Here is a 72089-nt window from a genome sequence, read left to right as displayed (position 1 = left end):
AACTATGGCTTCAAGGATGTAACCTAGATCTAAATGACAACAAAATACATGAAATAAAGTTTTGATTTGCAAAAACAAGGAAAGAACTAAAGTAAGAACAAGTTTGAACTTCAAATGTGAAGCAAAAGTTCAAGATGCAAAGTGTAAGTTGCAAACTGAAAGTCAATGACAAAATCTAGAAATTTGAATTTTTTGATGGAAAATTGTATCTAAATCATGTAAAATCAACTAATTACAAGACCTAAATTGAAAGAACACTAAAAGAACATTATGAGAATTCAATTTGAGAAGCAAAAACTAAGAAGAATTTGTAAGATTCAATAGAAACACATGAAATCGCAACTACATGAAAATCTGAAAACTGAATATAAATCTATTGTTCTAGAACTAAATGATACAAAATCAAGTGAACATGAGCAGGAAATTAAAAAATCAACTAAAGAACAGTATAAGAAATTAAAGATAAGATAAAAAAACTAAAGAGAAATTGTAAAAAATTACTAAAACAAATCAAAACAGAACATAAGTTGCATCAGGATTTTACTGGTTTAAGGAGAGAAAATGCTAGATCTAGAAACTTCTAAGGAGAATGAACCAGAACTGAGCTAAGGTAAGATTCATTAACTAGTTTATCACAAAATTCAACAAGAAAATCACATCAAATAAGAAGAAATCTAGCTCATTGAACTAGCAATTCAAACAGTACATAAATCTAGAAAATGCAGAGCATATTCAAAGAAATATATCCAAACAGTAGGTAAATTCATGAAAATAAATGCAATCAATCAAAAACTAACAAGTAAACATGTAAATCTTAGAGTGCGAAGTAAAAAAGAAACAAACCAAGTGCCAAGAAGGAGAATAGATCATTGCTATGCTATCACTCATGCAAAGAATTAATCTGTCAACTGAGTTTAGGCGTGACTTTGGAGAATTTTTTGTACTTCTGTGGATGGAATTTGAAGCTAATTTTTTGCAGAATTAAAGATTTATGAGTTAGGAATCTAAGAAAAAAATTGGCTAAAAAAAACTAGAATTAATCAACAACTGATCCAAAAACCACAAAGAGGTCAAAACTATTAATTTCAAAATAGATTTGAAGAACACATGAATTAAATTAAAATTGAATGCAAAAACGTGAGAAACTTGAAATTTCAATAAGAAAATCTGAAATTACATTGAAAAAACCACAAAGAGGTCAAAACTATTAATTTCAAAATAGATTTGAAGAACACATGAATTCAATTAAAATTGAATGCAAAAACGTGAGAAACTTGAAATTTCAATAAGAAAATCTGAAATTACATTGAAAATTGATGTAAGAAAAGTAAACTTTCATGGAAAATAAGAGAAAATTGGTTGCCAAACAGCCTTATTTTGAATAATAAGAAAATAAAAGTGCAGAGAAAAGTAGATGCAGAAATTTAAAACTAAAATATAAAAATCTATCTAATTCTCCCCTTTTAATTGGCCACTAAGCAAATGGGAAGTGCCTAAACCCCTAAAATATCTTGCAAAAATATCTAGATATGGACAATCTTATAGATCCTTCTTTCTTCCTTCCTACATGGCTTGTGCATACTTGTTTGCTCTTTAAGCTCCTCCTTGTTTTCAAGCCCCATTCTCATGAACCTTTGCATTCTAAGATGTCAAAGTAATGAACAATAAGAAGCCTTCATTTAGGCAACTCAGTAGCTCCTAATTGCCTTTTTTGAATTGCCAAAAATGGTGCCTAAGCATGTGATTACATGAACCTTGCTTCCAACGTGCAAGCTTGGATTTTCTTCGTTCTCTTTTGGCACTAAATGCACACACTTCCTCTTCAATTTTTTGCCACAACTTAAAGCCATAAAATGAACCAATTTGACATTATAACAGTTGGAAAAATTTTGGAAATTAATCAACTAAAAATTCACTTCCAACTCCATAATGCAAAATTGAGCTAAGGAAGATAATTCGAAATGAAAATTATGAGAATTGAAACTTAAAATAAGGTTCCATGAAGTTCATTTAAGCTTAACAAGTCATAGAAGAAAAGGATAAGAAGAATTCCCTCAAAAGGCAATGAAGCACAATTATACTAGTTGTAACCTTTGCTAGCTTTTACCACCATAAATCTTCCAAGTTGAGTCCAAATTATCCAAAATTTCTCATTTTCTATATTTTTACCAATACATGAGACAAATATGCATGTAGGGGTATTTTTGTCAAAATTCTTAAGGAACAAGCTAAAATACAAGAGAAATTGAACTAAAAATGAGTAACAAAATGCTAACATTTTAGTGCAATTAGTCCTTCGTAGGTGCACATGCAAAGGATAATTTTTTAATTGATATGGCAGAAGGTGGATTTTAATTTGACAAAGAAGTTGACTAGGATGCTAACATGGAAAGAGAAACCTATAATAGAAATTGAAATCCTAATCTCTTATGGAGGTTGCATGGCTGAATTTACTCTTACATGATAGAGTTCAAATTGAAATTGGTCTCCTAGTTCTATTTGGAATTAACGTGAAAGGAAGTGGTTGGAAGAGATAAGTACATTTAAACTTGAAGTCCTAGTTCTATATGAAGTTGGTTTTGAAGAAATCCAAGATTGCATGTGCATTAATCACGTAAGTGCATAGGGTTGTTTTTTAAATCCAAGTTGCAATTAAAGTCGTAAATTCCATGAGAAGGTGGCATCATAAGAGTTAGAAGAGTCCAATTCCCTCCTATAAACGAAGAAGAAGTGAGCCTTCTCAAGAATCCAATTAAACCGAACCACTAAGCTTTTCTATCTATAAATAGCCTAAAATTAGATTTAAGAAAAGCATGGTTGGGGTGACATATCAACCTATCTTTAGTCTTATTTAATTTTCTTGTTCTAGTTCTTTAAGTTTTGAAGCTTTTTTAAGTTTCTTTTACAACAGTTTTTAGCTTTCAGTTCTTGCAAATTTAATTTTCAGTTTACGTTTCATGCATTTAAATTTAGTTTTGTTTTAATTCTTGTCCAAGCTTTTGCAGTTTAAATTTTGTTTTCGCAATTCCTCAAAATTTTTGGTTTAGTTTCTTGCAAAAATTAAGATTTTGGTTCATGCAACTGGAGATTTCAAGTTCTTAGATTCTTGTTTAGATTTTCATTTTGTTTTAAGTTTAGCTAGTTTTAATTTTGGTTAATGCAATTTGTGATTTTTAAGTTTACAAGTTCTCGCTAGTTTTGGTTTCACTTGATTTTCCAACTTTAAAGTTTCCAGAATTTAGGTTCAAGATTAGGTTTTAGTTAATGCATGGTTACAATTTAATTTTCATATTTTCATTACTGCATGTAAGTTCAACCTTTTGTTTTCTGGGCTAGAATAGATTTTCTGCATTCAGTTTAAAGGTTGTCTTTACTTTTCTGCATTGATTTATTTTTCTGGTTTGCATATTTTTTTGGTTGATATTTTCATTTTAATTTCCAGATTTTATTTGCCATTTAAATTGGTTTATTGCTGTTTAAGTTTAATTTGTTGTTTGCACACTTAATTCACTGTGTTTAGTATTTTAATTTGGTTTACATGGTAGGTTAGTAATTGCATAACCTTTCAATTTTTTGGATATAATTAAAAGTGATCAATTTTGATACTTAATTCTCATTATTAAAATTTTCATGGGAACAACTTCTACTTATATGCAATTATGAGTAGTTTTAGATTTGAATTCTCTAACCTAATGACTCATTAGACGGAAAATGGAAACTCCAACTTTTTGTAACAATAATCAAATCCAAAAACTAAAGAAGTGAATGAAACAATAAACCAACCAATATAAAACAATATAAAAAATCCAAACTTCACTCACTTGAAAACAACTTTAGTACTGCAAAACCAATCAACAGAAGGAACTCATTAGCACCCAAAATGAAGTCGATAAAATTGATGAGTTTTATCGTCCACCTGCCCTAAAGGATGGATGAGTTTGGGAATTGGGTCGATTAATCTTTTAAAGAGGGAGGCGAAAGTGAGATTTGAGTTTGAGGGAGGAAGGCAGAACTGCAGAAAGGGAATTTGATGGGATGGTTAACAAGTGGCCAATTATGTGCATGCATCGTGATAGCCAGCTCAAGATTGTTGAAAAGCTGAAATCTCTTGACATTGCCCATGCCTCCAAAAAAACAACAAATAACCGCTATGAGCGCACCATCCAATTTCATAGTGTTGTCTAAGAATGGCATTGACAATTTGACAAGTTTGTAACTCATAAAGAAAAAGAAAAAGGCATATGATTTCGAGACACACAGGGAAAGAAGCAAAAGTGGAGAAGAAAGAGAAATAAATAAATAAATTTCTAATCTTGAGTAATATTTTATATATAGGAGGGAGGCGTACATGGGGAAGAAAAAGAATAAAGAAAAGATTGAAGGACTCTAACCTTGAATAATATTATATATATATATATATAAGAAAGATATTTTAATAAATAATTGGAGTCGGGTCGAATTTTCTATAAATTCGTATTTGACTCTATTCTACTCTTTTAAAAAAATAAAATTAACCGGATCTAATTTGATTTTAAATTTTTTAAAAAATAAATTATTTAAATTGTCGCCTTTACTTGAGAATTAAATCATAAATTTTGAAAAAATTAAAGACTGGAGATGTAATGTGGTAAATATATTTGATCGAATCCGATTTTTTTTTAACCCGTCTCCAACGTGATGTCTTTTTTTATAAAAAAATAAAATCGATTTAACTCATCCAAATGAAAATATCGTTCATTATAGAATAAATAGTAATTTGTAATAAAAATGTTAAATCAATTAATATGTGAAAAAAATAAGTTACTTAATAAATTGAGAATTTTATAATAAATTAAAATTACATTTTTAAATTTGTAATATTATTAAATATGAATACTTAATATGTAATATGTTTTACTTTGTTAATATTTAGTTTGTTAAAAAAAATTAACTATTAATTTAGCTCCAGGATTGATTATAAAATCAAATATGAATACTTTTATTATAATTTCTAAAAAATATTATGAATAAATTTTTAAGTAAATAAAAGTCATGAGATGTCATATATTAGTTTAAAAAATTTAAAATAAGAGTTATTATTATTATAATTAATACATATTATAATAAGTTGCTCAAAATTAAAAAAAAATTATGGCAGCATTAATCTTCATTATATTCATAATTGAAATAAACACAATGCAACAAAAAATATGATTATGCAATTTAAATCCTAGATTACAAAATTAATTGAATATAGAATATGGCATTAATTCAAGAGATTACGGTGGATATATGGTTAATATATTATTGCTTGGATGCTCTAAACGCATCGCTTTCAACTTTCCATTGTTTTGAACCAAGGTTGAATTGTTGAAAACAAAGTTTGGGTTTGATGATGCTTTCAATTATAAGGAAGAGCCTGATCTGAATGCAACTTTGAAAAGGTTAGTGTATATAATTTCAATGTTAAATAAGATTTATAATTTTACTCCCTACTGAGATAAATCTAAAAATTAGCTTAGTTGGTTTACATAATCATTTCATACAGAAACATTAAGATCTGAGATTTTTTTCTTTTAACTTAGCCAATAGAAAAATTTTATTATAAAAGGTACATCAATGATCTTAGTACATCTCTGCTGAAATACATCTTTGTTGAAACAGAGTCCTAACTGAAGATGGACACACACCAATTCTTACACCTCACATATCACACCCCTGCAAGGCCACAGTATATGAAATACAAAGCTAACATCTGTTAAACCAAGATTACCACCAAGTGTGAAAAAGACTAACAATCAACCCCTATTTTTGCAAGTGAATCAGCAAAAACATTAACCTCCCTGTAGTGTAAACAAATCCACAACTTTAATTTCATCTCTAAGATTGTCAATTTCTACAATATCTTCTAAATATTTCAAGGCCGAGATTCATTATAGCGTACCTAGGAAATAGCCTCCTTTATACCAAATTCAGCAACAAAAGCCTTCCTTTTGAACCAAGGAGATCTTACAAAAATATCAAACGTTGTTTTTATGGTACGTATTTCAGCCACTTTTGAATCCAGTTCGTCTAGTGGGCCATGGAAGAAATATCATCCCTCCACAACCCTTAGGTGCTAGTTTACTCATCATAGACCAAACGCAATTGAACTTTAATGCATCTCCACTCGGACAAGACCAAAGCACTCCCACTCTAGGATTCGAGATTAACAAGCATCTATTCAACGCCGTTGAAATTTAATACAGACTTTAATTGTTTTGACCCATATACTGTCCTTAATTTGATCAGAAATAAAATTTCTTCACAAGCCTAATCTTTCTCATTAAACACCGACTCATTCCTAGCTAGCTGTAATGCCCAAAAAGTTGTAGCGCACCCAGACAACTACTTTTTTCCGAACCATGAAAGGTAGCCATTTCACAGTGACACAACACAGCCTCCACCTTAATCGAAAACACCCATGTTAAATCCCCCCTCAAAGAACATTGCACTAGACATTCCAAGAGAAAGAACATGAGACTAAAATTTGTACACAGCCCTCTTCCTTCCATTTACACCAGATACATGCAAGCTATCTTTCCTCAAATATAACTCCTCTAGACCTCAGAAACCTTTTATGAGGGATACTATATTTGCAAGCAGAATCACAATCAAAATTGCTAAAAAGCCTAATTCTCTTAATTATTCTAAAATCACAAGTCTCCAATTTGGTTTCTAGCTAGAGAACCATCTCCAGATTCACCTCCCTAATCAGTCCTATCTCCTCTATTCAAGACCCTTACCTCCAAAATTACTTAAAAGAAAATTCTTATACACTAAATTACATGAGTGCTAGCTCTAATTCATAAAAAGTAAACAGAGAGACAATGAGGATTCGAAGATATTGGGCCCTTGTTTATCTGATACAACCTCTCGTTTCCTTCTCCGTCATCTTCAACCTTCTAATTATCTCTTCATCATTCCCCAAAGAAGAAATACCGAGCTCTTTCGTTGCTTCCCAAGTTGCCCCAACTCCCTTCAGCAAATCTTTTTCTTTTTCTCTTTCACATATTACCCTGAACCGATTTCAAAAATCCCCATCCAAGATTGAGCCATTTGCGATCGGTGATCCCCCAACCGTTCTTTAGCTTGTTCGATTTCCTTTCTTCCCTTTTTCACGAACTTTTTTCCTCTCTTATTTACTTTGCCTAGCAGTTGATCTTCTATATCCTCGTAGAACCTCCATTTTATCTCTAAAAAAAAGTAAAAAATAAAAAAATAAAAAAATGATATATATATATATATTTTATATGAATAATTAAAATTAATAATTTTTTTTAATAATCAGATTAAATAATGAAAAAATAATAATTTATTATATTATTTTTTTAATATAATTTTTAATAACATTGTTTTTACTATAATTTTATATATTTATGTTAATGTATTTTATGTTTTTAATTTTTTTAATTTTTCATAAAAATAGTTATTAAAGAAATTTATGAAATTTATAAAAATTAAAAAATTAAATTTATTGATAAATAATATTTTTTATTCTCAATCTAATTTTAAAATTTAAAATCATACACTTTTAATTTTAAAAAATTAATAAAAATATAATAATTATTTTATATTTTAAAAATTTTATTCTTTTCTTTTTTTTTTTAATTTGGGGTAACTATAAAATAAAAAAAAAATCAGAAGAACAAAAGAAAATTAAACATCTTTTTTTTTTATATTTATTTATATCATATACAAATAAAAAAAAAAATTCTCCATTTGTTTCCTTTCCTTTCTTTCCTTTGTCACCGAACATAGACTTACTTGCAACCACTTTTTCCCTTGTTCATGTTATTTTATTTCAACCACAAAAGAAATAGTATTATCTACCTCACTGTTAGGTCCTGTCACCCAATTTTTGTACATGCCCAAGAGCTCATCTTCCTTAATAATTGGGCCATTAACCTCCACCTGGGGCCCACTTTATGACACTCTTAAGCCTACTCCTTTTATAGTCATTACCCATCACCGTGCACCATACTCTTCATTTAAACTTTCTTTGTTGGGCATTGGGCGTACCCTTCAATCTCATTTAACCTCCTTTCATTCATTACGACCGCTTCTCTTTCTCAAAGACTTATTCTTTTTCCAACATCTTTTCCCATTATTTTAGTCGTACTTCCATTAATGTCCCCAACAACTTCTTTTTCTTCTTTGTCACCTTTATCATTACTAGCACTTGTCTGTTCAGCTTCAACGACTTCATCTTCCTCATCTAAGGCTTTTTTGCTACTGGTGTCTTCTAATAATTGATTCTGTATGCTCTCCCATAGATTTAAATGCTTAACTTTTGACTTAATGTCTGATACTTTAGTTGGTTACAAAATATCTCTAATATGTAATTGGATAATCTCTTCAATTTTTTCTATAAAGTTAGATATAATCCTAATATACCCGTTTATTTAAAGATCATGGATTTAAATAGTGATCGCGGTTACGTTTTTTATCGTGTCAGATTTATCGCGTTTTCGAATATAACAGAGATCATTACGATCACTGCGATCATCGCGATCGTGAATTTGCTTTTTTGCATAATTTATTATAAAATATAATAATTATAATTATAAAAACTTTTATTCAATGATTTTAAAAATAATTTATGACACTCTATGTTTTTTATTTTTTAAAAAAATTATTCACAATTTTATTTAGATTATAAAAAGCATTCATATTTGGTTTATCCATAATTTTTCTTGGCTAAGTTTATATTCAATATTAATTCTAGACAAATCAAATATTAACAAAATATAATATGTTAAATACCAAGCATCTATATTTAATAAAATTACAAACTTAAAAATATAATAATTTCAAATTCCATCAACTACAATTATTGATATATATTTCAAAATTTACCACATGATAGAATAACGAGGTTTAAATACCAAGCATTTATATTTAATAAATTTACAAACTTAAAAATATAATAATTTCAAATTCCATCAACTACAATTATTGATATATATTTCAAATTTTACCACATGATAGAATAACGAGGAGGATCAAATTCTCTATCTTCACTTTGAGAGCCATGTTGACTCCATATCCATCCCTGAGACATTTGTTCTTGATACATTTGAAGTGGAAGATATATTTGAGGATGATACATTTATGGTAGGGGATACATTTGTGGTAAATGATACATTTGAGGTGGAAGATACATTTAAAGAGGTATACATTTGAGGTGGATAAGCATGAGGAGGTTGAAAATTAAGTTGTTTCAGTGGATAGTAATGTCCTTGAGTACTAGTAGATGATTCACTATACTCAAAGTTACTAGAATTTGGTCTCTCACCTGAAGATGAAGAATCTCTAGAAATATCATAGTGGTGCTTTTTGGCTTTTCCTTTTGATTAAGCTGTACATGTACTTTGACCTTCACTAGATTCAACAAATGAATTTGCTCTGTATTCTGCCATATTAATGAAAAGTCCACTGCTAGCAGTAAGCCCAAATTCTCCTCCAAGTGGGCTATAAGGTCGATTTACATCCATATTATCACCAAAATTTGCACCATCACTATCATTTAGACTTAAACCACCACCATCATCACTCTGACTTAGTGTTGGACTTGAACTTGAATGAGACACATTCTTTTCTTGAGATTGGTGTGATTGTTTGACATTCATTTCATTATCAGAATTATCTGTGAGCAACCAATTAGAGTTTTGACCATTTAACAGAGGATTTTCTTTCTCTTGTAGCCATTCTATTAATAGATCATCATCTTAAAAAATATGGTCAAGGCTAATAGGATTAAAACTATTATTTATCTCATCAATGCTCATTCTTTTTCGATGTCTTATCCTCAGCGTCATGTTATAATAGGTATATGCAAGTTTCTAAAGTCTTCAAACTTCAATCTATTTCTTGCTTTGGTGTGAATATAACTAAATGTGCTCTAATTACATTCACAATTTGATGCATATGTTGTTTGACTAAGCACTTTGATTGCTAATTTTTGTAATTCAAGAACACAAATGCCATATATTATCCACCATTCAGTTGTATAAAATTATTTAAATTAAATTTAAATGTACTATACAATTAAATAATATAAATAAATTATAATTATTTAATTTACTATTTACCTAGATTCATTTGCTTTCAAGCTCTTTGTGCCTATGAAGTACCAAATGTTTCATGCTTGTCTCGAAATAATAATAACTACATCGATTGAAAATACAATAATAAATGAATAAATAAAAAATAATTTAATTTTTAATATATAAAATAGTATTAAATACTAACATGATTAATCATTCTGATTTGAGTATCTATCAAAAGTTCTAATCTTTCAATAACTATTTTTATACCTTCAATGTTTCTTTAAATACATTTGCAGAATGTTCCACTCTAAATTGAAATTATGGATTTAGATGGTAAACTAAACATACTTCATAACAATATTATATTAAAGTAATAAAAATAAATATATAAGCAATTTAAGTATAAAAAAATAAACATATTTTTTAAATACCATCTATATTCTTAGTTTACTTACTAGCTAAATGCAAGTCAAAATGCAAGTCAAAATGCATGAAACTCCATCTATTATCAATAATCTTTTCATATTTAGTAGAATAATGATAATTTTGCTGAACTGTTTGTTTAGCTCTATCCACAGCCTCGTAAATAAAGCCCATTGTTGGTTTTTCATCACCAACCACAAGGCGCAACACTTTTACCAAATGCTCATAAACTTTTATTATATCGCCTGTTTTTTTCGAAAAATCTTTTCCCAAAATGATTTTTTTGGCTTCATAAGCATGTCCTGATTTTTGTTGTCCCTATTTTGAATCTTTAAATTCCTATATATTCATCAATAAATTTTTAGAGTAATATATTTTAAATTAATATTTTAAATAATGATATCATAAAAAGATGCTAAATTTAAATAGTTGTACTAATTATTAAGTACTAACCTTTGAATTGAACATATCTCTCAAACCTTGCTTTTGCCTCATTATTTCTTCTAACTATATGAAATGAGTGACAAATTGGGTAAAAGTAGGACAAGTATTTGCTTCCCTTGTGTATATTTTTTCATCAAATTAACAGTCCAAATGTGATTGTATATAAAACAAGTCACTTTCTTTGCATCATCCAAAACCTTTGCCACATTTTTTTTCTTCCCAATATCTTCAAGGCACAAGTCCAAACAATGAGCTGAACATGCTATCCAATACAAATGTTTTCTCTTCTTCATTAATCTTTTTCCAGCGGCCTTAAGTGTTGCCTCGTTATCAGTAACTATTTGAACAATGTATTTTTCTCTAATTTCTTCTACAACTTCATCTAATAATCTATAGTAAAAGTTTGCATCTCTACTACAAACACTTGAGACATCTACAGATTTCCAAAACATGGTTCCTTTACTACAGTAAACAAGAAAATTAATGATATGCATTTGATTCAAACTATTGGTCCAACCATCACACATCAAAGTGACACCCAATTCATTCCAATGAGCTTTTAATCCATTAACCAATTCATGAACTTATTGATACTCAGACTCTTAATACACATTTGAGACTTCATAAGTTGTTGGAAGTTTTACATGTTGGCCAACTTCTTCTGCCACAAAAAATCAAATTATGCAACCATGGAGAATTTGCTAACTGAAAAGGAAGTCGATCATATATTAAAAATTTTGATATTGATTCACCCATCTTTCTTCTTAATGTTTTTAAAATTGAATCATTTATTTTTGGTTGCCTTGAACTCTTACTTCTAACCAATTCAGTATAGCTGCCCTTAATGAAAATTTAGACTCATTTGGAGTTGATTTCCTTATTCTTTCTTCAAAATATTCAGCAACTGTGCCATGAGAGCTTCGTCCCTCTTCATACATGTTACTCTAACCACTAGTTCTTTGTCTGAATTCTTGTTTTCTTTGCCACTCATGTTGTGATTGGATACTGCACGACTTGTCTAATAGTGATGTCTTCATCAATAAATCCTTCATAATCATCTTTTCCTCTTAATTATGATAAAAATTCATTTTTTCTCCTTTTGTTGTCAGCTTTTTTTGATTTGCTATCTTGAAGGAGTTTCATCATACTTTCTCTTACTATACCTATTAATAATATAGTTAAAAAAAAGGAAAAAATTAGTTACACATGCTTATGTAATTTTATAATTTTTATTAAGAAATTAACAATAATATTTTCAAAGGAATTATAAAAATATAACATACCAGTAACATTGGGGCATGGTGCAACATTGTCAGTTTTATGAGCAATGTGTTCTATGAAACGTGTTATTCCTCCTTTTATAACTTTACCACAAAGTTTACATGAAACATTTCTTCTTATATTTAGCACAGGTGTTCCAAAATGCCAACCTATATCATCACTTGGCGCGCCCTCTACTCCTTTAATAAGAAACCCTTCACGTGGTGGCATACTTGCTATTTTGTATAAAAACAAAATAAACTTATATTTAGAAATATTAATATTACTTATTACATCATTAAAAATTGATTTTACACTAAATTTTTTAATTTTTAGTTTTTAATCTTAAGAATATTATTAAATAACTTAATCTTTTTAATACACTAATAGATATAAATTTTTTTTATCACAAATAACTTTCAATAATTATATAATAAATACAATCTTCAATAATTACACAAAAATAACAAGAATTAATCTAATATCAAAAGAATTAACAATAATACAAATATCAAAACAACAAAAAAATTTATTAAATTTCATATAAAAATTATAAATTAATATATAACGTAATCAAAATATAATATTTAATTTTAATCAATTTTTGTCTAACTTATACAAAAAAATTTATCAAAAATTTTCATCTAAAATCTCTATATATATCATATTAAATTATTAATCCCTTAATTTTTTTTACTTATAAACCTTAAATCCCTCTAATTAGATTTTATCTAAAACAATTTCAAAAATTAAAAATTTTCAAATTTATATTTTAATAAAATTTTCAAACCTATATTTTTTATTTTTTAGTTTTTAATCTTAGTAAGAGTAATAGATCATAAAGTGGTAAATTTATTAAATAACTTAATCTTTTTGATACACTAATTGATATAAATTTTTTTATCACAAATAATTTTTAATAATTATATAATAAATACAATCTTCAATAATTACACAAAAATAACAAGAATTAATCTAATATCAAAAGAATTGACAACAATATAAATATCAAAACAACAAAAAAATATATTAAAATTTATATACAAAATTATAATTTAATATATAACACAATCAAAATATAATATTTAATTTTAATTATTTTTCATCTAACTTATACAAAGAAATTTATCAAAATTTTTCATCTAAAATCTCTATATATATTATATTAAATTATTAATCTCTTATTTTTTTAATTATAAATTTTCAAAACCTCTAATTAAATTTTATCTAAAAACATTTCACAAATTAATTACAAAATTAAATAAAAAATTCAACTCCCACCCCCCAACACCTTACCACACCCAATCCCTCCCCACCCAATCCCTTCCCACCCCTTACACCCCACCAGACCTAATCCCTCTCCACCCCATCCAATCCCTCCTCATGTGCTTACCTTAATGTCCCTCAATTTGTTTAATTGTGGCAGAATGACAGAACCATCTAGAACCAACATGTTCTCTTCTGTTCATCTTATTCGCACGTCCAACGCTTTGCTTTTCAGAAATTTCTTTTTCTTTCTTTTTTTTTTTCATCTCCCATTTTCTCTCGCATCTTTTCATCATTATCACTTACCTAGTACACCTCGTTCGTCTCTCTCAAGTCTCAAACTCTCACAATAGACATCATTTTACAAAAATTTTACAAAAAAAAAAGAAGGTAATTTAACTTTCTTTTCTTACCTTATTTGATCTTGAATGTTGATTGAAAACTTGATACTGATTTGAATTTGAGTGCCGAAATGTCGATTGAATGGTTGAAACTTGAAATAATTCATCTTTTTCTAGCTTGTTCTTACAGTAATTTTGATGTTATAGATCTGAGAGTTTGAGTTTTATTTTTTGTTTTTGCTTTTACTTTTACTTTTGCATGTTTATTGCTTTATTCTGCAGAGTTGAAAACTTGAAATTTTATTTTTTTCTCAAACTATTAGATCCGTGAGTAGAAAAATGGAATAGAGGTAATAACGGTCCGTTATTGCTGCTATTCTCTATTACATCATTATTTGCGGTCGTTACACTTCATTTTAACGTGAATGAATTTTTCAACCATGTTTTATCCAATAGAGGTGACGGGTGGTGGCGTTACCACTATTTTGTGATCACTATTCCGCTTTTAAACCGTTATTTGAATCCTTGCTAAAGACTGAAACTTTGATATATTGCCTTGCATGCATATAAACTCCCCCCAGCATGCTGCAATATTTTGGATTGTCTTCAAGCTCCATGCGTGAACGGGGACTCGTAAACACATAAACCAAACACTTCTACTAAGCGAACTTTTTTTCAAACAAATTTCAATTTTGTCAAAGCCATCTATTGAATCCATCCCAATTTTCTCTTTTGCTTTCTTCAAACTTCTCAAAGTTGTCAAAGATAACCAATAAAGATTGACCAGAAAGTTTGCTTACTCCAACACCATTCCTCCCATTATTCCAAATTAAGTTTAAAGTTTCTTTTACCTCTAACAAATCTCTGCGTCATCCCATAATGCTTCTTTTGAGCTAATTTAATTTGTCTTCATCCATAGTTTAATTTGTATTCATCCACCATACCTAAGCATTGTTTCTTACCTTTCATTTTTTCAGCTTGGCTCTTAACCTCTATTTCTTTAGATGACGAACCCTTCCTACTGGAAGAAGAAGATAATTTACTCTTTTTTCCTTCCATTAGAACTTGAAAATAACATCACTGACTATAAGTCGCATTTACTTCTTGATTTTTATACAAACTAGTCTAGTTACCCTTATAAGGTTCCCTTTCAACTTCCTTCATTCCAAAGATCTGAGATTTAAAGTTAAGCATTTGTAACTTCTTCTCTTATCTTCAGATCGTGTCTTTTTTTAAAAGAAAAAAAAAATTTCATCCTTATGTATTAATGTATGTCTTTAATATTTACTTTCTAAGTACTTTCTTGAAAGGATTGATATCTATTTCAAAAATATTGGAGGTAAAATGCTGGATGTTGTGGTTCTCAACACGACAAACCATGGTTGCATTGCAGTGTGTGGGATAATATCATAATCTTAATCAACATGAAAGGGTACACAACCTAAGGTTAATCATTTATAAGAGAGTTTAAATCGAAATATTTGTTTTCTTTGATTATTATCCACAATATCCAAAGTTCTTGGACTTTGTATTGCCTTTCAGGGGAAGATAAAATATGTGAAGGACATTGCTGAAGGCCTAAAGAGCGGCCCTATTGCTTTGGTAGAATTGTTCAGTGGTCGCAATATGGGAAAATAGGCTATTGATGTTGCTCCAAAGTGATTGATCATCTTTCTCTCTTCTGGTGCATGGATTTTCATGGTTTGTGTGAAGTAGGAAGAAACTAAATTGTGTTTTGAAAAGGATGACTTTTAGTTATGAAAGAAAATTAGTCTAGATTTTGCTAATAAATGCTTTAATTAGGGTACTCTAAGTTTGGTTAAATTATTATTTATAAAAGTATTCTTATATTAAATACATTAATTGATAGTTAATTTTTTTAATATTAATGCATTGAGATAATATATTATTTAACATAATAATCTTAAAAAAAGTCCTCATAACACTTGTTGTTAAAATCCAATTAATTTAATCTATGACGTGTAATCATTTTATGATTGTAATGTCAATATCTAAGGGAAAAAATTATCTTCTCTAAATTGGCACTATCTTACCTAAAGGTCTTAAATGCATTTTTAATTAAAATTATAGTTGAAATTTAATGATTTTAAATGAAATATAAAAATGAATAAAAAGTAATTAAAAAGTAAAAATGATTTGAATTAATTTTAGGTTTGACTTAATTTTAACAATCACACTTACTAAACTTCATAGATAAAATAGTATTACATTCTTACTAAAATTCATAAAGAAGTTTCTCAAAGAGTTTCATGTGAGAGATTTCTAATTGAGTAACCAGTCGTAAGCTCCCGATCATTAGTCAAAATTAGTAGTATGTAAATTATTCTTTCATGGACAACATTTGTTGGACCCATATATATGAAACCACCTTATCTGAAATCTACATCATATATAGGCAACCACATCCAACTATTAACAATTAGGTTTGGGCATCATAAAGTATTTGATCCTTGAATCGAGGTGTTTAAGTCAAGCATTTTTTCTATGTAATCGAGAGCTAATCTCAAATTTTCATCATTACCATGCTTTAATAGTTCATCAATTATCTTAACAGTGTTGGTAAATGGTTTGGATTGGAGATCACCAACTAGGGCAATTGGTGTAGCAAGAAAAATTACATTGCCAAAGTAGCTTAGTGGGAGAGGAAGATTTAACCTTGATCATCCATCAATTGGAATGTGTAGCTTGGTAGCTTGATCATTTGAGAAACCTTTTGCTTTGCTTATACAATGCCATAAATGTGCAGTTAAGATGTTGTAAGTACTATATTTCATAGAGTTAAAATTTCTAATATTTGGTTTAGCTTTTAAGATATTTAGTTGATCAACCGTAAGCTTAAAAATGGAGATAATTGATGGCTTGTGATCATCTGACTGAGATTTTAATGTTAAAATTAATGAGTTCTTGTAGTCTTGAGTTTAGGAGAAGTGGTTATAATATGGGGTCTAGCCTTATATGTTTTAATAATAAAAAAGCCCATAAAGGCATTTGTTTTAGGCAATCAAAAGCCTAACTTTAAAACAAAAGTTAGGGATGATTTTGTAGTGGCATAAAAACGTGAGCCACTAGGGACAAAAAAGTTGTTACCGAGGCATGAAAGAAAGTAAGAAGAAGGAGATAGTTGCTTGTTTAATTAAGAGGTTGAACAAACATCGATCCATAATTTGATTGAGCTAAAATTTTGTTAACATGTTCACATCTTAGTGTTTTATATTCTAAACAGTGAAAATTAGGTTTAAAGCTCTCTGAAAACAAAATTTAGACTATATTTGTTGAGTTACTTATTTGGTAAAATTTCTCCAATTATCTTTTTAGTTATTGTTTACCTTTAGTTTTAGTTAGAGGAGAACTTTGTATATCCATTATTTAATAGTGAAAAATTTTTTAGTAGTTTGTGGTTATTTTCCTCTACATTTGATGATTTTTTTATGTAAATCACGGTGTGTTTTATTTTTTTCTACGTTGTTAATTATTGATTGTTTTCTATTTATTATGGGTTTATTAAGATATATTGTTTTCACATTATAGTGTTTCTCGCTTTAGGCCCAACAAATGATATCAGAGTTACAGTTATTTTTGATACATTGGTACATAGCAACCCAAGATATAAGTAAATTTTATTTGATATCATGGAAGGTGATACATGTTCCATGATAAAATTGACAACATCAAATTATTCAATTTGGACACTAATGATTTGTATGATATGAAATATTTGTATGAGTTAATATTGGGTGATTCAGCTAAAGCAGTAGATATGAAAGATGAAAGCTAGGAGAAGCTAAGCAAAAAAATGTTGGCCATAATTAAAAAATGGGTCGATACCAATGTTTTCTATCATGTGACATAAGAGATAGATGGCCACACCGTTTAGAAAAAATTAGTAGCATTGTATGAGAGGAAGACATAAATAAATAAAGTTATGCTTGTTAAAAAGCTTTCAACTTTACAGTATAGGAATGGGTGATTGATTATAGAATACTTGAGTGATTTTCAAGATATATTCAATCAGATAACTACCATAGAGCTTAAAAATAGAGGATGAAATGAAGGTATTGTTTCTTTTGGGTTCATTGCCAGCTAAAATACTCTAGTTGTAACTTTTTTTAATTTAGCTTTTGATTATAAGGCCACATTACAGATGGTAAATGATAGTATGCTTAGTGAAAAAACAAGATAAAAAGATTCAAACTCTGGGAATCAAGCTCTTGTCATAGAGAACAAAGGCAAAAACATCAACAAAGATTAGAACTCTAAAGGCTATAGTATGTTTAGACATAAAACCAAGCCTAAAGATAAAGTGACTACTACCATTATGGTAAACCTGATCACATAAAGCAAAATTACAAAATCTTAAGACAAGAGCAAAAAAATGAAAAAGGCAAGAGTTTAAATGATTGTAGTATTGTAGTAGTGAATTCAGATAATGATTCAATTACTTTGATTTGTTCACACGAAAACTATAATCATGTTGTTGATCTAAGCATTGAATAGATAGTTGACATAAGAGTGGCATGTCATTTTATTCCCAAAACGGAGTTATTTACAACTTACAAAGTAGAAAACTTTGGTTGCACCAAGATGCAAAACAAGAGTGCATCACAGATTGCTAAAGTCAGTGATATTATTGTACAAACTAATATAAGCTGCACGTTGACTTTGAGGGATGTCAAACATATTCAAATATGAGAATGAAACTTACTTGCATTAGTGTCCTTTTTAAAGAAAGATATGAAAGTCAACAAAAGAATGGATAGTGGAAGCTTTTTAAAAGATCTATGATAGTTGCAACAGAAAAACTGTGCTACACAATGTACAAGACACAGATGCAATTGGACAACAATTAGATAAATGTCATTGAAGATGATGTTTTAGCAAATTTGTGGCACAAAAAGCTAGCACACATGAGCAAAAAAGGTTTACAGATTTTGACGAGATAGTTTTTTATTTCATTGACCAAAGGCAAGCATCATAGCGTTTCTTTTCTTAAATGTTCTTAATGGAAAGAAAACAATTAGAATTGATTCATTCTCTTGTATGTGGTTCCATTGAGGTTAAGTTATTGGATAGTAGCAAGTATTTTGTTACTTTTATTGATAATGCTTTATGTAAGACTTAGCTGTATATATTAAAAATCAGAATCCAGGTACTGCAGTATTTTAAAAAATTTCATACTATGGTAGAAATGATAACAGGGTTGCCTTTAAAGTATATTCAAACTAATAATGGTAAAGAATACATATCCAAATATTTTAAAGAATATTATTCGAAATATGAGATCAGGCATGAGATGACAGAACTTGAAACACCACAGCAAAATGGTGTAGCTAAAATGATGAACTGCATTATTATGGAAAAAGTCAAATATATGTTGAGGATGAAAAAATTACTAAAGCCATTTTAGGGTGAAAAAGTCAACAAGCCTATTACTTGATTAATAGATCACCATCAATTCTTTTGGGCTTTGACATTCCAGAAAGATTATGGATAGAAAAGTTGAAGGTTTTCGGATATGAAATATTCATACATATGTCGAAAAAGCTAAGGTCAAAGCGTAATAGTAAAGCCACATAGTGTGTGTTTGTTGGATATGACGATGACGAATTTAGCTACAAGTTATGAGATCTAGTGAAGAAAAAGATAGTAAGAAGTAGAGATGTGATTTTTTATGAAAAAAAAAACTATAGTAGACCTTGAAAAGAGTGAGAAGACTACACAAATTACTATTGAGTATAATGATTCAACACTGATAAGGTTTCCACCTAGAAGAGCCACAGATGGTGAAAATGAGTAAGAGACAGAACTTGGGGATATGAATGATTAGCTATAGCTAGTAATGAGCTAAATGCAATCCGTTTTGAGTAGAATGGGCAATCTTTTCCACCAGAGTGTGTTGAATAAGGTCAATAATCCTCTTCACTAAAAAGTGTTAAGCAGAGAGAACTACCTTAGGCATCTAGTAATGTAGAGTCTTAGATTAGGGGATCTACCAAAAAGTATTGGTCATCCACTAAGTACCCAAGTTTAAATTTTATTGTAGTTACCCAATGAAGGAAAGCCAATGAGCTTTCAAGATGTGCAAACTATTCAAGATAAAAAGCATTGGTTAAAAGAATGAAAGAATAAATGGAGTCATTGCAAAAAAATGACACATATAATCTTGTTAAACTTTCGAAAGGGAAAAGCTATTAAAGAATAAATGGGTGTTCAAATTAAAAAAGGACGGTGGTAAGTTAATGAGGTATAAAGCTTGATTGATGATGAAAGATTTTTTTTCAAAAATTAGATATCAATTTTGATGAGATCCTCTCTCCAGTTGTCAAAATGAGTTCCATTCGAGTGATATTAGGACTAGTAGCTAATTTGAATCTTGAGCTTGAGTAACTTGATGTCAAGATTATATTCCTACATGGTGACTTACAAAATGAGATTTATATGTATTAGCCTGAGAAATTTGAAGTGAGAAAGAAAGACATCTAATTTGCAAAATGAAAAAAGCTTGTATGGCTTAAAACAAGTTTTGCAATTGTGGTACAAAAAGTTTGATTCTTTTATGTTGAGTCATAGCTATAAAAGAATGGCAGTGGATCTTTATGTGTATGTCAAAAAATTCTCTAATGGTAACTTCATTATTCTCTTATTATGTGTTAATGATATGTTGATTGTGGGATAAGATGTTAGTATGATTCACAAGTTAAAAGAACAATTGTCTAAGTCATTTGACATGAAGAATTTAGGTCCAATAAAGTAGATTCTTGGTATGGATATTATCTGGGATTGAAGAATTGAGAAGCTGTGGTTGTCATAGGAAAAATATATTGAACATGTGCTTAATATATTCAACATATAGCATGCTAAATCAATTAGCATGCCATTTGCCAACAATTTTCATTTAAGTAAGAAATCTTATCTACTAACTAAGGAAGAGCAATTAGTTATGTCTAGTATTATTTATTCCTCTATAATCAATTATTTAATGTATCTTATGGTTTGTACATGCTTGACATTGCTCATGTAATTGGTGTAGTGAATAGATTTCTTTCTTATCCGAGAAAAGTTCATTAGGAATCAATTAAATGAATTTTCATATATATATAAGGTGCACCTAAAAAATGTGCTTGAGTTGTGCCACTACACAATTTGTTCTAGAAGGGTTTATTGATGTTAACATGGTAGGTGAGCATGATGGTAGGAAATCTACTTTAGAGTATATGTTCACTTTTGTAGGAAGAGCTATGTCTTAGTAGTCTATGTTGTAGAAATGTATTGTCTTATCAACTATAGAGGCTGAGTATATTGTAACAACAATAGTAGGTAAAGAAATGCTTTGGATGAAATATTTTCTTCTTGAATTAGGATTGAATCAGAAATAGCATGTGGTGTTTTGTGATAGTCAAAGTGCTTTAAATTTGAGTAAGAATACCGTGTACCATACTAGAACAATATACATTGATGTTAGATATCACTAGCTATATTCGATAATTAAAAATGCAACACATATATTGATTAAGAAACTTTTCAGAGAAAAGCTTGAGATCTACAGTAACTAAGTAAGAATGGATTCCTGGCCAAGGTAAGTTTCAAATGAAATTGTTATGGTGATAAATCTTTTCCTAATAGGATTGGAAAGGGAGATTTTTATGATATGGGTCTAACCCCATATGTTTGAATAATAAAAAAGCCCATAAAGTTTTTTGTTTTAGGCAACCAAGAGCCTAACTTAAAAAAAAAAAGTTAGGGATATTTTTATAGTGGTATGAAAGTATGAGTTGCCAAGGAAAAAAAGTTATTACTGAGGCATAAAAGGAAATAAAGATAAGGGGAGAGCTGCTTGTTTGATCAAGAAGTTGAACGGAGCTTAATTCATGGTTTGATTAAGCTAAAATTTTATCAACACGTTCATATCTTATTGTTTTACATTTTGAACAATGGAGATCAGGTTAAAAGCTCTTTCTAAACAAATCTAGAATGTATTTGTTGAGTTAACTAGCTGGTAGGATTTCTCCAATTGTCTCTTTAATTTTTGTTAAGCTTTAGTTTTAGCTAAAAGAGAATTCTATATATCCATTATTTGATAGTGGAGATTTTTCTAATAGTCATTATTTTTTTCCTTTACCTTGAAGGGTTTTTCACATAAATCTTGGCATGCTTTATTTTTCTTGCATTGTTGATTATTGGTTATTATCTATTTGCTATGGATTTATTGTAATATATTACTTTTGCATGATTATGTTTGTCACTTTAGACCCAACAAAAAGGTCATATTCAACAATGTGGAAATAAGAGTTGGTGGAACTTGAGCATGAAGAAGAGTTCGATTAATGAATAGGGCAATGCTAGGAGACAAGCTTCAAGTTGTGTCAGCCGCACTATTAATGACATGAAGAGTGGAAGTGCCATTTACCAATGTATACTGATACATCGAGACAAACTCCCCACATTTGAAAATAGTTACCTAATAAAATGCACATGTTATTAATGTTGAGTTATCTACCCTTTTGTTGGGTCTTAAAGATTTACGAACTTTATTTAAACAAAAAAAAACCCAAAAAATTCATGAAACTTTTTTTTTTCTCAGTCAAAGAAGAATTTTTATTAATGAAATCAGTCTTACGTAGACTAAGATCTAAGAAAAAAATTCACATGACAGACAACATCCAAAATATAACAAAAAAAAGACAAACACCCAAAGCATCAGCATAAAATTCCTTTCTAAGCTTGTCAGTTTCATTGACAATTACCCAATCTCTCTAAGGCCACTATACAACATTGCACACCCAAGCAATGGCAATCTTTGAATTTAATTCAATAGCTGAATTGTTTTTAAGCATTCCACCATGTCCTATCATAAATGGTTTACCCCTAAATGAACCATTAACAAAGAACTTCAATGTATTCCTACAACATAAACCTAACAATTCCTAATCAAGGCTTAGACACCAAAGAACTACCACCAAAGCTCTTCAAATCATTCCACCAACAATATTTATCCACACACAGTCGAACCCTAAATCTTTCACCCAAATCATAACTCTTGTTAGAATAAGGAATAAAATTTCTACCTCACCCATTTTAAAAAGTCTCTTTTACTATAAAGCACCCATTGCAACCAACTTCCCAAACAAGTCAATCCTTAGAATTAGCATGAAGATACATCGTTTAACTCATTTAATAATTTCTTCAAAAATTCACTTTCATAATCTCATAGTTGTCTCCTAAATATAATGTGTTAGGGGCATTTTAGTGTTTCAAAGGCAAAATGAACTTGGTCATTCTAGTTGACCTAACACGTTGAATGGACCTAAAATCTTGGGCTCCATGTTAGCTTGGTCACCTCAACCAATCACCTGCTAGCACATGCAAATGCTGACTTGTCATCCCCAGATTAGACCATCAACTACCAACTCAACTCGAGCCTACGATACCATCGCTAGCCCTCTACGCCAAACTCGAGCCACCTAAGTCTAAGGTCGCTCATTGAATAGGTATAAATATCCCCTTCCAAGTACTCCTAAACTTATCGGAACACTAGCTTCCTTATTTACATTTTGCCTTTCTTTCCTTCACACTTCTTGCCGGAGCTCTGACTTGAACATTGAAGAACAAATATTAGAACAACTTTTGACCTTTGTCATTAATCGATCTTCTTTTCATGTGCTTTCACATTCTTACCCCTCGTAAACAACTTGACACCAACAAGACACTGCATACATTCTTTGGTTAATTAAGATAATAGCACATTTCTTACGTATTCATTTTTTTACGAAAATGTAAATTGCATACTTCATTTCATAATTTGTAAAATTAAATAAACATCTAGATATTATATAGTCTGTAATAATTGAAGGAATAAGATGTCAGGTTGTCATTTTTAGTGTTTAATTCTTGCCGTCCTAAATAATATGCAAATACCTTGGCTACTTTTCAGACACGTTGGCTTTCAAATTGTGAGCCCATAATACACTTTCCCGAAACTTCTGTTAAAGTATCAGGTATGCGCAATCAAACTAAGCCACAGAACTAAAGTAGCTGATATTTCTGAAAAAAACGAATTTGTATAAAGGGAGCTCTCAGCTTAGTGTCTTTGCACAGAAAGAAACATTAAGCAACAACATATGGCGGACGGTAATGATAACGAAGTAATTGTAAGCAATAAGCAGGTGAGATGGAAGGACTTAATTACTGGGTTTCCAAAGGAATCAGACATGGCTATCACCATTAGAAATATAAAACTGAAGGTTCCAGCTGGTTCGAAAGCAATTCTTGTGAAGAATCTTTACTTATCATGCGATCCCTATATGCGGCATTTAATGAGAAGCCAAGGCTCTCTGTTACTCCATTCCTATACCCCTGGCTCTGTAAGCCTCTTCCATTCCTCCAGCAGTTGTTTCTACACTTGCAATGTATTATATATTTTCTAGGGTTTGTGACTTTTTCTAGAACATTTGCAGCCAATAACTGGGTTCGGAGTGGCTAAAGCTTTGGACTCAGATCATCCAGATTTCAAGGAAGGAGACTTGGTTTGGGGCACGACCGGATGGGAAGAGTACTCTCTTCTGACAGCACCCGAAGGACTCTTTAAAATTCAGCATTCTGATGTACCCCTTTCCTACTATACTGGAATTCTTGGTATGTACTAAAAAGGAAATTATTCTTTTATCAAATTTAAATTTATTCGGAACCAACAAGAGAAAAAATTAGTGCACGTAAAACAATTGAAGTGAAAAAAATTAAAATTTTAATTAAGCAAAATTTGAATATTAAAATTTATGCATTACTATAACATCTTGGAAAATAAATTTATCTAAATTTAACCGATGAGATCTTATCACAATGAAAAAAAAAAATGCTATGGAGCCTTTAGGTCTTGGGTACCTGGTGTTCATTCTATAAACTGATCTGAGTTGACATTTCTAAAGCTAGATATGAACCCAAGATCGGTTATTATTAGAATATTAAAAAATAATTTTTATTAATATTATAATATTTTAAAATATATTTTAGTAATTTTTAATTTTTAATCCAAAATTTCGGCTTGGAAAATTTTGCCTTAATTCTAATTATTTTTATTATTTTCTTCTTAACAAGGCATGCCTGGTTTGAGTGCTTATGCGGGGTTCTATGAGGTTTGTTCTCCAAAGAAAGGCGAATATGTTTTTGTATCAGCTGCATCTGGTGCTGTGGGACAGCTTGTTGGACAATTTGCAAAGCTGATGAGTTGCTATGTTGTTGGTAGTGCCGGAATAGAGAAAAGGTGAAACCTCTTATCATAAGCCCTTATATACCTAACACGAATGGACTACAAATTTTAGCTTCAATTGAACATGGAGATGTTATTTTGTCAACGTATTAGCATATTAGAGTTAATTTTCCATATATCACAATAATATTTTTATAAAATTAAATTCATTCTTAAAAATAACAATCATAATCAAATAAGTCTTAATAGATCAAATACAACCTTAGTGAAAGAAGGATTTGTAAGTTCTAACCTTAATGTTGCCATTAAAAGAATACTTCATTGCCTTCAACAGTACAATTCTCATGGATTCAAATAGTAATGGAATAACAGTCGTTATTTCGTGGTAACAGCATTATTCACCACCATTAGTGAGGAAAAAACATAAGAGAATTTGAATCTTGATAGCAATGGTAAATTGCGGTTGTGAAAAGTGGCACAACAATGAATAACAACTGCAATGATTATCCATTATTATCGTTTTTCATTCAAACATTCAATCCCAAAAAAATCATTTTGTTAAAATTTTAAACCAAGAACAACCTTATACTAACAAATTCTTTAATCCATAAAGTCAGCCCATAAAACACAATCAATTTAGTCCAATTTAGATTCAATTAAGAATTGAAGGTAAGTAAGTAATTTGAAGCTCAAATTATCTTTTCTTTTTAAATTATATAAATTTGTTATGATTTTTTTTGGTTGAATGGGACTAGAGTTTGTTGCTCTGTGTTGATGTGTTGTAGTGGTGCTAAGTAATAGGGGCAGCCTGAGTGCTTAGGGCTAGGTGTCAAGTGGGTTGAAGGCAAAGACTAGAGGGTGAACGTGACTCCATGAGAGAGGAAAGTGACGACAGGTCGAGAAAAATGAAGGAATTGGTGAGTCAATGAGAGATAGAGGTCCAAAGGATGTGGCCATAAAGGTGAGACTTAAGACTTCTAGTGATGACAGTAGGTCGGAGAGGATTTTTGCTTGGCCCACCTCAGACCCAACCTTCTTATCTTTTTACTCAAACTCTTAGTTGCCTTTGATCAAAGGTTTTAGTTATAAAAACCAACTTTGACCTATCAAGAAAAATGGTTCCCTGATTTCGACCCAAAGTTTTTGACCTAACTATTTATAAAACAAAAAATAATGTGCAAACTAAAATGGAAACTCCCTTTCCTTTTGTAACAATAATCAAATTTAAAAACTTAAAGAAGAGAATGAAACAATAAACCAACCAATATAAAACAATACAAAAATCCAAGCTTTACTCACTTGAAAATAACCTTACTATTACAAAACCAATTAATAGAAGGAACCCATTTGCACCCAAAAAGAAGTTGATAAAATTTATGAGTTTTATCATCCTTTTGTATAAAAGAATGGATGAGTCTGAACGTAAGTTGGATGAATTTGAGAATTGAGATTGAGAAAAAAAATTATTAATCTTTGAAACAAGAAGGAGATAGTGAGATTTGATTTTGAATGAGGGAGGTAGAATCGTAAAAAGGGGATTTGATGGGAATGTTAACATCTAGCCAAGTATGTTCATATGTCACGAGTTGGGAGCTTAAGCCTAGCAACCATATAGCCTTAGACAAAAACTATCATCCAATATGCCTAAGTTAGCCTTTCCTAGACACTATACCTAGCACTTGTGCTGTAAACTCTATTGGCTTTCTAGGAGTTTAGGAGAAAACTAAGAAAGAGAGAGTTAAGTTTAGAAGAAAGCTAGGAAAGAGAAAATTAAGGTAATTTTAGTATATTTACTAGATGTATGTATAATTACACAATGTCACTACAATGACTCTCTCTATGTCTATCACTAAGTCTCTATGTATGTTTAAATCTAGGATTATGTCTCTATGACTCTTATTTCCTATGTCTTATGTTATGACTTGTCTATGTTGTTCTAACTTAGTTGTTGTTGACGAATGAGGAGGAGGGCTCCCCTAATTATACTTGAGCTTCCCTTACACTTGTGGTTTTTATTGTTCTAAGTGTGCCGCCATTACAACCATTCTATGCCATTCCAAGACCCTAGACTCAAGCTAGGTCGGTTAGGTCCTTTTTAGAACTTATCTAGTTCTAAGCTCCCTATAAGCACCGGGCCTAAAAGAGTCCATGCACTCTTGCTAATTGCTTGCGCCTAACAGCTCTAAGAACCTTTTTCTTCTGGTCATTACTCTGCCTACAGCTAGGGCCTTTTAGAATCTTTCTTGTTTGGGCATTACAGTGCATGCACTTGCCCTTCTAGAACTTTTGTGTCCATGCTCATGACTTATATCCAGGCTATTCTAGAGCCTTCTACACTTAACTGCCCATAGTTTTAGGGTGTTATAAAACCTTCAAATAAAAAGTCCTCATACTTAGCACCAAATGCATATCTCAACGTACTCTCGCACCTTAACCTTGCCCTGGGTTGCACTCTTAGGTTTCGTATATGCCTTTAGGGCCTCGATATCAATCCTTCATGGTCTTTTTCCCACACCAACTTGAATAAGTTTCATCACATTGAGAACTTGTGCATGGTCCATGACATATGCATCATGATATCCAGCTTTAGATTGTTGAAAAGCTTAAATCTCTTGCCATTGCCCATGCCCCTAAAGAAAGGACAAATCACCACTATAAGTGCACACTCCAACTTCATGGTATTGTCTAAGAATGGCATTCACAATTTGATAAGTTTGTGACTAAAAAAAAAGGATTTGATTTTTGAGACAAAGAGAATGAGAGAGGTTGAAGTAGAGTAGAAAGAGAATAAAGAAAAGATTCTACCCTTGAATAATTTTTAATATATATAGGAGAGAGGCAAAAGTGAAGAAAAAGAATAAAGAAAAGTTCAAAATATTGTAACCTTGAATAATATTATATACATATATATGAAAAGTATTTTGGTAAATATATTGAGTTGGTTTATATTTTCTTTAAATCCACCTTCGATCTAACTCTGCTTCTTATAAAAAGTAAAATGACTTAACCCAACTTGATTTCAAATTTTCAAAAAAAACAAACAAATCATATAGGGGTCAAGTTAGATTGTAACTCAATGGTTATGAGTTAAATTGTCATCCCTACTTGAGAGTGAGATCATAAATTTTGGTAAAAGTGAAGACTATAGACATGATATGGTAAGGGTTAGGCTTTCTTTAAACTAGCCTCCAACTCGATTGTATTTCTTTTGGAAAATAAAATCTATTTGACCTTAAATTAAAAAAAAAAATCAACTAAATGAAATCATAAATTTTGAAAAAAGTGAAGACTAAAGTTGCAACATGGGTGATTGGGTGAGAATAGGGAATTTGGAAAATTAGTATGGGCCATAAACTGGCCAAGCTATTGTTGAGCAAAAAAAATTTTTTTATGGAATTGGGAAGAGGGTTGGGGGAAATTTTAGGGAATCGAGTGAAGGTGAACATTAAAGACGCAGGGTAAAGTGGGAACTTAAGGGCTTTTTTTTTTATTTTTTAGGGAATTTCTTTTATTTAAGGATTTTTTTTAAAACGAAATTTATTAATTAATGATTTTGTATTTAAATTTTTGCAATTTTTTTAGATTTGTATAGTTATTCATTTTTTCTAGTATTAGATGAGTTTTTATTAGTATTTTTTGTGTAATTAATTAACGATTGAAAATATCATTCATTCTAGAATAAATTAAAAGTAATTTATGATAAAAATGTTAAATCAATTTAGGTGAAAAAATAAGTTACTTAATAAATTGGGAGTTTTACAATCAATTATAATTATATTTTTAAGTTTGTAATATTAGTAAATATGAAAGGGAGGGACCTAAATTTAAAAAATGATATCCCTTTTTTAGCTATTGAATTCAATAAATCAAAGGGATGAGAGAGTCAAGTAAAAAAAATTAATTAATCTCATTTCTTAGATCTATTAAAATCAATGATTAGAAAATGTGTAAAATTTTTTTACGTAAGTTGTTCCCTTCCTAAATATGAATATTTGATATTTAATATGTTTTACTTTGTTAATATTTAATTTCTCAAAAATAAATATTAAATATGAATTTGACTCCAATAAAGATTAATTGTAAAATCAAATATAAATACTTTATTATAATTTCAAAAAATTCTTATGAATAATTTTTTAATTAAATAAAAGTCGTGAGATGTCATAAATTAATTTAAAAATTATAAAATAAGATTTCTTATAATTATAATTGTAATTATTATATTTTATTGTAAATTGTGCCATTTAAAAAAAAATTTATGATCCCAATGACTACAACGATAACAATGATCCATGTTATGTAAAACAGGACATGATAGAAAATACTATCATAATCGTAATTTAAATCTCTAATTAGAACATTAATTGAATGTAAAATAAGGTTAAATGTAAATATGGAATTAATTCAATAGGCTAATGTTGGATATATAGTTCATATATTGTTGCTTGGATGCTCTAAACACATCTTTTTTTAACTCTCCATTGTTTTGAACCAGGTTGAATTGTTGAAGAACAAGTTTGGGTTTGATGATGCTTTCAATTATAAACAAGAGCCTGATCTGACTGCAGCTTTGAAAAGGTCAGTATATATAATTTAAATGCTAAATAAGATCCATAATTTCACTCTCTGCTAAGTTGAATATAAATATTAGTTCCATTGATTTATATATTCATTCTTAAAAAGTGACAAGGTCGGAGATTTAAAGTCAGGCATCTGCAACTCCTTTTCTTATCTTCATATTGTGTCCTCTTTTTTTATTATTATTATTTTTTAAATTGTTCATCTTTATGTATTAATATATTGTATATATCTACTCTCCAGGTACTTTCCTGAAGGCATTGATATCTATTTCGAAAACGTTGGAGGCAAAATGCTGGATGCTGTGATTCTCAAGATGAGAATCCATGGTCGCATTACAGTCTGCGGGATGATCTCGCAGTATAATCTTGATCAACCTGAAAGGGTACACAACCTAATGTTGATCGTTTATAAGAGAGTTCGAATTGAAGGATTTTCTGTCTTTGATTACTATCCACAATATTCAAAGTTCTTCGACTTTGTATTGCCTTCCATCAAAGACGGGAAGATAAAGTATGCGGAGGACGTTGCTGAAGGCTTGGAAAGCGGCCTTACTGCTTTGGTAGGACTATTTAGTGGTCGCAACGTGGGAAAACAGGTTGTTGTTGTCGCTCCAGAGTGATTGATCAACCTTCTCCCTCCTGGTGCATGGATTTTCATGGTTTCTGTGAAATATGAAGGAACTAAATTGTGTTTTGAAAAGGATTACTTTTAGTTATGAACGAAAATTCGTCTAGAATTTGCTAATAAATGCTTTAATTAGGGTACTACAAGGTTGGTTAAATAATTAGTTATATGAATATTCTTATATTAAACACATTAGTTGATAGTTCATTTTCTGAAATTTAATGCATTGAGATAACATATTACTTGATATAATAATCTTAAAAAATATCTTTACAACACTCGTTATTAAAAATTAATTTTATCTATGACATGTGTAATGTTTTTATGATTAAATGTACTTTCAATTAAATTTATAGTTGAAATTTAATGATTTTAAATTAAATATAAAATAAATAAAAATTAATTAAAAAATAATTTGAATTAATTTTAAAAGTCACGCTTACTAAACTTCATAGATAATAAAATACACTTACTGAACTTCATAGATAAAATAGTATTACACTTGTACTAAAATTCATAAAGAAGTTTTTCAAAGAGATTCACGTGAGAGGTTTCTAATCGAGTAACCAGTGAAGCACCCGTTATTAGTCGGACTTGGTAGTATGTAAATTATTCCTTCATGGACAACATATACTGGACCCATATATATGGGACTGCCCCATTCGAAATCTGCATCATAAATAGGCAACCACATCCAACTATTAACAACTAGGTTTGGGCATCGGAAAGTATTTGATCCTCGAACCAAAGTGCTTAAATCAATCACTTTTTTTCCGTAATCAAAAGCTGATCTCAAATATTCATCATTAACCTAATTTAATAGCTCATCAATTCTCTTAACGGTGTCGGTAAATTGTTTGGATTAGAGATCACCAATTAGAGCAATTTGTGTAGCACGCAAGATAATATTGCCAAAGTAGCTTGGTGGCAGAGGAGGATTTAACCTAGATCCTCCATCAGTTGGAATGAATAGCTTGGTAGCTTGATCATTTGAGAGACCCCTTGCTTTGCTTATACAACACCACAAATGTGCAGTTAAGATGTTATAAGTACTATATTTCGTAAAGTTAGTGTTAATAGTTTGGAATATGGTGTATCATACATTAGATAAAAAGATTTAATTATTGATAAATAAAATTAATTTTTATATTTGTAGACATCCATTTATGTCCGTAAGGTCAATTGGACCGTATTTTATTATTCTTTATTATAGTATTATTATCATATTATTATTAGTATATTGCATAGTATTATATCATATTATTATATTATTATTGTTATTATTATCATTATTATTATTATTATTATTATTATTATTGTTGTTGTTGTTGTTGTTGTTGTTGTTATTGTTATTGTTATTATTATTTTTATTTTTTCTTTCTTGTCCGAAACTATGATGGAATTTTGGAAATGGAAGAATTAAATTCCCTAAATCAAAGGGATCCAACCTCCAGCAGTCAAAGGTTTAATTTGTGATCAGTTTCAGATTCAATCCAGACATATTACTGAAATCTAGTCTAAAGTCATGCTCAAGCAGAATTCAATCCCAGGCTTCAAGCTTGGATTGATTCTATCTGATCCCTAAAATCTTTACTACAAGATGCCTATAAATGGAATCAAGAATTACAAGATAAAAGGGGGAAGATTTTTTTGGAGACAATGGAAAAGGAAGAAAATTGTTGGTGGTAACAATTCGAGAAATTTTTGGTAGTAGGGTTTGACTTTGATTTTAAAGGGTTTTAGGAATTCTAGGTTAGCATTTAGATTTTTTGAGCTTATAGGGAGGTTTTGGGGAAATTTTGGAGCTTTATGGGAAAATTTGGGTTTTTTTGGAGATTTTTAGAAAATCTAGATTTTTTGAAGAACACAAGAATTTTCCAATGAGTTTTCTGGTGGACTTTGAATTTTCCAGTCAATTTTTGGCAAAATTTCTAGAAATCGATGAAAAACCTAATTTTCAGTTAAATTTCTAGGAAACATTTAGAGAGGAGGGAGAGAGAGAGAGAGAACAAGAAACGTCCGAGGTTCAAAACACTGAACTTGGCTTATATACCGATCCAAAATGATGTTGTTTTGGACAACCCAAGATCCACGCATTGACCTGATGACCCGTGCGCCGACCCGCACTCTGATTCGACCCGATCGCTAGGTTTCCTTTTCCATTTTATTTTTATTTTTTGATTTTATTTTTTAGCTTATTTTATTTTTTGATTTTTTGTTATGGTTTTATTTTTGAGAAATTTTGTAAAAATTATTTCTATCATTTCATTTCTCAAAATAAATAAGTTTTTTAAAAAAAGAAAAACAATTATATTAAAAAAACCTCTTCAAATAAGTAAAAAAAAATAAAAAAAATCTTTTCAAATAAGTTTTCAAAATAAAATTAAAAAAAAAAGATATTTTTAAGTTTTCAAAAAATGTTTATAAAAACAAAAAAAAATCCTTTGAATAAATAACAAAAAAATCTTTTTCAAATAAAAATCCTTACAAAATAAATTCATGAAATATACCAAACTATTGGAGAATTTTTATGGATTTAATTTTTTAAAATAGAATCCACCAAACTATTCAAAAATTTCATAAATCATTTTTTCAAAAAAAAAAATAAAAATATAATAATTTTTATCCTCTAAACTATTAGATGATTGATTTCTAAATTAAGTCTTACAAACTAATGGGAAACTTAATGAATTTTTTAAAATATGATTTTTTGTAAATATCTTTTTGTAATAAAATCTCACCAAACTATTGGAATGACTGCTTCAGAGTAAGTCCTACCAAACTATTAGGAGACCTTAGTAATTTTTTGAAATAAAATAAATTAATAAATCTGACGATAAAGTCTCTTCAAAATGGGACACTAGTCTCTATAAATACTCTTAAGGTGAGAAAATTATCTTAAATTACTATCAAACTATTGAGATAATTTTAAGACTAATTTTTAATATTAAATTATTTGGTAAGTCACAAATATGATCATGGCTTGGATAATTGGAAGTCAAACTAGTACCATCCTTTGGATGGGCATCATGAGTGTGCTATAACATTTCCCATGCGTAACCATACTCTCGAACCTAACATCTGGTTTCGTGGATCAGAATATATTTTAGGTGGCTAATCATACCTAAACAAAAAAGATTGGTGGCGACTCTTTCTAATCCATGTCTAGTGATAGGTCTACGGATCTATACGTTAAGAGAGTTTGGTGACTCTGCTAGGGACATCGAGAGTTAGGCCAGTAAATGATTTTATATTACCCAAGCCTGCTTAATAAATTTGAGATTATTTTCTTTTTTTCCTATTTCTTTCTTGTCATTGTTTATATTCTGTTAGTTATTCACCTATATATATCTGTCATTCATTTGCACATGCATAACATAAAGCTCTCCACCCGAGCTCTACCTTTATGAAGGAGCTAAGTAACTATGCCCTCGTGAGATTTCATGTCTCCGTATGGGCCTACGAAAGACTCCCATTCAGATTGAACCCTTTCCACTTGTAGCCTATGATGGGTGAAAATCAGAGTGTCTTACTAGTTTAATAGACTATGATGTAAGGAACAATTTGGGAACCTTTAGAAGTAACCAAAATTGCATATAGTTAACTTTAAAAGCCTAACCATAGATAGAGCTATGTCCTTCCACCCTTTATAGTTAACCCAAAATTTAGGGTCATGTTGTTATTTTACTTGTTTTATAATGTCTATTCTTTATCTTTTATTAAAGCAACTAACCAATTTTCTTGTCTTCTTTTTATTTCTTTTCTTTTCATGCATATTCATAAACGTACATGCAGATTGAATATTATGCTTACTAACCCTTTTTTTATTATGTATGTATGCATTCATGCATCATGGCATTCATTCTCATGCATAATCTGATGGGTCCATAAACATCATTCTAAATTTGCACCATAATTATGGAAATCAAGGTTTAAGGATAACTCAACACCAGTACTACACTCGGGCTAGAGCTAAGAAAATGGAGTAGGATAATGCAAATCATCTCAAAAAGATAAAAAAAAACCTAAGAGATACTTAGGGAAAATTAAATAAAATTATGGACGCTCTTGAAAAGATGAACAAAGAAAAAGAAGTGGAAGAAAATGGTTCGCATGAAGTTACTGAATCACCATATCCACCAAGTTTTAGTCCATATTAGACCCAAACTACTGCAAGTTTTCAACCACAGTAGACCACATTTTCGAGTTACAAAATGCCTTATGCACCTGATCAAGGGAATGTTCAGAGTTATACCAACCTTATCTTCGTTGAAAAGGTAAATGAGCCCATTCAAACCCCCAAATCAGATGAGACAAAAAAAGAAGTGAAGTTGCATATGGTTACAACCTCATAGGATTCAAAGACTAATTAGGCCATGAGCATGATTAAAGAAAGACTGCAAGTTGTGGAGGGCATTGATTTCTATGGCTCCATGGATGCTGCCAACCTTTGTTTGGTTTCGGATGTTGTAATTTGTCCAAAATTCAAAGTATCAAAATTTAAGAAATATAATGGTACTAAGTGCACCATTACACATATCATAATGTACTATCGTAAAAAGACAACACAAGCTAGCAATGAGAAGCTATTTATGTATGTGCTTAAGACAGCTTGACTGGGTCTACTACAAGATAATATCTCCAGTTAGATAAGACTCGCATTAAGTCATGGAAGGATCTAACTCGATCTTTCATTAACCAATATTGCCACATTATAGATATGGCTCTTGATCATCTCTCATTACAAGGGATGGAAAAGAAAGCATCCAAATCTTTCAATGAGTATGCCCAAAGGTGGTGAGATGTCACTGTTCAAGTACAACCCCTTTTAATCGAAAAAGAGATGACAGTGCTATTTGTAAGCACTTTCAAGCGGCCATACTATGAGAAGATGGTAGGAAATGCAACTAAGAATTTTGTCGACATGGTGATTTCAGGAGAAATCATTAAAAATGCAATCAAGAGTAGTAAATTGGAAAAAGAGGAATCATCTGCTACTAAAAAGATGCCTAAGACAAAGGAAAGTGAGACTCAAGCTATAAGTTTCAACAGGCAACAATCTAAAAACTATCCTTAGTCAATCTATCCTACATATCATTATTTCATAAGTCATGTTTCTGTTGTAGTGGACCAATCAACTCTATGAGTTTCTTATCCATCCACACCTAGGCCTTCTATTCATCCAATTACCCTAACAAGTGGTGCACGAGAACCACGAAACCTAAAAAGGCCTACATTTGACCCTATTCGTATAAGTTATACAGATTTATACAAAAAGATTTACAAGAACCATTTGATTACTTCCATTCTTGAAAAACAACTTGAACCTCCCTATCCTAAATAGTTTGACTCCACTACTCACTGTAACTACTATATTAGCCTGGTAGGCCATTTCACCAAAAATTGTATCCCTTTGAAACATAGGGTGCAGAGTTTGATCAAGGAAGGGCTAATAAATTTTGATACTGATGGAAACACAACATCCAATATTAGTAGTAACCCGTTGCCCATTCATTTAGGGGTATAATTTTAGCAAGGTTAATTGGAACTGCTCATCATCTTAAGATTTCTTGATAATGTGAACCTTTTATGTACTTGAATTTCTTTTTATTTTTCATCATTTTAATAAAAGTGACAAATTTGATGCATTTTCATGATATTCTTTTTGTGTGAATACCTATAATTTACTTTTACCATCTCATACCCTTTCCTCTACCCATTTTTTTTTCATAATGAATGTTTAGACAATCGTGACTATAATTCAGGATTTGACTTTGAAAACACCATTCATGATGTTTTGATTTGTTGGGACTGTTGAATAGAAAGACAAATAATGGGAAAATTTTCAAAAGTGATGCAATACATGATCTTTTCTCATTTACAAGTTTGCTATTAGTCAATAAAGATTATTCATTGAGAATATTTAGGTTCGAAATAAGAAATGACATCTTTTTCTATCCTTTAAAAAATTATTATCCCTTGCTACCCTATTTAAGCAGGTTAAAAATTTCTTTTAAGAAACCTTAACCAAGGATCACCCCCACATTGGGGGACAAAGTCAAGAAGTTTGTAATTTCAATGGCAAAGCCCTTTTGTGTTCAAATTTTCATGAAAAATGAAAAAAAAAAAAAAAGAGAAATTAATAGGGTAAAATGTCAATATGCTCCACCTAAAAAAAAAGTAAAGAAAGAAAAAAAAGAAAAAAAAATGATGGGACAAAATGTCAAAGTGCTCGACATGAAAAAATGATCCTTGGTTTGATTACCTTTCAAATACAATTTGGGCCTATTTTATCCCTTTCTTTGGCACCCTTTACCCTAGCCTATGATACATCCCTTAAAAGTCTATTTTGATTAAATGTAAATATTTAATTTGGAGAATCATGAATTGAATTGGGATAGGTTTGCCATTGGATTGTTTGAAACTTTGATCAAAGTGTCATTAATGAAAAGAGAAAAAAGAAATAAAAAGCAAAATGAGGAAAAGGTGTGAAAAAAAAAGCAAAAAAAAAGGGGCAAAAACAAGAAACAAAAAAGAAATTGCAAGAAAAAAAGAAGCAAGAAGAAAAAAAAAAAAGAAGAACAAAGAAGAAAGAGGAGAAGACTTAAACTAAAAACCTGAAAGGGCAGTTTAAGTGAATATGAAAACTTGAAAAAACAACTTCATGTGAAGGTTCTTGGAATGAGGATAATGATTAGCTCAAAGATTGAAGATATTAATAGAATGTATTTTTGAAAGATGATCTTGAGTTTGAGCTCAAAATTGTCTCAGCAATCATTATTTTGGATGTTAATGTCCTATTTGAATAAATCACAGCATTTTACCATTGTTTACCTTTGAGTTGCTCTTGACCTTACCTTTTGTTCTTTCAATAATAAAGATCCATTTCTCTTACCCTTCACCAAATAAACATTCCCTAAATGAACTAAGAAAATATATCATGCCTGTCATTGATTTGAATGATGGTAAATAAATGAATGACATTTTTCATAAGAGTTTTCCGTTTTTTTGAAAGAAATCTAGGATAAGATAAATAAAAATAAGCATGAGAAAATGATTTACAAGGGGGCAAACAAGATGACTCGATAATAAATTCAGTGATAGATTGGTTGACACAACTTGTGAGTTACAATCAGATGAGAGGAATGACATGGATCAGCTGACAAATTCTCTCTGAGACTATTAATACTAAGAAGCTAAGAATGACTGAAGGAGTCTTGAAAACCTTGTCACCATAATTAAAATTTCATGATATCAACACTAATACATTACATTTGCATCTCAGATAGGGCATGCACTTGCATTACTCTGTTATCACTCGTCCGATCTTGGCCTAATCCATATCATTTCTTATGACTTGTGGTTTTGTCTCGATCATTTATTTTTTACCTTGATTCAGTCCCGATCGCTTCATTTTTTGACTCATAGTTTCATCCTGGTTACTCAATCTTGGCTCAGTCCAAATCATTTTTTATGACTCGTGGTTTCATTTCGATCATTTATTTTCAACCTTGACTCGGTCCTGGTCATTTTCATTTTTTACTCATGGTTATGTCTCGGTCACTCAATCTTAGCTTAGTTTAGATCATTTTTATGACTCATGGTTTCATCTCAGTCATTTATTTTTTACCTTAACTTGGTCCTAGTTGTTTTATTTTTTGACTTATAATTTTATCCTAGTCACTTGATCTTGGCACAGTCTAGATCATTTTTTATGACTCATGGTTTTATCCCTGTCATTTATTTTTTACCTTGACTCGATCCTGAACGCTTCATTTTTTAACTCGTGATTTTGTCCTGATCACCTGATCTTGGCTCAGTCCATATCATTTCTTATGACTCGTGGTTTTATCCCGATCATTTATTTTTGACCTCGACTCGGTCTTGATTGCTTCATTTTTTGACTCATGGTTTTATCTTGACATCTAATCTTGGCTCAATCCAGATCATTTCTTATGACTCGTGGTTTCGTCTCGTCATTTATTTTTTACCTCGACTCGATCCTGGTCACTTCATTTTTGGACTCGTAGTTTCGTCTCGATCACCTGATCTTGGCTCAGTCTAGATTATTTCTTATGACTCGTGGTTTCATCCTGATCATTTATTTTTTACCTCAACTCAATTCTAGTTGCTTCATTTTTTGACTCATGGTTTCATCCTAGTCATCCGATCTTAGCTTAGTTCAGATCATCTTTCATGGCTTGTGGTTTTGTCTCAGTCATCTAATCTCAACTTAGGTTAGATCATTTTTTGACTTGCGACATCATCTCAGTCATTCATCTTTGATCTTGACTCAGTCTTGGTCACTTTTAGACTCATAATTTTCTCCCAGTCACTTATTTTGATCTCGACTTAGTCCAGATCATTTTATCTTTTTGACTCGTAGTTTTGTCCCGATTACCTGTTTTGATTTCGGCTTAGTCCAGATCATTTTATTTTTTGACTTATGACTCAGTCCCAGTCATTCCTGTTTATTGATTTTACTCTTATTTTGGACTAGAACAAAGTGGATGTCCAAGTTTTTGCATCATCCCTGTATAACAAAGATGTGCAAAAAAAGGTAGCTGTAGACATCCATTTATATCCAGAGGGTCAATTGGATTGTATTTTATTATTCTTTATTATAGTATTATTATCATATTATTATTAGGATATTGTATAGTATTATATCATATTATTATATTATTATTGTTATTATTATCATATTATTATTACTTTTACTACTATTACTATTACTATTACTATTATTATGATTATTATTATTATTATTATTATTATTATTGTTGTTGTTGTTGTTGTTGTTGTTATTGTTATTATTTTTTTTTCTTTCTTTTCCTAAACTGTGATGGAATTTTGGAAATGAAAGAATTGAATTCCTTGAATCAAAGCGATCCAACCTTGAACAGTCAAAGGTTTAATTTGTGATCAGTTTCAGATTCAATCTAAACAGATTACTGAAATCTAGCCTAAAGTTATGCTTGGGCAGAATTTAATCCCAGGCTTCAAGCCTGGATTGATTCTGTCCTATCCCTAAAATCTTTACAACAAGATGCCTATAAATGGAACCAAGAATTACAAGATAAATGGGAAGAAGATATTTTGGAGATGGTGGAAAATGAAGAAAATTGTTGGTGGTAACAGTTAAGGAAATTTTTGGCAATAGGGTTTGACTTCAATTTTAAGGGGTTTTGGGAATTTTAGGTTAACATTTAGATTTTTGGAGCTTATAAGGAAGTTTTAGGGAATTTTTTGAGCTTTTTGGGAAAATTTGGGATTTTTTGTGATTTTTGGAAATTTTGGATTTTTTTAAGAACACAAGAATTTTCTGAATGGTTTTTTGGTAGGAATTTGAATTTTTCAACCAACTTCCGATAAAATTTTTAGAAATCGACAAAAAGCCTAGTTTTCAGTTGAATTTCTATGAAGCATTTAGATAGAAGGGAGAGAGTTAGTGGGGTAGAGAGAGCAGGGAATGTCTAAGGTTCAAAACGCTGAACTTGGCTTATATATCGACCCAAAATGACATCGTTTTAGATAACCCAAGATCCGCGCATTAACTCGATGACCCGTGTCGACCTGTGCTCTTACCTGACCTAATCGTAAGGTTTTATTTTTCATTTTATTTTTATTTTTCATTTTATTTTTTTAGCTCATTTTATTTTTAGTTTTTTTATTATGGTTTTATTTTTGAGAAATTTTGTAAAAATTATTTTTGTTATTTTATTTTTGAAAATAAATAGGTGTTAAAAAAAACAATTATATTAAAAAAAACCTTTTCCAATAAGTCAAAAATAAAAAAATAAAAAAAAATCTTTTCAAATAAATTTTCAAAATAAAATAAAAATAACGATCTTTTAAAGTTTTCAAAAAATGTTTATAAAAACAAAAAGAAAATTCCTTTCAATAAATAACAAAAAAAAAACTTTTTCAAATAAAAATCCTTACAAAATAAATTCATGAAATTTATCAAACTATTGGAGAATTTTCGTTGATTTAATTTTTTAAAAATGGAATCCACCAAACTATTGAGAAATTTCATAAATTATTTTTTTCAAAAAAAATAAAAAATATAATAATTTTTATCCTCTAAACCATTGGAGTATTAATTCCTAAATTAAGTCTTAACAAACTATTAGGAGACTTAATGAATTTTCTAAAATAAGATTTTTTATAAATATCTTTTTGTAATAAAATCTCACCAAGCTATTGGGAGATTTGCTTCAAAGTAAGTCTTACCAAACTATTGGAAAACCTTACTAATATTTTAGAATAAAATAAATTAATAAATTCGAGATAGAGTCTCTTCAGAATGGGACACTAGTCTCTATGAATACTTTTAATGTGAGAAAATTATCTTAAATTTTTACCAAACTATTGGGACAATTTTAAGACTAATTTTCAATATTAAATTATTTGCTAAATCACAAATATGATCGGGGCTTGGATAATTGGAATTCAAACTGGTACCATCTTTTGGATGGACGTCATGAAGGTGCTATAACATTTCTTATGCATAACCTTACTCTCGAACCTAACATCTGGTTTTGTGGATCAGAATATGTTCCAAGTGGCCAATCACACTTAAACAAAAAAATTGATGGCGACTCTTTTTAATTCATGTCTAATGGTAGGTCCACAGATTTATACATTAAAACATTATTAATTTTTTTCATATTTAAAATAATTATATTTGAATAGAAACAATTATCATATAACAAATGGTTATAATTTTTTGAATATAAATAGATTATTATTCATAAAAGTCATGATTATACAAAAGGCCATAACCATTTAAATACAAGTTTATATACGGTCATTCATTATAAATAAATTGTTCAATATAACTATTTTTACTATGTCTAATTTAGAAAATTTTAAGGCTTTGTTATATCATAGTGGTATAATTGCCTTTAAGGAAGTATTCTTCACGCCTCAAAGCCGAAATTCTATTTTATTATTTTTATTTTCTTATTTTTTTTAACAATTTAAAGGCAATTTGAAATTCATATTTCACATGAGGCAAATATAAAGAAAAAAAATTGACAAATTTGGCAAAATTGGCTTTTGAAACAAGCATGGAAAGCTTCAATTCTCCAAATGGTTTCTTGGTGAAATAAATACTAAATACATGATAAGTTTCTTATTATTATCTTTCTAGTTTTTATGTTGGTCAAAATGTGCCATAAGTCCCTATATCCTTTAATTTTTAGGAATTTAGTCCTTCTAGCATTATTTATAGGAATTTAGTCCTTATAGTATTATTTCTTAAGAACCTTAGTTCAATCATTAACAATGCATAGGAACTTGGACTTTCTGGAGTCCCATCTTCAAAAATTTCATTTATACTTAAGATTACACAATGCAAACAATAAAGTAGAATATGCACATGAAAAACATATGTTACTTATTTTTTTTATACTATTTCCATTGCTCGTTTTAATTTTGTTTTAATCTATTTAATTATTTCACAATTATCATTAAAAAATTAAAATGAACAAAGTAAATAAAATCTTTTATTAAAAATTTTTCTCAATACCTTGATCTTTGGTGGTATTTTAAAAGAATTTTCTTACCTAAGGATTTCTTAGGAATCTCTACTCGAACTTCCTTATAATCCTATCCTCGGAGATTGCATTTACTTTTTCCTTTCTTAATTAATTATTTATTTATTTTTAATCCTAAATTTTTTTAATTTCTATTATTGTTAATGATTAATATTTTTTTGAAAAGTAAAAATAGTTAATAACATTCATGTATTGTTATGTTAATTTAATGTTAATTTCATTATTAAGAAGATTTATTTTCCTTTTCATTATTCCCTCCTTATCCTTTCTCTTTTTTTTTTTTCTATAATATCATTTAAATAGAAAAATATTTTTAGGAAAATAAAGGAATGAAAATTTTGTGCATTGAATATTTTATTAAATACTCTATTATTATGGTAGTATTTTTTAGAAAAATATTTTTACCTAGAGATTTTAAGGAATCATTACTCGAACTTTATTAATATCTCATTCTTGAAAATTTGTTTATTATTATTACTATTATTATTATATATTTTGCATGAAACTAGTGTGCAAAATTTATAATATAAAAAAAATTACACGTAATTAAATTTAACATGAAAGTTCAAACCGCACAAATATCGTAATATATAAGATTTAAGCTTAAATTAAACTTAATAGCATGAAAGAAATAAACATATAATATACAAAAAAACAAATGTACTATAAGATTTGTTAACCTATAAAGCCTAGGCTATAAAGCATGAATGATGGAACCTTGAAATCATGTCATCATTAAGCTTTCTTTACCATGTAGGAAGAAAGTTTGAAAGCTTTAAGCTTTTTTCATGATGGGACCTTTTTATTATTATTATTAAGCTTAAATTGAACTTAAAATACATGAAAAGAGATGAACATAAAAGACAAATATATTATAAATTTATTAACCCATAAAACCTAGGTTATAAAACATGAATGATGGAATCTTGAAATCATGTCCAATTTTAAGTTTTCTTTCCCTCTTACATATGGCCTAAAACAAAAATATAGGAGGTGGGGGCCTCAGAATTATAGGCTAGTTTAAAATTTTTCCTAAGCCACCATATAAAAAAACAACCAATGGGTAAAGCTCTCTTCATAGTTACAAATAACCATTATCCAAATGACACACTTATACCTACCTTTTTTTTTTATACTACCACTCATTTCTATTTTATACTAAAAAACAATGAGAAAAATGAGATATAATAATATAACATCCTTTGAGGTTTCAAGTCCCATCATTCTTGCTTTGCAAAACCTACCATTCTTAAACTTTCTGGGTTTTAATAGAACCTATTTGCACTAGCTGCCACAACCTCCCTACAGTCTTCTTAAAAATAGGTTCTCATGCAACCCATAGTACAAATCACACACAACTCATATTAATACAACCAACAACAGAGAAAGTTTAAAACTTAAGGTTTCAAGCACGCAGTGAACTAGCAGCCAAATATGAATCATGATCAATAAAAATAGAAACTTTGAAACCTTTTTCATGCATAGTCCACATATGAAAATAAAGAAGCAAATGACCTTAAATTACTGTAAGTCTTATGCAAGCTGAAAATAAAGGACAATCTCTTAAGGAAATTCCCCTATGCATTTTTTTATTTTGGAAATAGAAACCTAAACTTTCTCACAACCCTCATGGAAAAGAGATCAACAACCATAAATCAAGGTACTATTTTAAATTCCTATGAACAAACCATATGCAGGAAAGGGAGAAGACTAACATGCATAAAATAGAAAACTCAAAGTTTCTGCAACCTTACCATACGCAATACTAGTTCTGAAAAGGAGAAAATACAATCTAAAAAAATTATTTTTGGGCTTTCATAATGCGCAAAGGAAAGAGGTGAAACAATAAATCCTTAGAGTTTTTCAAAACTTTCAATTCTCATTGTGTTTTTTTCCTATTTAAAGATTATTATGCTTGAATATTAATATAGGGAAGAATAACAAGTTCCCCTTTAACTTTGCATGGGAACATGACATGTATAAGAATAAAACGATTACCTTTTTCAAGTTCTTACTTTTCCTTTCTAGCAAAACTTTTTTTCTTTCCAACTAGCAAGGTTTCACCTTTCTTTTTTTTTTTTTTTTTGCTATGCTTTTTCCTTTTCCTTTCCTAAGCCACCTCACTCTTGGCTTTCTCGAAAATCTAGACTACCAAAAACCTTCTCAAGGCTTCCCTAATTTTTCCCTTTCTCCTCTCACTCTTTTTTTTATGTACCCCTCAAGCCTTGCTCCTCAAGTTTTTTTTTTTACTGATGGCCACTAACACTTCTTTTTGTCTCCTGTTGGTTAGTTTGGTGCAGGTTTATTGCTGTAACTTCAACTTGTCTTTTGCTAACTGCCCCCTTTTGGTAAAAATTTTTAAACCCTCGAATGGTTTGTCCAAGCTGTGAACCTGCCTTTGCTATTATGGCTACTCCTTTTCTCTTCTTTTTGTTATCTTGGGCTTATGGTTTGGGCCATATTTTAATCTATATAACGGGCCTCTAAATGGGCCTTAAAAATAGGCCATACATGGGCCATGTAAAGGGCCCTCTTACTGGTATACGTGATGGGTCCAAATCAATGGCTTTATCCCATATTTAAAAATAAGCCCGACTTAACAACGTTAAAATGCTCCAGATAAAATTTGTTATCTAGAGCTACCCCTCTTTGCATATTTCTAAGAATAAAAAATAATGCATAGACATAGATGATAATTTTGTCTAGATGATATTTTCGAGAGATACTCGAAGATCTTATGAATCTCGAAGCAAAATAGATTCAGCTAGAAAGACTTACGAATCCTTCTCAAAAGATTTAGAGATATGCCCAGAGGTCTTACAGATCTTGAAATCTTTGAATGCTTCTCGCACCAGAGGTGCTGATACTTTAAAAATTTAAAATGTTTTGCTTTGAGGTTTTATAGATTATGGTTGGATGTCTTAGAGATTATGCCCAAAAGTCTTACAAATCTTAAAATCTTTGAATGTTCCTCGTATTAGAGGCATTGAAACTTTAAAAATTTAGAATGTTTTACCCAGAGGTCTTATAGATTATGCCTAGAGATCTTATAGATTATATTTAGAGGTCTTAAAGATTATGCTCAACGGTCTTATAAATTTTAAAATCTTTGAATGCTCCTCGTATTAAAGGCGTTGAAGCTTTGAAAATTTAAAATGTTTTACCCGAAGGTCTTATAGATTATGCTTGGCATTTTGAAATTTATCAAACTATTGGAGAATTTTCGTGGATTTAATTTTTTAAAAATGAAATCCACCAAACTATTGAGAAATTTCATAAATTATTTTTTAAAAAAAAATAAAAAATAAAATAATTTTTATCCTCTAAACCATTGGAGTATTAATTCTTAAATTAAGTCTTAACAAACTATTGGGAGACTTAATGAATTTTCTAAAATAAGATTTTTTATAAATATCTTTTTGTAATAAAATCTCACCTAACTATTGGGAGATTTGCTTCAAAGTAGGTCTTACCAAACTATTGGAAAACCTTACTAATATTTTGAAATAAAATAAATTAATAAATTCGAGACAGAGTCTCTTCAGAATGGGACATTAGTCTTTATAAATACTCTTGAGGTGAGAAAATTATCTTAAATTTCTACCAAACTATTGGGACAATTCTAAGACTAATTTTCAATATTAAATTATTCGATAAATCACAAATATGATCGGGGCTTGGATAATTGGAAGTCAAACTGGTACCATCCTTTGGATGGACGTCATGAGGGTGCTATAACCTTTCTTATGCATAACCTTACTCTCGAACCTAACATCTGGTTTTGTGGATCAGAATATGTTCCAAGTGGCCAATCACACTTAAACAAAAAAGATTGATGATGACTCTTTTTAATCCATGTCTAGTGGTAGGTCCATAGATCTATACATTAAAACATTATTAATTTTTTTCATATTTAAAATAATTATATTTGAATAAAAACAATTATCATATAACAAATGGTTATAATTCTTTAAATATAAATAGATTATTATTCATAAAAGTCATGATTATACAAAAAGTCATAACCATTTAAATACAAGTTTATATACGGTCATTCATTATAAATAAATTCTTCAATATAACTATTTTTGTTATGTCTAATTTAGAAAATTTTAAGGCTTTGTTATATCTTAGTGGTATAATTGCCTTTAAGGAAGTATTCTTCATGCCTCAAAGCCAAAATTTTATTTTATTATTTTTATTTTCTTATTTTTTTTTAACAATTTAAAAGCAATTATGAAATTCATATTTCACATGAGGCAGATATAAAGAAAAAAATTGACAAATTTGGCAAAATTGGCTTTTGAAACAAACATGGAAAGCTTCAATTCTCCAAATGGTTTCTTGGTGAAATAAATACTAAATACATGATAAGTTTCTTATTATTATCTTTCTAGTTTTTATGTTGGTCAAAATGTGCCAAAAGGTCTTATAGTTTCATGACTCAAACTCTTTTGTTGCAAGCTTTAATTTTGATGGTGTCTCTTCAAGTTTTCCTTCTATTGGCAGTTGAAAGCTTTCATAAGTGAATACCATTTCTTGTCTTTGTTTTTCTCTCCAAACCAAATACTCTGGAGTGACTTTATCAGTAAATGGGTCCAGGACTCACTCTTCAGGGATTTTTTCATGCTTTAATCATCTCATTCATTCTCTGAAATGCTTTTGGCTCACTGTAAGAGAAATCTAACTGATGAAGCCCATGCGTCATAGGAATGAACTGTTCTGCCCCAAACTACCTTCTCACTAGGAGTGATGCATAATTTGTCACTCCTCATAAACCCAAAAGTGGGACTACTGTATTATCCCCACACTGATATAACATAGGTTCACGATTCATCCACGGGGCCAACCATCTTACTTCGGCACTGGTCAATTTTTGTAGGAAAGTTATCCATTCTTTTTTAGACTTTTGTTCTGACCACTCACTTTCATAGAATTCCTTGATCGGAGCTCGATTATGGGCATAAAGCTTCGAGAAAGCACATTTTCTCCATTCGAAATGGTTTTTCATCCATAAATATAATAACTGCATGTAGCCTATAAAACGCCCTCCATTCCTACAACAGTAACTCAAAGATCTGATAGTCTATGCTAATATTACCATTGAAGGATTACAACCGTTGATCACACTCTCGAAGAAGTCAACCATCGCTATTTCAATGTAACCTAAAACCTTCAAAAATATCATCATTTCGTATATGGCTAAGGCAAATATATCTAACCCCTGTTCTTCGTTGGCATATTGCACTAGAAACTCATGAAAGAACTTTCAAGGTAGGCAAACCTATTCTTGTTTCTTTTTTGTAAGAGAATCCACAACTTCTTTGTCTATCCCTATGAGTTGAGCCAAACCCGTACGAAATCTTGACTTGTGTTTTTTAACATATATCTTATCAGGAGCCTTAAGGTGCAAACTTAATAAAATCAAATATTTTTCGATGGTTGGTGTCATATCAACTTCATTGAAGATGAAACACTTATATGCAGGATCCCAAAATTGGGCTACAGCTCTGATTAGTTGATCGTCGACAACTACTACGAGAAGGTGTGCTATATGCCCGTGTCTTTGGTAAAACTGCTATTGTCTTGACCAACTCATCTTCTTTCATATATTAACCAAATCCTCTAGATTATTTTGTTTGAGGAGGATAGATGTTTCTTGAGATAAGGTAGAATCATATCCGATTGGTAAACAATCCCCCATCTTCAGTTGAATATTTTCTGACTGGACCTTTAGTTTGTTGGGTGACTCATAAGGTGCTAATACAGATGAAGAACAAACTAGTCATTTTATGGAGTCCACGACAAATTTTTATTGAAGACCGTCTTTCAAGCAAATGTTCTTTATGCAACTTTATGATATGAGCATGAACTAATGCAAAAGAATGAGAGAAAATGTTAGTATGCCCAGGAAAAAAAAAGAATAAATAAATAACCAAGTAAATTAAAATATCACACAAAATAAGAGGAATGAACCCTATGCTTCTGGTCAATTCTAAAAGGGAAGAATGATGGCTCTATCTATAAGTTAGGCATTCTTAAGGTTCACTATATGTAGTTTGAGGTTAAAGTCTAAAGGTTTCCAAATTGCTCCTTACATCATTGTCCATCACAGACTAGTAAGGCACCCTAATCCTCACCCATTACAAACTATAAGCGAAAAAAGGTTCAATTTGAGTGGGAGTATTTCGCTAGCCACTGCGGAGGCATTAAACCTCACGAAAGCAATAGGTACTTTACTCCCTCCTAAAGGGACGAAACTCGGGTATAGAGCTCATGTTATGCATATGCATATGAATGACATAATTAATAAAGTAAATAAACATGAATGAATAAAAGAATCTATACAAAAGGTTCAATTTTATTAGGCTTTTGGATAACACAAATCTATCCTTTCAAGGAACACCTAAGCTTAAGGGTCCCTAAAAGAATAGGTTTAGGTTTATTAACTAGAACAGGGTTCGGGAGTACAGTTATGTGTGAAGAAGGTTATAGCACCCTTACAACGCCCATCGAAAGATGGTACCAGCTTAATTTTGTGTCATCCAATAAGCCTTAAAAAATTTTCAAATAATTAATTATTGAAAATTATTCTCAATTGACTCAAATACTTTTAGCAAAAAATTAAGAAAATTTCCCCACCTCAAGAGTATGCAAGGAAACTACTGTTCACTTGTAGAGGCTCCATCATCAGATTATTTATCATTAAAAAAAATTCAAAAAAATAAGAAGAAAAAAAAATAAAACGAAAAAAAAAATTCAGCTTTAGGTATAAATCTTTTCCTCTACAAAAAAAAAAAAAAAACTCATTGCTTTCGTACAAGGAAAATTGATTCTTTCAACTTTTTCCAAAAAAAACCTTTTTTAAAAAAATTATTTTCAAAGAAAATTGATACTTTCAACTTTTCCTTAAAAATATTTTTTTTGAAGACTTATTTTCATTAAAAATATTTTTTTGAAGACTTATTTTCAAGAAAAATTGATACTTTCAACTTTTCTTTAAAAATATTTTTTTGAAGACTTATTTTCAAGGAAAATTGATACTTTCAACTTTTCCTTAAAATTTTTTTTTTTTTTAAGACTTATTTTTAAGGAAAATTGATACTTTTAACTTTTCATTAAAAATATTTTTTTGAAATTTTATTTAAAGAAAAAAAAATAAAAATAAAAGTAAAAATAAAGATAAAAATAAAATAAAATAAAATAAAAAATACTAAATAATTCTAATCTAATCAATAAATAATAATAATAATAATAATAATAATAATAACAATAATAATAAAAATGAAAAAAAAAAAAAACCTTGGAACGACTCGGCTTAGTGGCTCGGCTCGAGGAAGAAAGGGCAGCTCGAAGACGTGACTCGACTCAGCTCGGCTTAGCTTAAAAAATGGCTCACACTCTGGTCACACGTGGGTCGACGCTCGGGTCGGGTCGTCTGATTTCAAAACGGTCGGATCCTCTGGGAAAAGTAACATCAAAATGACGTCATTTTCAACAAGTATAAAATGCTATATCCTCTGTTTTTCAATAGATCTCCCATTTTCTCTCTCTCTCTTCCCTTTCTTTCTTCCTCCCTCTCTCTACCCAAATGAAGAACTCCGGTTGAATCTCGTCGGATTCTGAAAAATGTCATCAGAATCTAGGTTTTTCGTCGGAAGTTCGTTGGAAAGTTGGTCGATTTTCTGAAAATAATTACCGAAAACTGGGTAGCTAGTCGAAAAGTTCAACTGGTGCCAAAAAATTCAACGAAAAATTCAAACTTTCGTTGAACAATTCAACCAAAATTTAAAAAATTTTCAAAAATTTCCAAAAAAAATTCACCTGAAATTCTCCAAAAAATCCTAAAATTGCTTCTGACCTTTCTGAACGGCTTTTTCCTTTCTCTTTTTGCTCTCTCTCTGTCAATGTCTTTTCTGTTCTATTCTAGTACCTATTTATAGGAATTGATCATAAGAGTTTCTGATCAATCCCAATTCTCTTTGGGATTTAGATTCAATCTTTGAATCGAATCTCAACTCTACCAGCCCCAAATTCATGTCAGAATCTCAGTTGTTCCTAATCCTAATCCCAATCGAGTAATAAAAAAAATAAAGAAAGAAAAGAAAAAAATAAAAAATAAAGATAATATATTAATAGATAAATAATAATAATAATAGATAAATAATAATAAAGTATATATATCAACAGATAAATAATAAATAAATAAATAATAATAAATAGTAATAAATAATAAATAAATAAGATACAAAAAATAAAAATACAAGATACAAAATAAAAAATAAAATGAGCATACCTATTTAGATCAGATCCAATTGATCTAAACCTAAATCAAATTGTCTACAATAATATTATTTAAAATTTCAATAAAAATTACATATAAATTTAATAACAATAAAAAATAATTCATAGCCCACTGACCCTAATAAATAAAAAATATATACATATTATCGTTACATTTGTCGTGTTCAACATAAATTATAAAATAATAATTTTATATTTATATTATTAATATAAAAAATATAAATATTTAAATGACCAAATCTAAGTAATATCCTTACAATTAAAACGCTCTTTATAGCCCACCGGTCCTAATAAATAAAAAATCTGTTTCTGATACGCATTTATTGCGGTTGATGAATTTGATTAAGCTTAACATTACAAATAGCCATAGAGATGGACCTCACCCAGAACTTCATAATTAAAACATTAAACACTCCATCGCCTGCCGCTTTAAACCTCCCCTCACCATTTTACAAAGCAGAAGGACAAAAAACCTTAGCATCCTTGTGCAATTTGAGCACTTCTATCCTTGGTTATTGTACCAACACTTGTTTCTACTCTGATAAGGTATGGATACGAATTCCATGTGTTTATTTACCCATTCCATTCCATTTCCTGTCATTTTTTCTTCTTTTTCCTTTTCTCAAATATATTGTAAGTGAAAGTTTATGCATGTCACTAACTCATTGAATGTTAGGTAGTGAAATTCAGGATGGAGATTACTGTAAAGGAATCTACAATTGTTCATCCTGCCCAAGACACTCCGAAAGGAAGTCTATGGAACTCCAATTTGGACGTGTTGACAACAAGATACCACATCCCTACAGTATACTACTACAAGCCAAATGGTAGTTCTAATTTCTTTGACCCTGGAAAGCTTAAAGAGGCTTTAAGCAAGATTCTTGTGCCATTTTACCCGATAGCTGGAAGGTTGGGATTGGATCAAAATGGAAGACTTGAAATAATATGTAATGCAGAAGGAGTTTTATTCATAGAGGCTGAATCTACCTCAGTTATGGATCAATTTGTTGGTGATTTTCCTCATAACTCTGAAGTTTCCCGATTAGTTTCCACGGTCGACTATTCTGGAGGAATATCTTCATATCCGCTTCTTGTTTTGCAGGTATATATAGTAAACATTCTTCAATCAAAAAGCCATGAGCTAAGGACAAAACTCAGCAAGTTTCATACATTCATTTTGCCTTTTTCAACATTAATAAGATGTTGACTTGTTTTATGCAAATTTTAATAGGTAACTACTTTCAAATGCGGTGGGATTAGTCTAGGCGTAGGGTTTCAGCATACTTTAGGAGATGGCACATCCGCTCTTCATTTCATCAATAGTTGGGCTGACACAGCTCTAGGCTTGTCTCCTACCATTGCCCCATTCATGGATCGAACTCTTCTTCGTGCTCGTGTCCCACCAACTCCTACATTTCACCATGTTGAATATGACCCACCTCCTAAAATAATGACTACAGGCCACTCAATTTCAACATCAGAATCTCAGTCAAACGATCTTAAGCCATCAATCGTTTCCATTTTTAAGCTCACAGTTGATCAACTGAATACCCTGAAAGCTAAACCAAATATCGAAAATTCTGACTCTACAAAATATAGTACTTACAGCATCTTAACTTCCCATTTATGGCGGTGCATAAGCAAAGCGAGGGGCCTCTCAAATAATCAAGCTACTAAGCTATACATTCCAACTGATGGACGATTTAGATTAAATCCTCCTCTCCCACGAGGCTACTTTGGCAACGCAACCTTTCAAGCTACAGCAATTGCTCGAGCTGGTGATCTCCTATCTGAACCTTTTACCAACACTGTTAAGAGAATCCATGAACTGTTAAAGCAGGTTAATGATGAATATTTGAGATCGGCTATTGATTACATAGAAAAGGTGCCCAATCTAAACACTTTGGTTCGAGGATCGCATACTTTTCGAAGCCCAAACTTATCTGTTATTAGTTGGATGTGGTTGCCTATATATGATGCAGATTTCGGATGGGGTCGCCCCATATATATGAGGCCAGCAAATGTTGTTCAAGAAGGAAAACTTTTTGTATTACCAAGTCCGACTAGTGATGGGAGCTTGTCACTGGTTACTCGATTAGAGACCTCTCACATGAAACTCTTTGAGAAACTTCTTTATGAATTTTAGTGGAAGTGTACTGCTATTTTATCTATCTCGATTCTATGATTATTAAAAAAAAAGTCATCGATGTAATAATTGTTAAACAATAATTTAATTTGACCATAGCTAGTAAAATTAATTTTTATATTAATTTTATTTATATTGTAAATAAATATATTTGATTGAAAATAATTACTATATGATAAATAATTATGATTATTTTATTTATATTTTTCGTAAATGTTATGAATATATAAATATTATAATCATTTAAATAAAATTTATATTTTTTTATTTATTATAAATAATTTTTTTATATAATTATTTTTATTATTTTTGTTTGAATAATTTTATGTTTTATTATATTTTAAAAGTATAATTATTTTTTTTAAATATTTTTTACGTTTCAAAGTTAATTTTTTTATTTTATTTTTTTTTTTAACAATTTGAAGATAATTATGAAAATTTTTTTATTTTTATATTTATGAAAATGCAAAAGAAAAAAATTTAGAAATACATTGGTGAAATTTAAATTTTTGAAATAATTATGGACAAAGAGAAATAATTTTTTACCCTGATGTTAAATAAGTTTTTCTTTAATTTTTATTCAAAATTAGCATACCATTAATTCATTGTTTGATTGTGATGCATGAATCCAATTTTATGATTACTTTTCATATTACTTGGGTTTTTGGAGTTTATTAATTGTGCATTCCAAAAGATTCATAGAAATGAAGTTTTCATAATTGTGATTAGTATTAGTATGAAATTAATAGGGTGAATATATTGGCATGATTTATTTGTGAAATTTTATGTTACTATTTCAAGCTGAAAGTTTGGCCAACAAATTGGGTTAAATGTGATATTCAAGTTTAAATGGAAAAAGCACATCATTAATAACATTAAAGGCTATTTTTAATTATTGATAATTTGGAGGCAACCCACCAATGTCTTCTTAGCCATGTTTATGAATTTGAAAAGTTTTATTTTCGAATGCAAAGAAGAAAATAACATGGTTTGCAATTAAAACAATTTAAAAAAAGTTTGTTTTAATGATAAATAATTACAAGGATATAAGGGGTTATTGTGCATAGATTAATTAAAAAAGGAAAATGCACAAATCTCCATAGGTTTTTATAATTTCATGGCAAGGATGTGTACCAATCATCCACCTCTTAATGTGTGGATTTGATAATGATGTTCGCTTGCAATAGCTTTAATCCTTGGAATTGATCACTAAATGAATTATCCATAGAAAAAGTGGTAAGACTCTTAAATGAATAGTGCTTTTGATGAGTTTGAAAATTATTTATTTATAAATAATACACAAATAGTTTCTCTCAATGGTTTTTGCATAAAAGTTATATTTGTTTAATTTTATTTGATAATAATTATGACTTGTATATATGTTCTACATCTCATGATTTTAGTTTTGAGATATAATGAAAGTATAAATTATATTTATTTTAAAAGTCATTAGTGATTCAAAGATTTTATGAATATAAAAAAATTTAAATAGCAAGATGAATGGTATTTGATCCATTTAGGTGGTGGACATGGTTTTGCTCTTGGTAATAAATTGGTGAATGGTATCAATGATGAAATAGATTCATAATTTTCCATGAGTTGGTATGAAAGTCTCAAAATGAGACTATAGAAAGCATGAGTATACTAAAAAAAAATGAGAGCAATTATATTTGACATCATTTTTATTGATATATACTCTCATATTGAGTTTAAATAAAAGTTTTGGAACTTGTATGAGAAGAAAAATTAAAATATAGAATATTTGTTAGTTATCTTTCATTAAAGGTGGATTTGGAAGCTCCCTAATTAAAAAAAAAAAAAAAAAACCACCAAATAATGAAAAGATAAATGAAATGATACATTGATTAAGTATATATAATATCTGGATAACTGAATGAGACATTCTTTAATAATAGAATGTATATTTGCACATGGTGGAGATGATAAAAATAAAAAAAAATAAAATTACCACCATAGTGTTGTAAGATTTTAGTATGATTTTATAAGTAAATTATACAAGCTAATAAGTTTAATACATTTATTAAAGTAAAATCTTTAAAAAAATCCTTATATATCTTAAAAGAATTAAAATTGTTTGGTCTGTCTATTCAGTTTATCTAATTGTACTAGAAGAATAATTGTAGTAAAATAGATAAAAGTGTAAAAATAGAATGGTTGAAATTTTATATTAATGAGTGTAGAGTTATGGTCACAACAAATATCATTTATTTTTTAAAATGACAAGAATGAGATGACAATGTCTAGAGTATATAAATGATATACAAAATGAAAATTTTAAACACATTAACCTAAAGCGATTATATTAGAGATTAATCTCAAGTAAGGGTAATTACCATAAAAAAATTGAATTTCAAGGTATTTGGTTAGTAGTACTACAAGTAGAATGGATTTAAACCCGTACTATTAGACAACAATAATGGGAACCCAACTTTGAATTATAAACTCCTAATTACAAAGTTTAATGGGTAAAAACAATTTATTATTATGTGTATGTTAAACACTAGTAAAATCTATTCAAATTTTAGAACCTAGTGTGATCCATTATGTGGGGAGAATGAGTTTTTATACTTTTAATGGAGTTTATTATTTAAATGTCTAAAGCAATGTAGACATAATGGAAACTCTACCTAAATAAATATAGAAGTGGTACAGTTTTAACAAGAAGAATTAGAATCTCTCTTGTAAATGTTTATGAATAAGATAAGCATATGGTCATAATAGTGCAAAAACGTTTATAAACCTCTGACAGAAGAATAAATAAGTATTATTGGTATTATATCTTTAGTTCTAATATTTGGAGTTGAGGTTAAATTTACAAACACTATTAACTTCATTAGAATTTTAAGATATATGTGCTAATTAAATGTTTAAATCAAAAGATACCTTTTTGTATTCATAATATTTATTTGTGTGAAAGTTTAAAGATTAAGCACCAACATTCCAAATTAGTGGAAGATTGTTTGTGGTTTAGAATATGGTACATCCTACATTGGATGGAAAGATTTAATTAATGATGAATAAAATTAATTTTTATATTAATTTTATTCATATTATAAAAATTATGTTTAAACATAAACAATTATTATATAACAAATTGTCATAACGATTTGAATATAAATAAATTATTGTTCATAAAGGTCATGGTTATACAAAAGGTCATAATCATTTAAATAGAAGTGTATGTATGTTTATTTATTATAAATAGGTCTTTTAGTATAACTATTTTCACTACTTTTGCTTGGAGAGTTTTGAAGCTTTATTGTATCCTAAATTACTTTTAAGAAAGTGTCTTTTACGCCTCAAAACCAAAATTTTTTTTATTATTTCTATTTTCATATAAAAAAATAGTATAAAGGAGTTTATTTTAAAAAATTTAAATATATATATTAAAATATTGAATATACTGGAAAAAAAGAGAAATTAATAAAAGTAAAAAATAAAATAAAAAGATAGTTTTTAAAAATATGGACCTGACCCCACACCTTTTTAAAAAATAAAAAATGGACCCCACTAATTAAAAAAAAAGGAATAAGTAAAAAAATTGGGTCTTATACCTTTCAAAAAATGATGTGGGCCCTACATTCTTTTAAAAAATTTATCAAAAAATTAAAAAAAATTAAAAATGGATCCCACATCTTTAAAAATAAAAAAGATATGAACTCTACACCTTTTTTAAAATTTTTAAAAAATAAATGAGACCCATGTGAATAAAAGAAAGCAAGAAAAAATGAAGGAAGCTACATGTGGAATGCACAATAAAAATAAAATTACAGCATTTATAATATTTATAATTAAAAAATTTTATTTTTGTAAAAGGAAAAAGTAAAAAAACAAAAAGCTAAAAAAATAAAAAAATAAAAAAGGGCCAATTAAGGTGAGACACATGACACAACAATGGACGAATACTGTTCATTCTTACACTAATAAAATTAATTACAAAGATACAACATAAATACATAGAATAAAACTACTTATATATATATATATATATCAATTTCATATCACATTTATATATTTCAATTTCATATCACATTTTTCCTAATTTTTTTTTCAATATTTTATTTTGATTTTGTTTATTTGTTAGGTATAATTGTTGAGAATTTATTTTTTTGGTTAGTGGATTGGATTTGATTTAAAAATATCATTGAAAGTTGGAAACTTTGACTTAGAACTTTTTAGTGGCACTTGAATATGATCATTTCTTTGATATATCAATGGCTATTCCAATCCTCAATGTGCAAAGCATAGTCATAGAATTGGGTCAAGCTTTGTATAAAAGAAAAAATTCTTAAAAGTGTCAGTACTGTTAGAAAAGAATGACCTGGATTCTCATAGTGATAATCACAATGCGAATTGGGGTCATACCATTTAGGAAACGAAGGTTTCAAATGTTCAACAATAACAGGAGCAAGTAGATGTTTCTCAACAAGTCGGGATACAAATCTATGTAAGTCATGAGAATGAGATCGAAAGTGAGTTTTTCTTGGGTATTTCTTAGGGCTCTTAAACCATTATTAGGTCTCTATTCTGGTCTTGTAGGCACAGTATGACGATTATAGGAATAGGTGGGTGTCTGAAAAGATGGCTGAAAATGGGATGGATAAGTTGGTGGTTGTAGTAGTTGGTATGGTTGATATGGATGAGGGATGGATGTAACATTGTTTATGAAATGGTAATGGGTTTGGTAGACTGGTACAGAGTAGGGCGTGAAACCTCTGAACTATTACCCTATATAGTTTACTGCTTGGGCTTCATTCTCTTTCTTTTTGAGAGCTCCACCTTTTCTTACTCCACTTGTCTCTCCAGTATCGAGCTTGCCATTCTTTATAGCACTTTCGATAATCTCACCCGATATCACCATATCTGTAAAGTTTTTGGTTGCATTGCCTATCAATCTCTCATAGTATGGTGCTTTCAGAGTATTCGTAAATAAAATAGTTATCTTTTTCTCGGTGAGAGGAGGTTGGACTTGTGCAGCCATGTCTATCTATCTTTGTGCATACTCCTTAAAGTTTTCAGTTGTTTTTTTTTTCATACTTTGAAGAGATAGACGATCTGGAACCAGATCCGTGACATGTCGATATTGTGTAAGGAATGCCTTTGTAAGCTCTTACTAAGAACGAATACGAGTCCTATCTAATTGAACATACCATCTAGCTGTAGAACTCATAAGACTATCTTGAAATATGTGCATTAACAACTTCTCATCGAGAGCATGTGCTGTCATCTTTCGACAATACATGGTGATATGGGTCATCGGGCATTTGGTGCCATCATATTTTTCAAATTCAGAGACCTTAAATTTAGGCAGAATAAACACATCAGAGACTAAACAAAGCTCGGTTACATCTATGGAACCATAAAAATTCATTCCTTCCACTACTCTAAGCTTTTCTTCTAATAACTTCATCTTTTTCTGGGCACTATTATCTTCCACTTTCTCATATATCTTTATCCTTAGCTTTTCTCTTTCTTTGGGATCATCCAAATCAAGAACTAAGATTGGCTCAGGTGGTTTTTTCATCATGACAGGATTAACAAAATTTTGAAATTGTCCCAAAGCAGGTGTGAATGTCATTCCTGGATAAGGATTGGGATATCCACCGAGAATAAGAATTTGTACTTTAATTCCTTGAAAAGGTTGAGTTGATTGTGACTCAAACCCTGGAGGGTAAATAGGATCCACCATATTTGACGATTGCTCTTGAGAGCTGAGATTTTCTTCCACCGCTTTTCCTTTATCAAGTTTTTTGAGCATATCCATTATTGTACTAAGATCTCCTCTTAGTTCTTCTTGAGCTTTCTCGATTCTCTCAAATCGACTAGTTTGTTCCTATTTCATAATTCCTGTTTGAGCCCTGGTGTTGTATGAATGACAAGTGGGTTGAGTCAAAATTTTTGAAGGACGAGCTATTCTTAAACCTTTATTACCAAAAAATTTTTAGAAAAATCAAAATGTCATGTGTCAAAATTTTTATTTTTTTAAATTTTTTTTTTAAAAAAATGGTGCAAATGATGCATGAATGCAAGTGAAAAAATATTTACTCCTGGACAAATTTCAATACTAAAAATTTTCATTGATTTCATACAACTTTGATTACATGGGATTTATCATCATAGAATTATATCCACAGAAGCGTTTGACTTGCTCATAATGATCTTTTACCTCGTCTAGAAAGTTTACTAGGTGCTATCCATATTCTCCTATAGGATTGACTTCTTGTCTTAATGCTTCTACCTTTTCAACCATCTCCCATGCCTTTTTTACTGCCTTACAAACTTGATTGGTTATGTGCTCTATGTACTGTTGCCTTCCTAAACTTTTTGCTTTCCACATCATGCGAGCATCTCTTTCTGAATCGCATGTAAAGATCCAATCTTTTTCCCTTCTATGCCACTCATCTATCATTACTGAAATATGGTTCTTGTGATCTTGCAGTTGTAGCTCTAACCCTCGGATTATCCGATGAAGTGATTCTTTCTTATTTAGTACTTCAAAGTACTTTTTTTTTCTTTTACAAGCATGGCTTTCAACCTTTCCTTTTCTTTTTGGCATTCCACCAATCTTGCTGAGGTTGTAGAGTATAACTCCTTCTAATTCTGGCATTCTTGAAAAATTCTAGTGGTCTTCTTTTACTTTTCTTGAACTTTGCCTTTCTATTGGTTTATTTCTTCTTGGAGCTCATCCACTTCATGTTGCTGACTAAGGTAAGACTTAATGACTTTTTTAGTTTTGAATTGGATTCGTAATCTTTTGTTTTCCTAGTGTAGATCTTTCAAATCACTATTAGTCACATCTCGTTCTTTTATGGTTTTTTCTAATCTGCTCATTTGTATCTCTACTTCATACTTTAGCTATCCCACCTTCTCACGAAGTCTCAAATTTTCTCTTTTCATTTTTTCTTTTTCAGCTTCTAATTCTTTCTTCACAAGTTCAACTTCTGATAATTGAACTTCTGTTGAAAGATTAATTGATTGGTATGAGCTATCATCAGGAGAGAGTACTATGTCTCTAGGTCACCTTGCTTTCCAAATCTAGCAATCATGAGTGACTTTATCGATGAGAAGCCCTAATCTCATTCTTCGTGTTTTCTTCCATGCTTGGATTAACTGCTCTGAGGTTTTTGGTGAATTTAATTCTCTATAAATGAACTCTACTTGGGCTAAGCCATGAGTGGCAAGAACAAATTATTTTGTACCAAATTACCTAAGCACCATTAACGAAGCGTAATTTACAATACCCCATAATCCTAACAACGGTATCCACGACTCATTTCCTCCATGATACAACAAAGGCACTCGAGGCATCCAAGGTGCCATCCATTCAATTTCATCATCGGTAATCCTTCATGAGAAAAAGACCTATTCTTTCTTAATTTTCAATGTTGGCTATTGACTCTTGCAGAACTCTTCTATTGGTGCTTTGTTTCGTAGATATGGCTTTGAAATGCACTCTTCCCACATTTAAAATGACTTCTAACCCACACATATAATAGAGGTGCACATCCTATGAACCATCCATTTCCATTTCGTTGACAGAAATTCAATGATCGATTGGTTTCTGCTAAGACTGCTGGTGCGGGATTAATTACTTGGGTTTCAATTTGCTCGAAAAAATCTACCACAGTTATCTCAATGTAACCTAAAGTCTTTGGAAAGATTACCATGCCATACAATGACAAAGCAAACACAGCCATGACTTTGTCATCATTTAAGCGCTCCTAAATGAAGTTTCGAAAAAAGTTCCAACGAATGCTAAGATGTTCTCCTTTAGGCTTCGCAAAAGAATCAATGGTTTCCACTTTAACCCCTATAAGCTTGGCCAACATTTTGCTATAACTTGATTTTGGCTTTCGGGTGAATACTTTATCTGGACATGTAATTTTATCCCGAGCAAAATTGAATACTCTTCAATAGTTTGCATCAAATCTTCTCAATTAAAAGTGAAGCATCTATAGGATAGATCCCAAAATTGTATAACTACCCTTATTAATTGCTCATCGATCACTACTGAAATGAGGGATGCAATTTTTCCATACTTCTTACAAAAGCTTTCTTTTTTTTCTTCATTTAATTATCCCCAGATAGCAGCTAAATCTTCTAAATCATTCTGTGTGAGATTCAAATGCACATTCTCGGGTAACTTTGACACATAGCTGATAGGCAAGCAATCTTCATTATTTTGTTAGACTTCTTTTGACCAAACACATACTTTATTATATGGCTCACATGGCACATTAACTGAGGATGAGCAAATCTGAAGCTTTATGGGATCCATGAAAACTTCTTGGGGAAAAATATATCCTAGAATAAATATCTCGATGCAGAACTGTATGATATGATTTATGTAAAAAAAAAAAAAAGAAAGAAAAACAAATTTGAGTTAGTGTGAGGATGGGGTTTGAAAACAAATTTTTTTTTTGAGATTTTTTTGTTTTGTTTTGTTTTGTATTACACACAACTTTTTATTCTTAGGTATTTCCTATAAAAAGGTAGACGAGGCTGTACCTAAGGTTTGTTTTCTAGGCTTATTACATGCTGGGTTTAGATTGACACATGTCTAAAGGTTTCCAAATTGTTCCTCATTGTCATCCACACTGGACTAGTAAGGGACCCCGATCCTCACCCATTACAGGCTATGAACGGAAAGGGTTCAATTTGAGTGGAAGTATTTCGCTTGCCATTGCGAAGGTTATCACCTCACGAGGGCATAGGTACTTTACTTTCTCTTTTAAGGGACAGAGCTTGGGTATAGAGCTTATGCATGAGATACAGTATGTCATTATGTGTGCAAATGTATCCTAATTTATTGAGAGTAATATATACAAAAAAATAATGTAAAAAAAAAACATAGTAAAAGAAATGTGTTTGAACTTTTTTTTTTGTTTTTTTATTTTTTTTTGTTGAAAATGAAAAATAAAAATTCTAAGAAATCAATTAGAACTGTTTAAATCAAAATTTGAGGATAACACGTAGTTATTTTTTGCCTAACTCTTAAAAACAAATGGCTCTTTCCAGTGGAGTCGCCAAGCTGTCGTAACAATTTTGTGTCAGCCTGACGAATTTGGAAATGAAATAAAAAATAATGGAGTTGCCATCAATCTTTTTTGGCTAGGTGCGATTGGCCACCTATTAAAACATATATTTTTTTAATGAAACCTTAAAATTAATTAAAATTTATTAAAAAAATAATTTTAGGGTCTACGCAACAGTTTAGGTTCGAGAGTCAGTTACGTGTAGGGAAGGATTAGCAACCCCACAGCATCCGTTAAAAATGGTACCAATTAACTACATGTTATCCTTCGATTTTGATAAAAACAGTCTTATTTTCAGTATTTGAAAATTAATTTTCTTGATTTTTTTATTTATTGTTTTTATATTCAAATATTATTTGAGAAAAATAAATTAGAACATTTTTATTGAAATAATTCCTAAAATGTTTCAGTATGTTGGTAACATTAGAAGAACTCTTTCTCACTTAGAGATTTCTTAGGCATCACTTCTCGGAATACCTTAGAATCTCATCTTTGGAGGTCTGAATTTACTTTTCGTAAAAAATTATGTCATGTATGCAATGCAAATAACAACATGTTGATGCACATATTTTATTCTTTTTCAAAAATTTTCTTAATTGTTTTCTTATTTTTTTATTTTTAATTGAAATTTTGAAGAAAAAGGAATTTAATTATATTGAAGATTTTCTATAAATATTTCAATACGCTGGTAATATTTTACAAAAAATCTTTTCACCTAGAGATTTCTTAAAGCATCTCTACTCGGAATACTTTTAGAATCTCATCATTGGATTAAATTTCTTTTCTTTTCATTTTTATTACTTATATTTTTAATATATTAATCAATTTTTATTTATTATTTTAAAAAAAGAAAATTTTTACTGTATTAAAAATTTTTTATAAATACTCTAATACATTGGTAGTATTTTTAAAAAGTCTTCTCACCTAGAGATTTCGTTGGCATCACTACTCGGAATACTTTTAAATCTAATCGTCGGATAAAAATTTCCTTATCCTACATTCTTTATTAGTTTAGTATTATTATTAAATTTATTTTTATATTATTTTGTTTTTTAAATTTTATTTTAAAAATTAACAAAATTATAAAAAAAATTTAACTACATATTTCATCATTTAATCTAACAAATATAAATATTTTAATATGCATAAATATTAATAAAATAATATATAAAAAATAAGAAAAATTCAAAAAAAAAATTTTTTACCTGAACCGGACCAGTCAACACACGGTTCGATTCAACGGTTCGGTTCAGTGGTTCGGCTCGGTCTGGGTGGCTCAATGGTTCAGTACTGCTTCGGTTCGGTCTGGGCAATTCGGTTTCGATCCAATCAGACCGGTCGAGGTTGATAGAGAAGCGGGTCGTCGGGTCATGTACGCGGACCCCGGGTCCAATCTGAGTCGACGCGCGGATCCTCCTTGGCCTAAACGATGTCGTTTTGGGCGTTTATCGAAATGACGTCATTTTGGTTTTCACCGTTTATATAAAAGGTTCAAAATTTTTTTCGGTCATTTTTCCTTTCTTCTCCAAAAAAAATGACTATTTTTTTTTCTCTCCGTTCTTCTCAGACAAAAAAAATTAGGGGATCTGCCGGTCGTCGTCGTCGCCGTGCTGTTGCTGTTTATTGATCACCGATAGCCGCACCGGTGGTCAAAAAATCCTAAAAAAAATTTAAAAAATCCTCATCGTCCCCCTAAACACAGCTCTTGGCTTGGTTTCCCCCGAAAGTATCCCAAACGACCCAGATCGACCTTCAAAGTTTCGGTCAAAAAAATTTTTTTTTTGTGTTTTTCTGGTTTGCTCTTTTTTGTGTGTTTTTGTAGGTGTATTTTAGTGCTGGGTTTCCCGTTCCAGAGGGCTATTTCTAATTTTTTTTATGTTTTTACAAAACAAATTTTCGACAGAAGCTCTCTTTTTTTTTTTTGTAAAATTTTTTTGTCATTTTTTTTCGGTTCTTCCTCCTCTTCGTTTGCAGATAACAAGCTCTATTTATAGAGCTTTTTGGGATTCAAATCCTAGATCTTTTGGGATTCGAATCTCATTTTTTCAACTGAAAATTCACGTCTGCCATTCGTGATTGACGGCTTGTCGGTCAACTGTTGGCAGCTAGTGGCGGTGATTTTAGACTTTAGGGATTGTGCATTTAATGCACAAGATTTGAACCGGATAAGGAAGAAGAAGAAGGAAAAAAAAGAGGAAAGAAAGAAAAAGAAAAAAATAAAAAACATGAAAAAATTAAATAAATATATAATAATAATAATAATAATAATAAATGGTGTTTACAGTCATCATTGATTATAATCTTAACCAATTACAATGCAACGTAAGGAAAATCAATATCCATAATTCGACAATTTTACAAGTGTACAAACCATTTAAATAATAATAAATGTTAAAAAATCTAAATATTGATCTCACAAAAATTAATTAAAAAGATTCTTAACTTAAATACTTATTATTTTAAATTTTTATTTAAAGTTGGTTAAATCAAAAAATCAACATAAAACTGAGTCAAGTAAAATGAAAGAAATTAAAAAAAATAGTAGCTAAAATAAAATGTAATGAACTAAACATTAATTAAAATGAAAATTTAATTTAAGAATTGAAAATAACAAGTGCAATGATAAAAAAAAAAAAAATTAGCTAAAGGAGTTTAACCAACTTAACTACTAACAATCGAACATAAACCATCTTAACTAACTTAACTACCAACTCAAGAAACTATTAGAAAAATCTTTAAACTTGAGCTAAACAAATTGAAAGTTATACTAATAGAATGTAAATTGAAGATCCAAACATAATGAAAATAAAAATAAAGCAACAAGATTGCAAATCCTAAAGGAACTACCAAAACCAAATTCTAAAAGCAAAGCTTGAAATCAAAAATTTAGCAAACTAAAACTATAAATTGAATGAAATCAAATTTGAAATTGCAAAATCAGTGAGTGAACTAGAATAGAAACAACATTACAATACAATTAAAGAAAGGAAATTGCAAGATCTAAAAAAACTTGAAAACTGAAAGTGCATTTTAAATTTTGGAAACTACCAACTTTGAAAGAAAATTTAGATTTATAACTCTCTAGAGGGAATGAGATCAAATTGAACTAATGTAACATAGATCTATGAGTTTACTACCTAGATCAACAAAGAAATTGCATGAAACAAAAAAAAATAAGCTCAATGAATAGAATTCAAAACTAGTGTAGAATTTGAAAAACAAAACACTTACTAAGAAACTCATCCAAACAGTAGGTCCTTTGATCAAATGAGCTTAACAAGTAAACAAATAGATTGAATAGTGTATAGTGTAGAAATTTCAAACTAAATGCCAAGATGGAGAGACGTCCCCTAATATGTTGCCATTCATTCAAGATCCAACTTTACCTACTGAGTTTAGTTGAAATTTTAAAGACTTTTTTGGAATTTTATAGACGAAATGTGAATAAGATTCTTTTTTCAGATTTAAAGATCTATGAGTTAGGAATCTAAAAAAAAAATTTTGACTCAAAACAAGCTAGATTTCATTAAGATCTAATCAAAACATTGCAATGAGGACAAAAACCAAAACTGTCAAATAACTTTGATAATCACGTGAAATCAAAGGAAATTAAAAGTAAAAGCATAAGATTCTTGAAATTTCATTGAAAATTTTTGAAATTACGTTGAAAATTGTGCAAAAAAGTTAAATTTTCATGAAAAGTAAAGTAAATTGGCTACCAAATAGCCTTATTTGAAAAGCAAGAAAATAAAGTGCATAAACTTAAAACTAAAAATCTAAAAAGCTATTTAAAAGCTCCTTAATGATTGCCTACTTTCTTCTATTTATAAGCAAATGAGAGGTGCTTCAGCCCCTTAAATTGCAACAAAAGTATCTAAGTAACCACCAATCTTCTAGATCCTTCTTTCTCTTTTCATTCATGTATTTGCTTGCTTGTTTAGTTACTTTAACTCCCCCTCTTTCAAGTCTTCTTCTTCTAATCCTTTGAACTTAAAAAAGTCAACATTATGATTAATGAAAGGCCTTCAAATAGCCAACTTAGCAACTCTAATTGGTATCCTTTGAATGTCTAAAAGTGAAGTCAAAATGCAATTGATCCCATGGTCTTTACATCAATGACTCACTTGCATTTGCTTTCAATATTTTGGTATTGTTTTTATAAAATTCCTTTTTCATTTTATTGCCAAAATTAAGCCATTAAATAAACAAATTATGTATTATAATCCTTAAAAAATTTCTAAAAAATTATCAATTCAAAGTTAACTTTCAACTACTTAATGTGCCTATTACCTTTAAAGTATGAATAAAGTTAGTAAAAAGCTAATAATGCATTATTGAGCTAAAGGAGACAATTCCAAATGAGAATTATGAAAAGTGAGACTTGAAAAAAGGTTTCATCAAATTCAATTAAGCTAAAGAAATTATAGAAGAAGGGGTGAAGAAATACTCCTATAAATGACAATGTAGCACAAGCACACTAGTTTTAGCTTTTTTTACCTTTTAGCATAAAAAATCCTCCAAAATGAGAACAAAATCTCCAAAATTTCTCGTTTTTCATATTTTTACCTACATATTGAACAATTATGCATTTAAGAGTATTTTGGCCAAAAGTTTCAAGGAATAAGCTAAAATGCAAGAGAAATTGCATTAAAAATGAGTAAGAAAATACTAAAATTTTAATGCAATTAAACCCCCAAACTTAAGCTTTTACTTGTCTTCAAGCAAAAAAAGATTAAGCTAAAATCATCATTTACTTTCAACGCTTCATTTATCATGAATGGCTTATGGATTGATCAATTGACATAACTAAAGTAAAATCATAAACATGTACTAATATACAAAAATCAACCTAAGTCGAGTTTCTTTCTAACTATGATTCTAAAAAACAAGCAATACCTCTCACAAATCCTTGCATGTAATCTGGTAATGTTATGCAAAACATGAAAATTCAAGAACAAAAATTAATAAAGTGTACTCTAGTTTCATATATTTGCTTACCACATCTCTCTCTACTAATGTAGATAAACACATGACTAAAGATTATTTAAGATTTTATAAACTTGTAATGTAAGGCTAGGATCAAGGTATGATAAAAGTCATTTTCGGCTCAATTACCTTAACAATGCATTACTTTGTCTAGGATCATTCAATGTTGAGCTTTCAAGGGAAAATAGTTAAGGCCTTTTTAAAGAATCATCCCCAAACTTAGTTTTTAGCTTTCTTTTCTTTCTTTTTTTCCATTCTTTGCTATTTCACGACTTTATTGCTTTTGCTTTTTTCTTTTCCTTTTTATTTTTTTTCTTCTGCAAGCTAACTTGACCCTTTTTTGGGGTTTTTTTCTTTTTTTTTTCATTTTTTCCAAGCTCCACCATTCCTCACTAATAATGCATAGCTCATACATGATGCATGAATTCCTAATGCATATAGGGTAAGGACCAAACAGATTGAAAACATCAAATCAAAGGCTTGGGCTTGTAATATAGTTTCAAAGAAAAAAAAATGTTTCATTAGGCTCAAATAGAGTGATTATAAAAATATTGTATCAAGTTAGCTTTAAAAGGCTTAAATGATCCAAAGATGGCCTATATCATTTCCCTAATCATATATCTTCTAGGATTTTATTTTGAGAGATGATCAAAATAAATTTTAGAACATTAAATGCAACTTAAAGACCAATGAAAAAATATCTCATGCTTACATAACCAATCAATAGATAAAGCAATTCAATAATCCAAGTATTAACTCACAAATAAAAACTCATACTTAAGAAATCACTAAACCTAAGCATCATCTCATATTTCACACATATTCAATCTTTTCCTAAAGTTACATTCATTCCCAATCTCTACTTATTATTGGTTTCATGAAAAACTAATCAAAGAAAGCATACTAATGATTCAAACTACAATAAGTCAAGTTCAATTTCAAGGTAAAACTTAAGGAAATTTTAAAAAATTTTATAAAAGTTTTGAACAATTTTCCCATACCCCTAAATTTAAAGAAAATATTATCCTTAATATGTAAGCAAAAAAAAAAAAAAATAAAGCTCAAAAGAGAGGAATAAGAAAACTCTCCTATCCGTATGGAGACATCGTGGTCGAATCTCTTATATATGCTTGGCCAAAACTAATGCATATTTTTTGAAGGTTTTATTCATCCTACAAAACAAAAAAAATAACTACATAAAAAAACTACATCAATATGTATAAAAAAAGATAAGCAAAACATGAAGACAACAAAATAAGAAAATGAATCAAACATGAAATGTAAAGATTAAGTTGCCTTCCAAGAAGCGCTTATTTAAAGTCAAAAGCTTGACTTTTATTGGTGTTAGAAAATCATACCACACTTAGTTTCCAAGAGGTGTTCATTGGCTTCAATACCAATTATATGGTTACCACCACGGAGAATATTGCTATTGGCTCTAAAATGAAAATTTTATCTATGAATGGTATAAGCCGAGTAAGCATAATGGATAAGAAGTCAAAGGCATCAAGTTGAAAAGTAGAGGTTAGAAAATTTTCTAAGTAAGTGGAGAATCCCTTTACATCATCATCATCCAAATCCTCTACAATATCAACTTTTGGTATTTCTTTCAAAATTTCCTTTATTGTATTCTTATCCTTTTTACGAGGCCCAATAAAGTTGTCAAAAAATGGGTTTTCAACTACATGCATTTCCAAATCATTATTTAATGGATCGTCAAATAACAATGAAAATGACATGGGTATAATATAAGGTCCACTTTTTTAGTAATCAAGACAATGCTAAGACTTTCTTGCAAATCAATGTAGGAAATTAAGCCATTCTATTTACTTTTTTCTCTATGAATGGTCTATCTTGAAGAAGCTCTAAGAATGAGGTATCTATAGCTTCCAGTATAAGATCATGAAATAAAAAAGTTACTAGATAAGTAAGTTCTTTACTAATAAGTTCCTTGTTATCCTTAAGCTTAATAATAGATTCAAAAATGAATGTTTCTAAGAACTTAAGTGATTTATCTAATAAGCTTGTCTTATCAACACATAAATCCACCTCATGTATTTTCAAACAATTAAGTAAGTGATTTTTAAGGAATTTGAAAAATGGCAGGAGTGAAATATCAAGCTTAACTTTTTCTTGAATGTTATCCTCTTTCTTAACTCCCACAAATGATTCATTATCATTAACTTCCCTAGCCATATGCTTGTCTTTTACCTCCACTATTTGTTCCTTCATAACTTTAACAAAATGTGGCATTTCCACCACAATGGGCTTTTCATCATCATTAATCCACATTGGACCTCTTTTCCTTAAATAATCCCCTAATATGTGTTATTTCTTCTCTTTTCAACAAAATTTTAACTCTATAATCCTAGAAATAAAATCTATAAGGCAAGTATATATGGTATATACATTTTGACCACATTGCCTAAGAGTCCTCATGAATGCCTCTTGGTCTTGCTAGAGTTTTTTTTTTTAGTTTAGAGCAATTCAGTGAGTATTTCCTCAAAATATGGTGTCTTTTCTTATATAGGAGGTAATAATGCATATGGTGTGAATGAAAAGTAATGTGAAGATGAATGGTATTATGATGAAAAAAAAGTTTTTTGTAATGAAACATAATGTGGCACTTGAGGGACTTGTAATGATGGTGGAGAATATTAGAATGGTTGAAGGTATTGTGGAAGTGAATGCTCGGTAAGATAAGTCAGGATGTACTAAGGTGTTGAACTAAAAGAATACCCCGAACTAATATCCTACATGTTTATAGGATAGCCCTCCCAAGTTTAAGTAGTGTAGGTATTTCAGTAAGATTGAAATTGTTAGTCATATAAATACCTAACACTACGGTAATCTCCACTATGCACTTAACCATTATCATGTTGGCTTAAAAAGTTATGGACAAAAGTAGGCTTAGGATCATACCTAGCTTTAATGGCCTCTAATTGATTTTCTAGAGAGTTTAATTTTTTGAATAAATCTTTAAAGGCTTACTCTCTTTTAGCTTTGTTTTCCTCACTAGGTTATGGTCCTATGTAATCATCAAAATAATAAGCTAGAGGCTTAGCATGGTCCTCATAATGCTCAGCTACCTTATAAAAATTAAACACTCACATGAAAAAAAAATAAAACCTAAACAAAAATATAATATCTATGTCTAAACTATCTACATTAAAGCTATGTAAACTAAAAGGTGAACCAATCTATAGATGAGCATGGTGAAGCATGATATTAGCCTAAGATCTTTATACCTAATCCTTGCCCATGGTGCCAAAAGCTTAATTCAACAATTTTGCAAGCACACAAGCCGTTCAAAAAATAATAAAGGCTTAAAAGCGCAGATGTTGATTTCATAAATATTAGTTAAAGAGATTCCTAGCCTAAATACCCATTATCCCCACACCCTATCTAAAGTTGGTTTAATCAAAATATAAGTATAAAACTAAACGAAGTAAAATAAAAGAAATTACAAAAACATTTGCTAAAATAAAATACAATAAACTAAGCATGAATTAAAATGAAAATCTAATCTAAGAATTGAAAATAACAAGTGCAATGATAAGAAAAAAAAAACCAATAGCTAAAGGACTGTAACCAACTTAATTGCTAACAACTAAACATAAACCACCTTAACTAACTTCAATTACCAATTCAAGAAACTATTAGAAGAATCTTTAAACTTGAGCTAAACAAATTGAAAGTTACATTAATAAAATGTAAATTAAAGATCCAAACATAATGGAAATGAAAATAAAGCAACAAGATCGCAAATCCAAAAGGAACTAGCAAAACTGAAATCTAGATGCAATGCTTGAAACTAAAAATTTAGCAAAGTAAAACTAGATCTAATTTACATCAAATTGAATGAAATCAAATTTGAAATTGCGAAAACAGTGAGTGAAATAGAATAGAAACAACATTACAATACAATTAATGAAAGGAAATTGCAAGATCTAGACAATAACTTGAAAACCAAAAGTGCATTTTAAATTCTAGAAACTACCTAACTTTGGAAGAAAATTTAGATCTATAACTCTCAAGAGGGAATGAACTCAAATTGAACTACTACAACATAGATCTATGAGTTACTACCTAGATCAACGAAGAAATTGGATGAAACAATAAAAAATTAAGCTTAATGAATTAGAATTCAAAACTAGTGTAGAATCCAAAAAAACAGAACACTTATGAAGAAACTCATCCAAACAATAGGTAAAAACATGAAATTAATTGCAATCAAATGAGATTAACAAGTAAACACATGAATTGAAAAGTGCATGGTGTAGAAATTTCAAACCAAATGCCAAGATGGAGAGAGGTCCCTTGATATGCTACCATTCATTCAAGATCCAACTTTACCAACTAAGTTTAACCGAAATTTTAGAGATTTTTCTACAATTTTATAAATAGAATTTGAATGATGTTTTTTATAGATTTAAATATCTATGAGTTAGGAATCTAAGAAAAAAAATTTCACTCAAAATAAGTTAGATTTCATCAAGATTTGATCAAAACATTACAAGGAGATCAAGAACTGAAACTATGAAATTGCATTGATGATCACGTAAAATCATTGGAAATTGAAGGCAAAAGCATAAGATTCTTGAAATTTCATATAACAAATCTGAAAGTATATTGAAAAATGATGTAAGAAAGTTAAATTTTCAAGGAAAGTAAAGTAAATTGGCTGCCAAACAGCCTTATTTGGAAAGCAAAAAAATAAAACTGCATATAAAATAAAGTGCATAAACTTAAAACTAAAAATCTAAAAAGCTATTTAAAAGCTCCCTAATGGCTACCCACTTTCTTCTATTTATAGGTAAATGAAAAGTGCTTTAGCCCCTAAAATTGTAGCAAAAATATTTAACCACAATCTTCTAGATCCTTCCTTTTTTTTTTTTCATGCATTTGCTTGATTGTTTTGTTACTTTAGCTCCCCTTACTTTCAAGCCTTTTTCTCATGATCCTTTGAACTCCAAGAAGTCAACATTATGACCAATGGAAGGCCTCCAAACAGCCAATTCAGCAACTCTAATTGGTCTTCTTTGAATCTCTAAGAGTGGTACCAAAATGCATTTGATCTCATGGTCCTTACATCAACGGCTCACTTGCATTTACTTTCAATATTTTTACACATTTTTTAGCAAATTCCCTCTTCATTTTGCTAACAAAATTCAAGCCATTAAATAAACAAATTATTTGTTATAATCCTTAAAAAATTTCTGAAAAATTATCAATTAAAGTTAACTTCTAACTACCTAATGTGCCTATTACCTTTAAAGTATGAATAAAGATACTAAAAAGGTAATAATGCATTATTAAGCTAAAGAAGGCAATTCCAAATGAGAATTATGAGAAGTGAAACTTGAAATAAAGTTCTATGAAATTCAATTGAGCTAAAGAAATTATAGAAGAAAGGGTGAAGAAAAACTTTCATAAATGACAATGTAGCATAAGCAAACTAGTTTTGAGCATTTCTATCTCTTAGCATAAAAAATCCTCCAAAATGAGTCCAAAATCTCCAAAAGTTCTCAATGTCCTTATTTTCACCTAAACATTGAACAATTATGCATTTAGGAGCATTTTTGTCAAACTTTTCAAGGAACAAGCAAAAATGCAAGAGAAATTGGACTAAAAATAAGAAAGAAAATACTAAAATTTTAGTGCAATCAGTCCACATCATCAAGTCAATAGTTATTTTAGCATTTTTAATGGCAAAAATTTAACAGAGTTAGTGATTAGATTAAGATTATCAAATCGAAATAGTATTATGACAATATTTGTATGAATTATACTATAGGGACTA

At 29.8% G+C, this 72089-nt stretch overlaps 2 protein-coding genes and 1 pseudogene across 2 annotated transcripts; 2 read left to right on the top strand and 1 right to left on the bottom strand.

The window, feature by feature from the left end:
• Positions 1-16040: 16040 nt before the first annotated feature.
• Positions 16041-22247, bottom strand: LOC111306559 (shikimate O-hydroxycinnamoyltransferase pseudogene; annotated as a pseudogene).
• Positions 22248-23902: 1655 nt separating this feature from the next.
• LOC111306279 (2-alkenal reductase (NADP(+)-dependent)-like) lies at positions 23903-30371 on the top strand. Its single transcript, XM_022904183.2, has 6 exons — positions 23903-24183; positions 24277-24454; positions 24914-25062; positions 26745-26762; positions 29521-29603; positions 29847-30371. Exons 1-6 carry the CDS (start codon positions 23941-23943, stop codon positions 30223-30225), a joined length of 1050 nt encoding a protein of 349 aa, XP_022759918.2. The 5' UTR covers positions 23903-23940; the 3' UTR covers positions 30226-30371.
• Positions 30372-50453: 20082 nt separating this feature from the next.
• On the top strand, positions 50454-52341 carry LOC111306278 (shikimate O-hydroxycinnamoyltransferase-like). Its single transcript, XM_022904181.2, has 3 exons — positions 50454-50644; positions 50775-51200; positions 51330-52341. Exons 1-3 carry the CDS (start codon positions 50471-50473, stop codon positions 52242-52244), a joined length of 1515 nt encoding a protein of 504 aa, XP_022759916.2. The 5' UTR covers positions 50454-50470; the 3' UTR covers positions 52245-52341.
• Positions 52342-72089: the final 19748 nt, after the last annotated feature.

The sequence above is a fragment of the Durio zibethinus genome, chromosome 21 (genome assembly GCF_047325235.1).
Source record: "Durio zibethinus cultivar Kanyao isolate XHJ-2024 chromosome 21, ASM4732523v1, whole genome shotgun sequence".
Classification (NCBI taxonomy): domain Eukaryota; kingdom Viridiplantae; phylum Streptophyta; class Magnoliopsida; order Malvales; family Malvaceae; genus Durio; species Durio zibethinus.
The sequence above is the reverse complement of the archived record's forward strand: the minus strand, read 5'-3'. Positions and strand labels throughout refer to the sequence as shown.

Coding starts and splice junctions, on each gene's coding strand:
- LOC111306279 (XM_022904183.2), top strand. CDS start 23,941: ATGGCGGACGGTAATGATAACGAAGTAATTGTAAGCAATAAGCAGGTG. Junction 24,184..24,276: donor ATTCCTATACCCCTGGCTCT/GTAAGCCTCTTC, acceptor GAACATTTGCAG/CCAATAACTGGGTTCGGAGT. Junction 24,455..24,913: donor CTACTATACTGGAATTCTTG/GTATGTACTAAA, acceptor CTTCTTAACAAG/GCATGCCTGGTTTGAGTGCT.
- LOC111306278 (XM_022904181.2), top strand. CDS start 50,471: ATGGACCTCACCCAGAACTTCATAATTAAAACATTAAACACTCCATCG. Junction 50,645..50,774: donor CTTGTTTCTACTCTGATAAG/GTATGGATACGA, acceptor ATTGAATGTTAG/GTAGTGAAATTCAGGATGGA. Junction 51,201..51,329: donor ATCCGCTTCTTGTTTTGCAG/GTATATATAGTA, acceptor AAATTTTAATAG/GTAACTACTTTCAAATGCGG.